Source organism: Cervus canadensis, chromosome 4 (genome assembly GCF_019320065.1).
Source record: "Cervus canadensis isolate Bull #8, Minnesota chromosome 4, ASM1932006v1, whole genome shotgun sequence".
NCBI classification, from domain to species: Eukaryota; Metazoa; Chordata; class Mammalia; order Artiodactyla; family Cervidae; genus Cervus; species Cervus canadensis.
The window spans coordinates 75,073,859-75,145,947 of record NC_057389.1 but is presented as its reverse complement, the minus strand read 5'-3'; positions in this window follow the sequence as shown (position 1 = coordinate 75,145,947).

Below are 72,089 nucleotides of genomic sequence, written 5' to 3'. Positions count from 1 at the left end.
CTTTATATGCAACTAAGGTTCCTGTCTATCAACTGGAGAGATTATATAAATTATTTGAGAATCACAATGAATAGCTAGATCCTAGAAGATGAAGAGCATTGTCTATATTTAACATGAAAAACAAATTAACCTCTCCTTAGGCAACACTTTTTCCTGTTTATGTAATTCAAAATCTTTCAAAACCTATTAGCAATTACAGAAGTGGTCAGTTATAAGGCATATAGTGTCTGAGCATATATTGTGAAATACATCTTAAGCAAAGAAATCTTCCTAATCAAGTACACAAAATATTTGCCAAATTTTTGTCTCAAATGTTTGAACATTTTTTTCTACTAGAACTTGCTAATATTCAATTATCTGAATTTTGCACTAAATAATCATCCAATCATATAGCTATCCATATGACAAAACTATATAGAAATGTATATATGAATATATATAGTTCACACACTACTAATAAAAATATTAATAGATTTAATTCTTTATCACTAGAATTTCTTCTAAATAAACTTGTGTATTAATATTAATTCCTGCATTGTTTTGCATTGCCACACATGTTTCACATTAGTCTATATCAATTGATCATTGCTTACAAAAACACATTATTCTAATAACTATAAAAATAAGTTTTTGTGTTAATCGATATGTTTGCTCTGGGAGTCTGAAATTAGAGATCTTTATATAGAATGCTACCAATGATTCTTCAGGATATTATAACCTGCATTGATCACCTGTTCTTGTAAATAGACACAGCTGTAAAGGTTAGAAGAAAGGTTCATTTTAAAATCATATAAGTAATTATTTTGAAAGAACAGATGGCCAACTTACAAGAATGGACGAACATGCTATCCAGTATGCATGATCATATGTATATAACTACCTATCAATTTAACTGTATCTACTTGTCTATATCCATTTTTTAAATTGTTCCTAATTAAGTCATGCAAAACATAAAATGCGATACATGGTTTAGAAATATTCTGAGTAAGTAATTGCTGATACTCGTGAGATTTAATTCTGAAGACTTTCTTCTCTCTTGCTGAAAAGTAACTAATGGAATGGGAGTTGATATATATATATATGTGTGTGTGTGTATATATATATATATTTTTTTTTAACTTAGCAGCACTGTTACCTTGACTGCACATTTTTTTGTAATGCTGGTGCAAAGGGGAAGGACATGTGGCCCACAGAAATATTATTGTGGTTATAATTTTGGATGCTTTTATACTTATATTTCTAGTTGTTAAATTCAATTCTTAAGTCATGCTGAAAGAAAGATTAATTGGCAAATATATGAAATTGTATATGGATATAACTATCTCTGCTTAAGATGAAAAAAGGAAAAATGCACCGGTGGAGTCAATCTGTTATTTAACTCCTGAATTTCCCAGAAAATCAAGAACACATCATTCTCCCACAACACACACTCACATACTAAAAGAACACACATTTCCATACACAACTCACATGATTTAACAAGTCATTTGTTCATTAAAACTTGTCTCCTCCTAACATAAACAATAATGCCCCAGTTCTGATGGCTTTTCATAAGATTCAATATCTCTGCATAAGTTCAAAAAGAGTTTGTTATGTATATTAACTTTATTAAATTTGGTAAATAAAAGTTCTTCAAGATTTAACATTGTGGTAAGAAAAATAAATTATGGTCATCTTTTGATCATTCTAGTGATTAATTTTATGGATAATTTTTGCCACATGAGCTTTAATTGTTCACCATTTTGCTAATACATTAATGGGGGGAAAAGAAAGATTTGAGCTAAATGAATATCAATTATTTTTTATATTCTAGCAACTTTGATAAAAGATTATCATAAAGGATAAATGAGGAATTACTTGTACTTTTTATTTATATGTTGATTCCCTCATCTACAAAAGATACCCATGTTTTTCTCAAAAGATACAAATATTAAACAGCATACAATGCATGAAAATATATTTCCCTTTGTCCATTCTTGTAAGTTGGCCATCTGTTCTTTCAAAATATATTGTCTCTTTACTACTTATTGGAGAGTGTTATAAGAAGTACCTTAAACAGATAAGGAAAGCATGAAGAAATAAAAAGAATATTGAAAGTAAAAAAAAGCAACAAAATTCTGTAAAGCAATTATCCTTAAACTAAAAAGTAAATTAATTTAAAAAATAAAGGAAAGAAAAAATATATATTGATTTATTTAGCAAATATTATAAAGTGCTAGGCATGCTATCTGTCCATGTTCTAGGTGTTTGGACAGAGGTCTTGAAGAGTAGGCTTACAATTAGTATGAATTATTAAAATATACTGTATTAGGTATATTTGAAGATGCTTTTCTACTATGTGCTTGGGTTCCCTTGTGGCTTAGCTGGTAAAGAATCTGCCTGCAATGCGGGAGACCTGGGTTCGATTCCTGGGTTGGGAAGATCCTCTGGAGAAGGGAAAGGCTACCCACTCCAGTATTCTGGCCTAGAGTCGGACACGACTGAGTGACTTTAACTTTCACTTTTCAAGCAGTAAATTAGGAAGTTTCACCTGTATTTTACTAAAATATACTTAGATGAAATGTTGTAAATATTTATGACACAACAAGCCAAAAGAAAAAAAAAATGAAAATAAAGAAACAAGAAACAAAGTCACTTTTAGGACCAAGGAATGTATAGTATTTATTTCATGGCTTAAGTAGAACATAGAGGAGACAAGGGCACATTTTGACTTTCAGTCTGACCCTCACATTTCAAGGAGGCTCAGATTGTGCCTCATCACTTTTTTCCATTCTGCAGCAAATTGCAAGCCTGAGTGGGGAAGCCTGCTTCCTCCACCTCCCCGAAGGCTTTATCTCTACTTTGCTGTGCCCCAATCTTCTCAACCTCACAATGACAAGTAAGAACCTAAAAGCCTGACCAATTCACTCTGAGGGAGTTTGTCCATGACCAGAAAATCATGGAATCTGTGTAGTCTGTAGTGATACCGTACTTATCCATCATTCAAAGAAATGTCTTATTTGGTAGAATCACCACTGGTATATCTTGGAAGGAGGAAATCTCCAAGCATCTCCAAGCAGGAGAATGTAGGCATGGATGATTGTTTGATAATAGGCAGTTTTTTTCCCCAGGGCCTGTCCTCTTTAACGAAGTAATAAAGAGTGTAAGATTTTCCGAGATTGCACTATTGTTCTGAGCAGTTCCTTAACCAGACTCATCCTGATGACAAATCTGGCTGTGATTCTTTCAGCCTAAACTCTCTGACCTCTTGTACATTTTCCTCATCTGGTTCTCTACCCTTTTGTAAGAACTATTACTTTAAAGAATTGGTATTTCTGCGTAGGTTGTTGCAATATACAACTCCAACTAAAGCATTCCTTCTTATCCAGAGAGTGGGTGAGGGAGAGATTCCAGATGGATGGCTAAGGAAAGAGTCAAGTGGTCATGATCTGAATTTAATGACTCATGAAAGTATAAACAGAGTGTATTTGAGATGACAGTTAATCCAACAGTACAAGTAAATAATTAGACTACATAAATCCTGACTCATACGGTACAGAATATGTGTAATATAGGTATACAGCAAAAGGGACATTTATCATGAAAAACCTGATACCTTTTTCTCATTCACTTCTAGAATCACCATTCTAATTTAAAAAAAGGAATTATATCTCCATTTCTGTCTCCATCAGTCTGCCTATGTGCGTGTATATGTACACACATATGTGAAGTGAAGTGAAAGTCTCTCAGTCGTGTCAGACTCTTTGTGACTCCATGGACTAAACAGTCCATGGGATTCTCCAGGCCAGAGTACTGGAGTGGGTAGTCATCCCCTTCTCCGGGGGGTCTTCCTAACCCAGGGATCGAACCTGGGTCTCCTCCACTGCAGGTGGACTCTTCACCAGCTGAGCCACCAGGGAAGCCTATATACTCAGTTCAGTTCAGTTCAGTCGCTCAGTAGTGTCCGACTCTTTGCAACCCATGAATCGCAGCATGCCAGGCCTCCCTGTCCATCACAAACTCCCGGAGTTTACTCAAACTCATGCCCATCAAGTCGGTGATGCCATCCAGCCATCTCATCCTCTGTCGTCCCCTTCTCCTCCTGCCCCCAACCCTCCCAGCATCAGGGTCTTTTCCAATGAGTCAACTCTTCGTATGAGGTGGCCAAAGTATTGGAGTTTCAGCTTCAGCATCAGTCCTTCCAATGAACACCCAGGACTGATCTCCTTTAGGATGGACTGGTTGAATCTCCTTGCAGTCCAAGGGACTCTCAAGAGTCTTCTCCAACACCACAGTTCAAAAGCATCAATTCTTCAGTGCTCAGCTTTCATAGTTATAGTTACAGTTCATAGTTATATCTTTGACTCTGCTCTGGCACCACAGACTTAATAGCCTTTCTCATGACTATTTGTACTGAAATAAATTCTTTCTCTGGCAATGGGAAACTTGTCTCTCATTATCTACAAATTATTTGCTCATTTGTTCAATCCTAGTGTGTATATAGGAGAAGGCAATGGCACCCCACTCCAGTACTCTTGCCTGGAAAATCCCATGGATGGAGGAGCCTGGTAAGCTGCAGTTCATGGGGTCGCAAAGAGTTGGACACGACTGAGCGACTTCACTTTCACTTTTCACTTTCATGCATTGGAGAAGGAAATGGCAACCCACTCCAGTGTTCTTGCCTGGAGAATCCTAGGGATGGGGGAGCCTGGTGGGCTGCCCTCTATGGGGTCACACAGAGTCAGACACGACTGAAGCGACTTAGCAGCAGCAGCAGCAGTGTGTATATAAAGTTGTTTCCCAATTGTTAAACCACACCCTTGTGAAAAGCAAACTTACCAACACAGTGTTTATGCATTAGTATTTTTATATTCAATCTTACCATATTTCGACATTATACTTTCTTCAGTGATTTAGCTCTGTTCCTTTTCTTTGGTATCTGCTTTAGTGAGATTGCATCACACATTTGTAATACAAATAGCTTCTTCTACTACACTCTACACCTCATCTTGGACTTCACCTATATCCTTGCTGATATATTTTCAAAGGAGTATACATTAAAAGTTTATCTCTGTGATGCATTTTTCTATGGGTTCTAACAAGTGTATAGTCATTTATCCACCATTCTAGTGCCATATATAGTTCCATCATCCTAAACATACTCTTTTGTAACACTTAAAACTCAAACACAAGGTCACACAAATTTCTATCCCGGATGTTTACAACTTTATATTTTACATTTAAGTATATAGTGTGGTCTGAGCTAATACTTGTCTAATATTTGTGGTTAACTTATTAGCATATGCTTGTCCTTGGAAAGGCTACCATTTCTCCATTAAAATGGCTTTCGATCATTGTCAAAAAGTTGCCTATATTTTTTAAGTCTATAAATGTCAGGAGGTAAAGTTGGTTGTCAGTGTTTTTCAGATCATCTATATCCTTACTCATTTCTATCCTCTTATTCTATCAACTACTGACAGAGGTGTGCTCAAGTATGCAACTACGGAGGTATGTATATGTTTTGCCTCAAATAATTTTGAAACTGTTAAGTGCATACAGAATTGGTATTGTGTTTTTCCTTTTGAGTTACTCTTCTATTTATATGTAACTCCCTCTTCATTGCTGATAATACTCCTTGTTCTGATATCCACCTGCCTGAAATGAATGTAGCTGCTCTAGCTTTTATTTATTTATTTATTTTTGGTTATACATTTAAAGTGGTTATTGATAGGACTGAATATTGTCTGTCTAGATCTTGTCTTTTCCTTTTGTTATTATTTAGTTTAGCATTTGTGCTATTTGTTGTGTATTTATATTTTTCCACTTTGTATATTTCCTATGTTTTTAATTTTTTGTTTTATATCCTACTTCATATTCCTTTTTAAATTACTCTATATACCTCTTAAAAAACACTATTTAGGAGTTTTCCAAGTGTTTAAAGACATGTTTAAATAATCTACTATGCCATCAAGTAAAATTATATTACTTCACGTGTTTGTAAGAATCATAAAATATCCCAAATTTCTCTCTCTCATCCTTGGTGTTATTATTCAAAAGTATGTTACATATGCTATAAATACAAAATGAATTGTACTACTTTGCTTTAATTAGTCACTTTCAGAACAATTACCAATAAAAGAAATATAAATTTATTTTATCTTTTAAAAATATTGTATTTTTATTTATAATTTCTTTAAATAGACTCATTTATGACCTGGGTCTGGGATTCCTGTTAAGCACATGTTAAACTTTCTGAGGTGTTGCTCCACAATTTTTGAATGCTCTGCTCCATATATTGTTTGTCTCCTTTTTTGTTTGTCTTGTCTTCCTTGTCTTGTTTGTCTTTCACACTTTTCACACTTTCTTTTTATTTCAGCTGGGTTCATTTCTGTTGACCTATCTTCAAGTTCCTATCTTCTGTTGACCTATCTTCAAGCTATTTCATAGCTCAGTTGGTAAAGAATCTGCCTGCAATGCAGGAGACTTCAGTACAATTCCTGGGTTGCAAGATCCCCTGGAGAAGAAATCAGCTACCCACTCCAGAATCCTTGGGCTCCCCTCGTTGCTCATACAATAAAGAATCTGCCCACAATGTGGGCAACCTGGGTTCCACCCCTGGGTTGGGAAGATCCCCTAGAGAAGGGAAAGGCTACTCACTCCAGTATTCTGGCATGGAGAATTCTAAGTGGGCACATATTTTCCTCTAAGTCTATAGTATGAGCATTTGTGTCAATCTCATCAGGAAACGAGATGGAACTTGTTGTTTTTCTGGTTACACTCTGTAAACTAGAGATACCAAATTTCTTTTGTGACATCTTATTTTTCAGATGGTTCCTCTGAATGTCTCCTTCACGCCTTGACCTGAGTTCTTTCCCTGCACTGTTCCCTGGGGTGATTCATGTGAAAAGCCTGAGAGGCAGTTCAACTCCTTTTTATCTGTGGCCACTAGCCACACTCCTGTCAGCCACACTCAGCCTTTGTTAAAATATTTTCTAGCTGAGTCTCCTCCATAGCTTAAATCTACCCAGCAGCATCTGCCTCAGCTATACAAATGCTTGGGCTTCATTTTGTCCAGCAGGTGCCTTTCTTTTCCTACATTATAGCTCAGTTTTCGCTCTATGCTCTCCATTCTCTTAAGGCTTAAAGAAAAGTCCCTTTCAGTTTTCCCATCTTTTTTTGTCTTATCATAAGGTGGAAATAATAGTCTTTCCAGCCCTATGTATCTCTGAGCTGGGCCTGGACAGAGATATTTTTGAGATAATTCAGGTGACAGTTATGTACAGACTGGATTGAGAACCTAAATATCACAATACACCTCTCAATCAGAAAACAGAAAAAACCCTACATAATCTGGACCCCAGCCTTATTTCTCTCACTTTGTCTCCTCTCATATTTATCCCAACTTTAAGATTTCTAGTCACAATGAGCATTTCTTTCTTGGAAAACACAATTCATGCTCCACCTTCAGAGCCTTTACTCTGACTATTCACTACTCCTGCAGTGCTGGTCATCAGTGTTAAGACTTGTTCTCACAAATTCACAAGAACTGCCTATTTCCTCATTTGGGAAGGTGTGATCAATTCTGTTAAGAAGTTAGTGTCATACTGAATCATTCTTTACTCCCTCTTGCTTTTTATTCTTCCTTTCAGAATTTGATGAGAAAGAACTCAGAAGTTTTTAGGTTGTGAGACTGCAGAAAAATGCTATTTTAAGAAACAGGCTTTAAAATAAGGAAATACAGAAGTACATAACTGGTGACTTTTCCATTGTTGTTTGATATCTATTCCTTATTACCATTCATTTCAGTTCAGTTCAGTCACTCAGTAGTGTCTGACTCATTGCGACTGCATGGACTGCAACACGCCAGGCCTCCCTGTCCATTGCCAACTCCTGGAGTTTATTCAACTCTTGTACATCATGCCGGTGATGCCATCCAACCATCTCATCCTCTGTCATCCCCTTCTCCTCCTGCCTTCAACCTTTTCCAGCATCAGGGTCTTTTCAAATGAGTCAGTTCTTCATATCAGGTGGCCAAGTATTGGAGTTTCAGCTTCAACATCAGTCCTTCCAATGAATATTCATGACTGATCTCCTTTAGGATGGACTGGTTGGAGCTCCTTGCAGTCCAAGGGACTCTCAAGAGTCTTCTCCAACACCATAGTTCAAAAGCATCAATTCTTCAGTGATCAGCTTTCTTTATAGTCCAACTCATGTCCATACATGACCACTGGAAAAAACATGGCTTTGACTAGACAGATCTTTGTTGGCAAAGTAATGCCTCTGCTTTATAATATGCTGTCTAGGTTTGTCATAACTTTCCTTCCAAGGAGTCTTTTAATTTCATGGCTGCAATCACCATCTGCAATGATTTTGGAGCCCCCCCACCCAAATAAAGCCTGTCACTGTTTCCACTGTTTCCACATCTATTTGCCATGAAGTGATGGGACCAAATGCCATGATCTTAGTTTTCCGAATGTTGAGTTTGAAGCCAACTTTTTCACTCTCCTCTTTCACTTTCATCAAGAGACTCTTTAGTTCTTCTTTGCTTTCGCCATAAAGGGTGGTGTTATCTGCATATGTGAGATTATTGATATTTCTCCCTGCAGTCTTGATTCCAGCTTGTGCTTCTTCCAGCCCAGCATTTCTCATGATGTACTCTGCATGTAAGTTAAATAAGCACGGTGATAATATACAGCCTTGATGTACTCGTTTCCCGATTTGGAACCAGTCTGTTGATACAAGTCTGGTTCTAACTGTTGCTTCCTGACCTGCATACAGATTTCTCAAGAGGCAGGTCAGGTGGTCTGGTTCCATCTCTTTCAGAATTTTCCAGAGTTTGTTGTGGTCCACACTATCAAAGGCTTTGGCATAATCAATAAAGCAGAAGTAGATATTTTTCTAGAACTCTCTTGCTTTTTTGATGATCCAGCGGATGTTGACAATTTGATCTCTGGTTCCTCTCCCTTTTCTAAAACCAGCTTGAACATCTGGAAGTTCACAGTTCACGTACTGTTGAAGTCTGGCTTGGAGAATTTTGAGCTTTACTTTAATAGTATGTGAGGTGAGTGCAATTGTGCGGTAGTTTGAGCATTCTTTGGCATTGACTTTCTTTGGGATTGGAATGAAAACTGACCTTTTCCAGTCTTGTGGTCACTGCTGAGTTTTAGATCTATATTATCTTCATTTATGTACCAATTACCTTCACTCATTGGAACTAAAATTTGATGAAGTCAATGATCATAGTTTATTTCCTTATTGATTCACTGCTTTATCCTTCATGTACAGTATCAACTTGATCAGCATCAAGTACACAGCTGATAGTTTATACTCACTTAAAATATAAATGGCATATTTCATTATTTTTAAATGTGCCATCTGAATGCCAGAGACTGTGCCAGATAATGACTAATTATAATATTAAATTCAAGGCTCAGTCTTAACATTAAGAATTTAGTGTCTAATTAATGTGAATAACATACAATGGAATGCATAAAACCAAGCTGGAGAAATTTGGGGAGAATTTATGAAATTTTCCCTGAAAAGAGTCCTGAGGTAAGGCTAAAGTGTCAGAGATCATATGACATATTCTTCCTGTAATGTTTCTGCACATGCAAATCAGGTTAAATCACTATTTTAGCAAGAGTATAAATACTAACCCACTAGATTTCACTGCAGGGGCAAGCATCAATTTCAAAGCACATAGAAATTGGAAAATTAAGATTTTACTCTAGATCATTTAAAAAATGGTGATATTGATCTAATTGCAAATTTTACCTCCATAAAGCTAAGTAAAATCCCTCATAGAATCCTTCAAAATCCAGAAGTATCATACTCCTCAATTCAGATCCTCTGTCTTTGCTATGCCGCTTTCTCTATTATCTCCCCATCTATGACATAAACGCTTGAGAACACTCTGTTTCTTGTGCTCACTACCTCCAAACCACATACCATGGCACTGGGGAAGGGAGTTTCTCTTCCAATCTCACTGCCTTGTCAGCTGAACTCTAAGTTCCGAGATTAGCTTTTCTTTCTTCTTGTTTGAAGAATTTTTTCCCCCTTTCCATTTTCTCAGTCTCTAATTGTGTAGTTTCTAGTTCTATACCCTCCCTCTGTTTCAAAACAGTCATGTGAGAATTCTCAGAGCAGAGAGAGCAAAAGTATAAGTTAATACATGTCTTTGAATTATTTGATAAGACAAGCATAAGAAGGTGAACTCAATGCGACAAGCCATTAGGGGATTTTGCAGGTTTATGAGAGAGATTAGCACAGCAAAAGCAGTGTTTTAGGAGGATTAGTCTGGCATCAGAGGGCTGAGTGTATACCACAGGAGAAAAAGCTCTGTTCATAGATAAGTTCTAAGCAGTTACCATGGATCCCATAGCAGGAAGTAGGGTAGTGACAGAATTTGATGAGAGAAAAAGAAGTACAAGTATCTATGCCAGGACACTGAAAGGATGAAAACACTATGTTAATAAATGCATATTAGAATAAAAAAAGTATATGTGTAGCATGTATTCCACCATTCTTTCACTTGTATCTATTTGCTTTTCTCTGTGATACCAGAAGGTCCCTGTAATGACTTAACAATTTTTTTAACCTTATCTTCAAAAAAGCCTAACAATAATGATCATTTTAGTGGCATAACTGTACATTTTTACAGTGTGATATCTGGCAATTTAAGTGATCTGTAGGCACAATGCTAGCCTTGAGAATAAATATTGATTCTATTTAACATATTATTCTGCTATATGACTGAGCTCTGCAAGGCTCAAAACAAATTTGCTAGACTGGATTATAAAATCCAGCTTTAGGAAATTAACTATTAAAAGAAATTTTATGGGATATGATATAGCTCGTAAATACTAATAATATATTACATGTAAAACAGCTAATGGCAAGTTAGCTGGCTGCTAAATACAAATATACTTCTGTGAACTACATATTGGTGAAATCTGCCAAGAAAGCAGACATGTTTGTTGTTCTCTGCCCATCCCACCCCAAAACTGAGATCTCAAAGTTAACCTATTTGATTACTCAAATGGTTTTTAAGTGTTATATTTTTAAAATAATACCCAGAGTAATGTATAATTTAATATTCTTTCTGTCAAGTTAGAAATATTTCCTAAAAGTTTCTAATATACCCTAGTGTTTGGAAGAACAAAATACTATAATAATTTTCTAATGATTTGTATATGAAAAGACGTTGAAATAAATATTAAAAGTCAACAATTCTCTCCATTTTTCACTGAAGTATTCCTATCTATACACACTTTTTTCTTTATACCATTCAAATTAAGATGATAAATTCAGTCAAAGGAATACAAATATCATTTCATAATGGATATGACAAGGGTAATTATATTTTAAACCTATTGTTTTGGTAATACTATATATGTGCCATGTATTTCTGCATGTGTGGATAATAAGAAATAACACATAAAATTGTATATATTATGAAAGAGAGACAAAGATAGTTTAGACAGGCAAAATTGGCCCCAGGTTTGCAGTCTGGTCTTAACATGAAGTAGCAGAATATTTTTCCTGTTTTGTATATATGTATTAGGAATAGCCGGAGAAGGTAATGGCAACACACTCCAACTCTTGCTTGGAAAATCCCATGGACAGAGGAGCCTGGTAGGGTGCAGTCCATGGGGTTGCAAAGAGTTGGACACGACTGAGCGACTTCACTTTCACTTTTCACTTTCATGAATGGAGAAGGAAATGGCAAACCACTCCAGTGTTCTTGCCTGGAGAATCCCAGGGATGGAGGAGCCTGGTTGGCTGCCGTCTATGGGGTCGCACAGAGTCGGACACGACTGAAGCGACTTAGCAGCAGCAGCATTAGGAATAGCTGATTGCACTTAGGTAAGTGTCTCAGTTCAGTTTAGTTCAGTCACTCTGTCAGGTCTGACTCTTTGCGACCCATGGACTGCAGCAAACCAGGCCTCCCTGTCCATCACCAAGTCCCAGAGTTTACTCAAACTCATGTCCATTGAGTCAGTGATGCCATCCAACCATCTCATCCTCTGTCGTCCCCTTCTCCTCCTGCCTTCAATCTTTCCAAGAATCAGAGTCTTTTCCAATGTCAGTTCTTTGCAACAGATGGCCAAAGTATTGGAGTTTCAATTTCAGCATCAGTCCTTCTAATGAATAGTCAGGACTGATTTCCTTTAGAATGGACTAGTTGGATCTCCTTGCAGTCCCAGGGACTCTCCAGAGTCTCCTCCAACACCACAGTTCAAAAGCATCAATTCTTCTGCACTCAGCTTTCTTTATAGTCCAACTCTCATATCCATACATGACTCCTGGAAAACACGTAGCTTTGACTAGACAGACCTTTGTTGGCAAAGTAATGTCTCTGCTTCTTAATATGCTCTCTAGGTTGGTCATAACTTTTCTTCCAAGGAGCAAGCGTCTTTTAATTTCATGGCTGCAGTCACCATCTGTAGTGATTTTGGAGTCCAAGAAAATAAAGCCTGTCACTGTTTCCACTGTTTCCCCATCTATTTGCCATGAAGTGATGGGATCAGATGCCATGATCTTAGTTTTCTGAATGTAAACTAAGTCTAAGTAGGTGTCTACAGCTGCCTATTTCTTACTCTCTGCTTTGCCTTAGCTAAATTATAGTCAGGTTTCTCTCTTCCACCAGGTCCCTGAACTTCCAAGTCTGAGCCAGTGCTAGAATGGAGAACACTCTCCCTTTAGATCGTATCCCCCAAATGTGGTCTCCTTAGCAATAAACATTTCCTATTTGACTCCTCATCACACTACCTAGGACCCCTGCTTCCCCACTTTTCCCTTATAAGTACCTGATAATTTCTACAGCTATTTTGGGGGTTTGATTTTTGATGTGCTGTGATCCTGGAATCAAAGTAGTTTTCATATTGCTATAGTCTTGAAAAACAAAAACTCTCCTTCTCTAACTCCAGATTTGTTTTTATTTGACACAATTAAGCATGTACTGTTTTCAAAATCTGTTCACATTTGTACTGTCTCATGCTTTTAGACAATTAATGACTTTGAACAAACAGTGTTATGGTACAGTCTGTGGCAACTTGCGAAAATATGGTCACTTTACTAAAAATGGAGTTAAAGCCACAGCTGTTTCTTCTCAGATCTTTTTTTCTCTTAATACAATCAAGTAACAAGTTGATTTTAAATGCTACCATTTCCAATGTCAGGTTCCAAAGTAATAAAAGAACTGTTAAGATGGGCAGGGTGAATAGTGCACCCAGAGCATCCTGACCTCAGATGGTGGCTTGGTAACAGGAAAGTTACTATTTAATCAGAATTTTCCTATAATCCGGGATATAATACATAAAGAAGATAATGCAAACTCTAGTAAGTTTCTGTAAAATTATCTTACTACTAATTTTTCCAATATTATGGTAAGAACTCCTTTAGGTTTTCAATTTTATAGGGAGGTGGCAGTCATTATTTCCCTTGAGAATTACATTAAATTTGCATCAATTTTATTCAAATGTATTTTTTTATAATAAGGAGACCCCAGTTCTATTCCTGGGTCAGGAAGATCTGCTGGAGAAGGGATAGGCTACGCACTCCAGTATTCTTGGACTTTCCTTGTGGCTCAGCTGGTAAAGAATCCACCTGCAATGCAGGAGACCTGGGTTCAATCCCTGGGTTGGGAAATCCCCTGGAGAAGGGAAAGGCTATGCACTCAAGTATTGTGGCCTTGAGAATTCCATGGGCCATATAGTTCATGGTGTCACAAAGAGTTGAACACAACTGAGCAACCTTCACTTTCAGTTTATTATATCCATACTACTGAAGGCAAAAGGATAACACATGAAAAACACTGAAAAGTTGATCTGTAAAAATTTACTAACAGAGCTGCACCTTTCCTAACGAACACTTCATTGGAAATTGGGGGTCCAAAATCTGTATAGATACAGTACAAAATTACCTTAATGAACTGCCCTAGTTTTTATGGATTTGAGATCTAGAGCAAAAAGAAAGCTGTGACTCATCCCTTATGCAATGTAAACAGGCACGTTTATAAGCATCCATACACTAGCTGAAGCTGATAGACTGTTCTCAGCATTCATGATTCACCCTTATGAAGTCTCTGTAGATCCCATCAGTGTCATCACCACCACTACAAGCATAAACTCCCAGATTTATTATGAGTTAGGAAAGGCCTATGTTTCTACAAATGTAATTTTAAGGATCATTTATCTTTTATTTCTTAGAAGTGACAATTATATCAAAGAAAATAATTCTGTAACTCCCTGGTGGTCCAGTGGTTAGGACTCCACACTTCCATGGCAAAGGGCACAGGTTCAATCCCCAGTTGAGGAACTAAGATCTGACATGCCTAGTCATAGCCATTTAAAATTAAGAGTCCCATCAAGACTATCATTTCCATTTGGGCTTCCCTGGTAGTTCAGATGGTAAAGAATACATCTGCAATGTGGGATGGGATGATTCCCCTCGAGGAGGGCATGGTAACCAACTTTAGTATTCTTACCTGGAGAATCCCCATGGACAGAGGAGCCTGAAGGGCTATAGTCCATGGAGTCACAGATAGTTGGACACAACTTGAGTGACTAAGTGCAGCAAATTTATATAAAACCATATTTAACCACTGAATTTTAAATATGTTGAAAGAGCATAATTACATTTAGTAAAATTAAAATAACAAAATTCAATATTTAATAATAGTAATTAAGAACTCAGTTATTACAAATTATAATATACAAAAGTACTTATGCCTCACTTTTAAAGAAACCAATTCTTTACTATATTCTGATACTTAATTTCCTGATATCTTATTTTCTATGGAAATGGTAACCATAGTAGAAACTATTGTTTCATTATTCAGTTTCAGAATTTCAGTTCTTCAAATACTTATCAATAAATTTTAAATTTTAGAAGCTACATTTTCCAATTGCAATTATCTTGGATAAAATTAAATATACTTTAAACTGAAGAGTCAATCTCAAAAGTATTCACCTATTTATAGGTGCAAATATATGATAGTACTTCACTGGGAGTCATATTATGTTTTGGGGAAAAAATAAAAGTACTTAACTTCTTAAATATCTATATCTCATCAATGTATTATTCATTAAAATATTTTTTAATTTAAATTTTAGGTTTTTTAGAATTTCGGTAGATTTGGCTCTTCTAGTTTATTAAATGATGGATGTTGTCTAAAGCATAAATATGTCACAATCTTTCACTATGCAACCTTAAATAGAATTTTCTTACATTGTATGGATAAGAAAAGTAAATGACTTTTTAATTTACATTTAAATTACAGACAACTTGAATATAGGATTTATAGTCAAAAACAGTCTCCTTGATATTGTTCCAACTTTCTACAGTGATATATTTTGGTAACAAATCTCTGGAGACTCTGAAATTTCTTTTCTATCAATAATAAAATTTTAACAGATATCATCACTTCTGTTTTATGCAAGTAATTTTGATTACCTTAACATTTTTAGAATATTGTTCATATATACAGTGAGTTTTAATTATTGAATAATTTATCATATATGTTTAGCTAATATGCAAGATAAATATAATAATTTAGTTTGCAATATTAATGTTTCCTAATAGGTCATGCCTGAGTAGTACATAAAGCATCTCAATATTTTTAATGCCCATTAGATATTTATTTTTATTGACAAATAGAAGACATAGTGTTGTATTAGTTTAAAATGTACAACAGTGATTCAAAATTATTATAAATATTGATTACTTTCTCTGTGATGTACTTTACACCCTTATATCTTACTTATTTTATACCTAAGTTTGTAACTTTTAATTCCCTTCCTTGATCTTTCCCTTTCCCAAACCACACTCCCTCTGAATACTACTAGTTTGTTCTCTCTGTCTGTCTCTGTTTTGTTATATTAATTTTTTATATTTTAGACTTCATATATAAATGAAAAATACAGCATTTGTTTTTCTCTGTTTGACTTAAATCACTAAGCATAATACCCTCCATGCCCATGCATGTTTCCACAAATGGCAAAACTTCATTTTTTATGGCTGAGTGATAGTCCACTGTGAATGTTTAGATATATGTACATCTTTATCCATCCATCTGTTGATGGACACTTAGGTTACTTCCATATATTGGCTACTATAAATAATGCTGCTATAAACATTAGGGTGCACTTATCTTTTTGAATTCGTGTTTCAGTATTTTTTGGATACATACCCAGGGGTGGAATTGCTGGATTACATGGTAGTTCTAGTTTTAATTTTTGGAGGAATTTCCATACTGTTATCCATAGTGATTATAGCAATTAACATTCCCACAAATAGTGAATGGTTTCCCTCCCCCCACATTCTCACTAACATTTATTATTTGTTGTCAGAATAACTATCATTAAGAAGACAAGTGTTAGGTAGTACCACATTGTGGTTTTGATATGCACCACCCTCATGACTAGTGATAGTGAACATTTTTTATATGCCTATTGGACATCTATATGCTTTCTTTGAAAAAGTGTCTATATTTTTTTTTGGACATTAAATTGTATGAACTGTTTATATATTTTGAATATTAATCCCTTTTCCGACATAACATCTGCAAAAATCTCTGTCATTCAGTAGGTTGTCTTTTCATTTGTCAATGGTTTCCTTGCTGTGTAAAAGCACGCGAGTATAATTAGTCCTCTGGTTATTTTTGCTTTTGTTTCCTTTGCCTGAGGAGACAGATTCTTAAAACATTGCTAAGACATGTCAAAGCGTGTTCTGCATGCATTTTTTTTCATAAGAGTTTCAGGGTTTCAGCTTTTAAGGTTTTCAGCTTTTTTAGGTCTTCAAGTGTGGCTTTATTTTTGAATGTAGTATTAGAGCACTTTTTAATTTCATTTTTTTACATGTGGCTCTTCAGTTTTTCCACACTCTTTATTGAAGAAACTGTCTTTTCCTTATTGTATACTTTCACCTATTTTGTCATAGATTTATTGACTATATGCATATGAATTTATTTCTGGAATCTCTATACTGTTCTATTTATTTATGTGTCTGTTTTTGTACCAATACTACCTCAGCTTTGTAGTATAGTCTGAATTGCTCTTGTTCTTTTTTCCCAAGATTGCTTTGACTATTTAGGACTTGTTGTTCCACACAAATTTGTTCTAGTTTTGTGAAAAGAAATGTCATGAGGATCTTATCTTAAAGAGACTGCATTAAATCAATAAATCACTTTGGGTAGTATGGGCAATCTAACAATATTAAAACCTATGCTTCTCAGGTGGCACTAGTTGCAAAGAACCTGCCTGACAGTAAAGGAGACAAAAGAGACCCAGGTTCAATCCCTGGGTCAGGAAAATCCCCTGGAACAGGGCATAGCAACCCACTCCAGCATTTGCCTGCAGAATCCCATAGATATAAGGAACCTGGTGGACTATGATCCACAGGGTTACAAAGAGTTGGACACGCCTGAAGTAACTTAGCACACATGATACTCAACAAAAACACTGCTAAGAAGGAAGCTTACAGCAAAACAGCATACCTCAAGAAACAAGAAAAATCTCAAATAACCTAACCTACCACCGAAAAGGATTAGAAAAAGAGGAAAGACCAAAAGCAGCAGAAGGAAGTAATTATTATAATAGAGAACAGAGAGGAAATAAACATAATAGAGACCATGAAAGTGAAAGTCACTCAGTCGTGTCCAACTCTTTATGATTCTACAGACTATACAGTCCATAGAATTCTCCAGGCCAGAATACTGGAGTGGGTAGCCATTCCCTTCTCCAGGGGATCATCCCAACCCAGGGATTGAACCCAGGTCTCCTGAATTGCAGGTGGAGTCTTTATGAGCTGAGCCACATGGGAAGCCCAAGAATACTGGAATAGGTAGCCTATCCCTTCTCCAGTGGATCTTTCCAACTCAGGAATTGAACCAGGGTCTCCCGAGTTGCAGGCGGACCTCTGCATTGTAGAGACGATAAAGAAAGCAAGAAAGAAGAAAAAAAAAAAAAAAGAAACTATTTTTTGAAAAGATAAACTAAATTTATCAGTCTCTAGGCAAGAGAAAAAGAGAACTCAAATAAACAAACTAAGAAATGAAAGAGAAGAAATTTAAACCAATATCACAGAAATACAAATAACCAAAAAAGAGAGTATCGTGAACAGTTATATGTCAACAAACGGCACAACGTAGAAGAACTGGACAAATTCCTAGAAACATACAATCTTCCATTACTGTCAGTAAGCTATAGATAATTTGAACAGACCAGTTACTAGTATTAAGATTTAATCAGTAATCAAATAAAAGTTCTGCAAACAAAAATCCAGGACTAGACACCACCACAGAGAAATCTTGCCAAACTTATGGACTTCACGCCTATTCTTTTCAAACTATTCCCAAAAAATTGTAAAGGAGAGAACCCTCTCAAATTCATTCTACGAGAACACCATTACTCAGATACAAAAAAATGGACAAAAATACTACCAAAAAAATTTCACTCTAATATTAACAGCTCTGATGAATATAAATGAAAAACTCCTCACCAAAATATTAGCAAACCTATTTCAACAATGTATAGGACTTCCCTGGTTCCGCAGTGGATAGGAATCCACCTCTTGTGCATGGCACACAGGTTCGATCGCTGGTCCAGGAAGATTCCACATATCTCATAGCAACTACACCAGTGCACCACAGCTATTGATGCCTGCATGCTTTGGGCTACACAAGCCACAACTACTGAGGCTGAGTGCTGCAACGACTGAAACCCGAGCATCTAGAGTCTGCGTTCTGCAAAAAGAGAAGCCACTTAATGAAAAGCCCACGTACCACAACAAAGAGTAGCTCCCGCCGGTCATGAAAAAAATTCTTACTGCAAAATCAGGAATTGGACAAGAATGCCCACTCTCCCTACTTCTATTCAACATAATATTGGAATTTTTGGACACAGTACAAGGAAAAGAAAAGACATCCAAATTGGAAAGGAAGAACTGTCACTATTTGCAGATGACAAGATACTATATACCAAAAGACCTAAAGTTTGACCACAAACAACAAATGAATTCAGTAAAGTTTCAGAATATAAGATTAATATAAAGAAGTCTGTTGCTTTTCTATACACTATCAGGATAAATTAACTATCAGATACATTATCAAGATATATTAACTATCAGAAAGATAAAAGAAGAAAACAATACCATTTATAATTTCATCAAATAGAATAAAATACCTGGAAATAAACTTAACCATGAGAGTGAAAGGCCTATACTCTGAAAACTATAAAACACTGATGAAGGAAACTGAATATGATACTAATAAATACAAAGATATTAAATATTTATGTTTTTTGATCAGTTCCTAAATAGGGCCATTTCTGTGGACTTTGTCCTTTTCTGTGGTGATGATTTAGTTGCTAAGTCGTGTTCAACTCTTGTGACCCCATGGACTGTAGCCCTCCAGGTTTCTATATCCATGGGATTCCCGAGGCAAGAATACTGGAGTGGGTTGCCATTTCCTTCTCCAGGGGATCTTTCTGACCCAGGGATTGAATCCAGGCCTCTTGCACTGCAGGCAGACTCAACCTACTGAGCTACAAGTTTACAGTCTTTACACTGTTACAAAATGGCTGCCTTATAAAGTACATTTTTGGAGTTTCCCCAGGAGTCCAGTGGTTAAGACTCAGCACCAAGATCCCAAATGCCACGTGGTGCGGCCAAAAAAATTTTTTTTAGTAAACAAAAACAGAAAACATGTTAGGTACATATAATTTAAATGTTAAAAACTGAAAAGCAAGGTAGAATACATTATCCATTCACTATAAAATAAAGCATGTTAATTTAAAAGTAAATATTTTCAAAAGTATTGGTTTGATTACTAGTATTTATGACTATTTTAAGAGTTTAATTAGACTTCTTATAAGAATTTACTTAGAAGTCTATAAAAATTCACCTAAAATTTCTTTAATAATATAGACACTTCTTTTGAATTGAATTTCTCAAATTTTATATATATTTGAAAACAATAAAAACTATAGAAATAGAAAAATAAAGAATTCAATATATGGTAACATTTCAGATATTATTCATCTGTATATTTCTTTTTTTTTGGGTTGAAAAATGGGAAAATACCTCACAGATGTTGGGACACTTAATTTCTAAAGATTTTAGCATGCAATTACTAAAAATAAGAACAGTATTCTGCATAACTTTTTAAATTACCATACACGTTAACAGTATTTTTCTAAAGTCATTTACTTCATAGTCTACATCAAATCTCCACAATTTTCCCTAAATTATCCTTTATCATTTCATTACTTGAACCAGAATTCAAATAAGATTCACATATTGAACTGAATTATCATGTAATTTTAGACCCTCCAGATAGCCACACAAGTACATTATAACATACACAATAAAGACAAATAGATCAAAATAGAAACAAAAAAGAAACAAAGAAACAAACAAAAAAACCCATATAGATATTTTGTCTATGACAAAAGCACAATAATGGGAAAGGATTTATTTTAAAAAGTGGTTCTGGGTCAATTGGCTAGTCATACGCAAAAATCAATCTTGACCTTTTTCTCAAATATACACTAGCATAAGTTTTAGATGAATTATAGGCATCAATGGAATGATGAACAGTAAGGCCTTTGGAATCAAACATAGGAAAATTCCTCACTGTTACAGTATACAGGTTTCATAAGTTAAATCCCAAGCAATAATTCTATCATAAAAACTCATAAAATTGACCACATTAACTCTAAAAGCTATTATTTATCAAAAGACACCAAGAGGTGAGAGCGAAGTGTAAAGTAAGAGTAATGTTGACGACACGTATATCTAAATGTAGTAGATCCTGTGGTGTGTGGTCACCAGCATTCATTACACCAACTGCTGAGAGTTAATAGTTGACATTGTCCACCTTAGTCTCCCCTCCTGGCAACTGTCCTGAGCTTAAGACAACAATGTTGTCTAATATCAGACCTCCTCTTATCTATCATGCATACAATGACCTGATACAGTGGTGTAAAGTTTTGCTTCTCATGTTTTGATTTGTTAATATTCTGCAGAGACATTCCAGTTCCAGCAGTCCAGATGGATCGTCTGAAACCTTTTCAGTGACTTCATCATAGTACACTTTCCACTTCTCAGTCCTGCTTCCTTCACTCCCGTGTTTTTGATCCCGAGACCATTCCACCATAAGTTTCCTGCCCGCACCTCTACCCTTTAGTCTATTTCCCAAGCAATCAGACTTGTGATGAAGGCAAAGGATTTAGAGGTTATGTAAAGATTTTCAAGTTAGTAAGAAAAAGATCACACTCTACTGGAAAAGGCACTTTGTAAAAGGAGATGTTCAAACAGCTAAAGAAAATGCCTAGGATTTTTAGTCATCAGAGGAATTCAAATTAAAACTTGGTATTTCTTCAAACACGGAAATATGGCTACTTTGAAAAAGGCAAACAGTACAGTATTAGAGAGTCTGTGAAAGAAGGAGAGCTCTCAAATCGTGCTGAATAGAGTGTATAATGGTACAGCTATTTTGGAAAACCATTAGGTAGCATCTATTAAAGTTGTAACCAGCAATTCTTCTTTTGGAATAAACTCAATGGAATTATGCGCACTGAAAGAGATACTCAATAAAAGAACGTTCCTAGCAACAGTATAGGTACTAGCAAATCTCAGAGGGTAAATAGCATGGTGTGTTTCTATAACAATGCTATACAGAAAGAAAAAATAACAAAATACTGTCACATGTAAGTGAATTCAGACACTAATAAATTCTACGTTTCTGTTTACATATAAAGTTCAAAAGTACACAGCACTAATCAATAAAATTAGACATCACTAGACAAAAACTATATTTGGTATACTATCATAAACTGCAAATCTGGGAGGAAAACTCTGCAGCCTTACTACCAGAGGAGGAAAAATTAATTTGCCGTGGAGAGCACAGTAAGTATAAACAGCAAGCTTACTAGGAAAGGAATGAGTGAAACATACAACTCTGCCATGGGATCACCATCGAACTTGGGATACAAAAGGCACGGGGTAAGTGACACAGTGTCCAGAACTTTAATGGGGTTTCCAGTAAAGGAGAGAACCTATGAAAGGCAAAATAAGCCATTCTCACACATTTTGCTGGGAAATTCTGTATGTGTACAAGGAGAATCTGAGAGGACTAAGAACAAAGTAAAAGCCAAGACAGAATTTGAATATGGTTGAACTCTGGGTGAAGTCTCCAAGCCTCTCAGAGATGCAACAGTACAAAGTGGAATCCTTCCAGTCTCAAAAAAAAATATTAACATAAATTCTGCCCCCAAATAATTGGCTTGCCTCTATGATGTGGGAAACTCCTGAGAAGCAAAGCAAAAAAATAAAACTAAGAATTAAAAAAAAAAAAGCATAGATATGAGCAATACACATACACCAAGGAGGAGACAGAAATTCAGAAGGAAAATTCAGAATCCACAATTGCCACAACACATTGTCTCGAATGTGTAGTTTCAAGCAAAAATTAAAAGGCTAGCAGAAAAAGTGTTATCTCACTAGAGAAATAAGTCATTTTAACAATGAGAACAAAATGCATTACCTATAAAATCCTGCCTATTTTGGGACTAAAGAGCTGATATTGCAAGGTAAGCTAATAAACTAAAATCCAATAGCTAATATATCCCCCTAGTTGTGATGGACACAAGTTGCTTTCTTCTGATCGATCATAAAAAGGAGAAGGAAACCACCAAAGATGCAGAAAATAAGACATGATTACATTTCAGGGCATTAGAAAAGAATGAGTGAGAGCTCCCTTGAGAGTATGAAATACCTGAGTGCCTCAGATCCAAGGCAGGTTTGTACCCACCTGCCAACTCTTTCATAGGCTTCAGTGAAGCTCAAAAATTGTGGGAAGGGGAAGAGAATCAAGAAAGCATCCTGCTGAGACACAGGTGCACCAGGTGGGATAGAGTTCGAGAGGAACAGGAAAACCAAGTAAACTTTTAAGGTATTCGCGGTATGGCAGATAATGAGTGAAGGCTCTGCTGAGAGTCAAACGGCTCCTTTTGTGTAATCGTGTGAGGGCAGAGCAAGAATGTGAAAACACTCTACATTCCATGCCTTACACTTGGTGTGAGGTTACTGACAATCTGCAGTGAGATGAGCAACCAGTTTGTGATGTCTGAGTGACAACTGTTTGACATTAGCCCTTTCTGAGCCAAGGACACCCCATCAAGTTCCTTCATCTGCCTCTTCCTGTCATTAACTGACATCTCAAATAACTCCATGTATAAGCAATACTTATGACATGCTATAATAAATTTAGAAAAAGAAGTTCCCTTTCTGGCAGACCTTCAATGGCCAGTCATAGGTCAAATATAACAAATTGGTTGACAACTCACATGCAGTGTAATCCCTCTGTAATTAATGTATAAATACTTTCCCTTCTGTAATCCTGCCTCTTCTCCAAGTATCCTGCCACCATCAACCTCAGGATGGTGAAGTCCCTCCTCTGGGAGTCTCTGCTGATGGGAGACACTGATACATTCATATTGTTTACGTTTGCTGTTTGCCACATCATTAGCATTGTCATCTGGTAAATTCACAGATTATGAAGTGAGAGGTGACTTTGGGGAGGTCCCTTTAGGGTTAACCGAAAATACCATCGACCTTTGGAGCAAAGGTAGAAAAACTGGAAGTTACCTTCCCAAGGTACAGGAATGGGGGTGGTGGAATAGTTAAAGTAGGAACAGAGGGCAGAAAACCCGAGACAAAACATCCAGCCCTCAGAGCTCAACGCTGATAAAACGGAGCTTATAATCCTATGTTCAAAAATAAACTGAGCTGCACAAACTGAATATAACTAAAGCAACAACAAAATCTAGACCCAGCTACATTATAGAATAGATGTGACTCAAATCCCCACTCTAGTAAGAAGAATAAACATGACTCTGGGGCCTCAGTATTATTTATCTCACCCCTACTGTCTTTATTTTCTACAAAATGTCCAGTATATAATCAAAAAGTATAAAACATGTGAAAAAAGCAAGAAAATGTGACCCATTGTTAAGAGAATGAAGAGTCAACACAAAGTGATTAGTCGATACAGCTAGACTCAGAAAAGACTCAGGTTTAGAACTATTAGATAACAACATTAAAATAGCTAGTAGAAAACTTAGACAATATCTACAAACAGGGAAATTTAGTTGGGTAGATATCTAAAGAAAAGAATGAGACAGAAATGCTAGATGTGAAATTATGATTATCAGGGATAAAAAACTCATTCAATGGGCATATAATTATGTTAGTCATGAGACAATAGTGAATTTTAGGACATGTCAATAGAAATAATCCAAACTGAAACAAAAATGCAGAAAAAGAGAGCAAAAATATTTTCAAAGTCTGAGATCAGCAAGATAATATCAAACAATCCAATGTGGGTTAATGAAGTGCCAACAAAAAATGTGGCAGAATAAATACATAAAGAGATAATAAATTAATACAAGATGTCAAGCCACTATCTGAAGAACTCATGGCTGTCCAAGCAGGATAAATGCAAACAACTACAAAAGTAACAAAAACAAATTTAAAAAACTATACCTAGCAGAAAATAATCACACTGCTAAAAAGCAAAACCTTCAGGACAGACAGACAGACAAAGAAAAACATATCAGATTCAGTGAAAAAATACAGTAGATACAGTGAAAGAATCTTAAAAATTATGGCTAAGGCAAGAGACAAAAGAATTAAACCTTCTAGGGATGGAAAGAAGTGTGAGTGAAAGTGAAAGTCGCTCAGTGGTGTCTGATTCTTTGTGACCCCATGGACTGAATTCTCCAGGCCAGAATACTGGATTGGGTAGCGTTTCCCTTCTCCAGGGGATCTTCCCAACCCAGGGATCGAGAAGTGTAAATCCTGTCAATCAAGAATTTTTTGTTAGCAGAATTATCAAAAGGAAAACATTTGAATTTAAATAAAGGCATTCAGAAATTTAAAAATACTTGCCATATAAGAAATACTAAATACATTTTTATGCTGGTTGAAACAAAAACTCTAGTTAAAAATCAAGTATTATGGTAATAAATGGAGAACACAAAAATGAATAGATATGCTGATAAACATGAAGGACTTATTTAAAATAAGTCCTTATTTAAAAGGACTTATTTAACATAAAGATAAAAATAATATAATATTGGGTATATGCTTCTGCTGCTGCTAAGTCACTTCAGTCGTGTCCAACTCTGTGCGACCCCATAGACGGCAGCTCACCAGGCTCCGCCGCCCCTGGGATTCTCCAGGCAAGAACACTGGAGTGGGTTGCCATTTCCTTCTCCAATGCATGAAAGTGAAAAGGGAAAGTGAAGTAACTCAGTCCTGTCTGACTCTTCGCAACCCCATGGACTGCAGCCCACCAGACTCCTCTGTTCATGGGATTTTCCAGGCAAGAGTACTGGAGTGGGGTGCCCCTGCCTTCTCCAATTGGGTATATAGAAGTGAATTATATAATATTAATTACAATAGCACAAAGGGTGGAAGGTGATAATTTAAGCACTAATCAACCAAATTGACCTAGCTGACATTTATAGAACACTGAAGCCAATGTCAGAGTACATCTTTTCAAGCACACATAGAACATTCAGGGACTTTCTAGGTTTTAATCTTCTAACCAAGTATTTTTAACTCTTCTCTTTAAAAATGGAGTGTGCGGTATTCTCAGGTTATCCAGCAACACAGAATATCTTCTTTAGTATTTCTTAACCTTCCCATATGTATTCATGTAACACATCTTTGATCATTGACCTTTTGAAATTCTCATTTGATTTTTCCTAAAAGTTACAAAGGGACATAGGAATACCTTGACACGCATAATCATAGAAACATATGCATTGCCTTCAATGAACCATAGAATAGAAATTCAATCTATTGAACAGAAGTAGCTGAAGAGATGCCCTGGAAAACCCTGCAGCAATTTTTCCAGAGCTCTCATTTCCCTCCGCATCCCCTAGGCATCACTAGCAATGTCTTGGAAGGTACAGCAGGTTAATTACATCTCAAAGTGATTATTTCTCTCCTCTTCTGTCTCTCCCTTTGGCTAATGCCTCATGATTCTTTTACAGGACTCTGCTGACATCATGAATGTCAGACAGTCTAGACATCAGCTTGAAGCTTCATTAAATCACAGTTTTAGAATCTCAAGTTGTTTTTGAAGTAGCCAAAGCTTTTAATGTTTACAAACAAAAGTTGTAGAACTGGAGAATAGCATCAAGCGCATCAGTTGTTTTAAAATAATTTACAACTTTCCGTTTCTGAAAATACAGGTACACATTCTTTGTATTCAAAATTTCTGGAATATATGGAAAATGCTTACCAAACACAGTGATTTTCAGAGAGCTACATATTTTGTGCTTCGTGGGCCTATCTTTATATTCACTTGCTCAGGTGAAAAACTGTTCCCCCGGTGCCACCTTCCTGCTAAAACTGTGAAGAGTATTCCTATCAGTGAGAGTGAGAAATGGAAACTAAAATAGTGCATGTAGGAACTTTGTACACATTTGAGTTGAAGGTAACAGTCTAGATTTTAGGTGTCATTATGTCCTTTAATGTTCTTAAATAAGGATGTAGCAGCTTTCTATAATTACGCATTTATTCCTCAGGACACTTGTAATAATTGCCAAAAAGCACATAACCTTTTTTAAGAACATCAATAATTAAACTCAAGATTGCCATAAAAATCACTGCAATTATTTCACTTTGGATTAGATGGATCTGAATCCCTCCCCAAATCACTGAACAACTCACAGAAGGAAGATCTTAATATTTATTATGTGTTAAGAGTTAAACCACTGCTGATGTTTCTAGATGAGGAGGATTAGTTCATGGTCTAGGTCATCCATCAAAGTTCTGGAAAAAAGTGTAATGTAAAGAATTAGCACTAGTTAACGTGGCAATACTCAACTGATAGCACTGACCTTCCTTATATATCAGTTAAAAACACTTTCTTCCTTAATAAAGAGGAAAGATATTATGTCATAATATATCTTAAACCTCAGTGATGTTTATTCATCAACCAAGCATATACTTATATATTAATAACAACATTTACTTTTAGCTGTCACACAGTGCAATTTATTTTTCCCTTTAAATATAATAAGGAACTTAAATAAAGAATACTGTCAATACAGATAGCCAATAGTAAACAGTTTCCCAGACTTGCAAAATTAATTTTTGATTCTTAGAATTACACAGTTTTTAGATAGCAAAAAAGACATAATCTATACTATACAACACAAAAACACAAGTGTTATATATTATATTAATCAGTGAGTTAAACAAAATACCACCAAGAGACCAGAGGGTCTTCTGGTGTAAACTGGACAGTTAGCTGACTCTGAATCAACTTTTGCCAATCACCTACTAACAGAGCAACAAAATAAAGATGTTTCTACTCCTTTTTATTTCCCTTTATATTTATTAAAAAATATAGTAGCAGGAAGAGACTATTAATGGGAAATATTTTATACTGATGATCTAGTTCCCAAAGTAGGGGATTTTTGTACAAATAGAGACAAGATGAACCTTGTGATAATACATTCTGGAGACTGAAATATAAATTTCTAGTATATTAAGGGATCACAGAAGCAGAAAATGGAAGCAAATAAGAATCTAGATACTTAGTCCATTAGAAATGGAATAGAGCTTTCTAGACAAAGAACAGAATAATGAAGTGATGGCCAACAGCAAGGTTGCATCCCTCAGTGTTGTATATCTCAAGTAAAAAGTAGCAGAAGCACCACCCAGGCTAAGGCTTCTTGTATTTTTTTGTACTTTACATATTAGCAATTACCCCACCATTACATTCTTTACCTCATCCTAAGGTGAGGGTATTAAAATGTGTAAAAATCAAGATGCACAAGGGGAAAAAAGTACTGAAAGCCCATCATGAGGAAGTAAAGAATCTACCTGTAAAAAATGAGTACTGAAACCCAGCAGGAGCCTGTGGGGCTTCTGTACACAGGAGATTTTCTGTTCAGCCTCCATGACCTTCCCTGAGCTCCACAGGGCAGGTTCAAATAGTTGCTAATCAAGGAAGGAGAGAGGTGCACTGATGGAGTGGGGTGGAGGGGTGGGCAGTCAAAAATGAATAGTGCAGACTTGGGACAGGATCGTGGTTTAGTCTCAACAGAATATCTTTGAGCTCTTCTGCAGAACTAACCCCCCCAACATATAGACCATGCTAACTACCTAATGAAGAATTCTTCAGGGAAGATAGGGAGACCAACTGAGGCTAGATTCAAGGAAACATAGAAGCTCATCAGATCACCTGAGGCCAGATTCAAGGACTACTAGTATCTGCACAAACTCTGATCCTTATCAGCAACCAAGCCCTTGGACCACTGCTATAAAACTCCTTGCCAAATCCCACAGGTTGGGGCAGCTTGCAAAGGGCACAAGATGTTCCCCTGCCAGGCAAAGCAATAAAGGTATTTCTTTCCACTTTGTCCAAAACTCTGTCTCAGAGGTTCAATTCAGCACCAGTGCAGAGTACTGGTCCAATATCAATACACAAAAGCTGTGAAAATGTCACTGAATCAGAAACAGAGTGCAATAAGGATATTCTATATCTTTCTCATAGAAATAACAAGCTGATTTTACACTTGTCTGTGAATATAAATATTTGGAATATGCAAATATAAATTGACTTTCATTACACTTAATTAAATGTGTCATTTAATTACAAGTCCTCCAGGCATACAAGTTTTTAGGAAAAAACAAGTATGGACAAACACATAGTTCAATTACTATAGTGGAAGTGCTCAGGTATGCTGGAGAATGGGCTATTAGCCATGAGTTACCAGTGTGTTGTGGGTTATTAGTGTGTTTTATACAGGAAATGAAGAGTGCCATTTAATCTGATGGATCTTTTAGAAAGGATAAAGAGTTCTGTCTTTCTCTCTCTCATGCATGCAAACACATTTGTTTTATATAAGCATGTATGTCTTATGTTTAGGCTGTACTTGTCTATTTGTGACATACAGTAGGATAAGAAGCAGGGATAAAAGGAGAAGGGGTCAGGAGTGGTTTTACATGACGAGACTGTGCTATAATCTCATCAAAGAGACCTCTCCCCTGTAGCTCCTATCATGACTGATAACACTAAATATTGTACCACTGACAAATTTTCCCTCAGTCTCTGAACTGTTATTCTCACCAATATCTTCGCTTTGCCATCTCTTTTATCTTCCAGGGTATCTCCTCATGGTAGGAAGGATGTACTAAAACTCTCCAGTGCCTTTCAGAGCCTACAGGTGCTCTTACCAAATGCACCTCAGACCAAAGCACTATTGCGCACCCACAGCTTTTAAATGATTTGTGAACCAAGAAATGTTCCTATAACTTAGCAAGTAGTGTGCATAACCTATTTACCTCGGGAACTGCTGACTTTACCTAGCAGTTTCTTTTCAAAGCATATGTTTTAATCACTTTATTTTTTCTACTCCAAATTATGTAAGACACCACTAACATGTTGCAAGTTGCAATCTATCTCAGGATAGCTAGTTTCAACTAGGATAAGCTGAAATCTGTAGGACTCTCAAACTGGGTAAAAGGCATCAAGTGTAAACCAAGTTTGTTTTCACTGACAGCACAAATATAAAGCAAAGTAAAATAAAATAACTGCAATAGTCTTCATTAGTCACATGCATAAAACAGGGATTGTTTATGAAACATGAAACCATGAAAAAACAGGGATTCCTTGGTGTCTCAGCTGGTAAAGAATCCGCCTGCAATGCAGGAGACCTGGGTTCGATTCCTGGGTTGGGAAGATCCCTTTGGAGAAGGGAAAGGCTACCCATTCCAATATTCTGGCCTGGAGAATTCCATGGACTGTATAGTCCATGGGGTCGCAAACAGTTGGACACGACTGAGCTACTTTCACTTTATGAAAAAAACAATACTTACAAAAGAGAAAAGACTCTGACAAGGACGGAGTTAAGTTATGGTTTTGTTTCATGGCAATGGGTAGCCTGTATCAATGAAAATCAAACTAACATACTTGCTGTGATTACTAAAAAGTGTGAGTTTATATTTCATCAATGGATCACCAACATTGTTTTTCAACTTTGTTGAAATACTTTCATCCTCTATCAGATTTTGCAGATAGTATCGGTTACACCAGAGCTCTGATCCTTCATTATAAACTCCCAGTGGACTATATAATTTCATTATTAAAATGTCTTTCTTCTGTTTTACCATTCCGTCATTTTGTACCCCATACACGCTCCCACCAAACTCATCTGTATTAACCTACCTTGTTAAATCTACTATTCTCATACAACATTAAATATGCTGCCACAGAATTATATTTAACTAAGTATATCTGCTTTGGTACATTATCAATTTCATTTATTTATTAAGTTCTGTTTTGAAAACATGCTAAATTGAGGTATTAAATAACAAAGCTGGTACATACAGTTCTGGAGGCACAGATTTCACGGCTATCCCATAGCAGCCCCTTGACCACAGCCAGCTAACCCCACGTGCTCAGATATATGAAAGGCAACACAGATGCTGGAAGCATCTTTCATTAAGTTCATCTGGGTCTGCTCCAGTCCATGCCCTCTCTGCTCATTTCCCTTAAATGTGACACCTGACACCCTACTTCATATTTTGACAGCTGCTTCTATTGCCTTCACTTTGGGCAGACATTTTCAAATTCTTTTTGGTCTAAGGACATCAGTTTTCTCACTCAGCTCTTGACTCAACTTCCCCTTCATTTGGATGGCCTCATTACAGGTTTATCTTCAGTCTTGTTCTCAAGTTCTGCTAAGTACAAAGAAGTTCACCAGACGAGACAGAGTGGGAAAAATATTCAGAAATGCAGGAAAACGATTGAGACTATGTGTCAAATAGCCCCTCTTTTTATTTCTTTGGAAGATCTCTCAGACAACCCCTTGACAAGCAGAGAAACACACACATATGATATCTAGTTAACAATGCAGTACTGCCTCCGAAACACTCAACCACTAAGTACTGAAGTTGATTTTTATGTTTGCAGGTGGGGCAGGTCGGCTGTCACGTGAGACTGTGAGTTTCTAAAGGATACAGGCTTCTTCAGTTTTGCTCCCCTTACAATATTCTCTGCCTAAGCATTACTACATATGTATGCAATTAAATTGAAGTCTGACCATTCAGGGACAAAGGCACAATCTGCATTTTCACAAGATATACCTCCCCACCCAGAGACAACAAAAAATCTGCAAAATACAGCTGAATAAATGAAGGGTTCTGATACAAAAACACACATCCTTATGGGCCCAAACACACATTAACCTTTAAAAATAAATAAATAAACCAAGACATGGTAACAATGCAGAATCTCTAACCTAACTGAAAATTTTAAAATATTTTCATATGTGTCGAATTTTGCTATGCATTGCTTATTTTTCCACAATTGTAATAGAACAGTTAAAAAGTTTTCTCTGTTTTTTTTTTTGGTCCCTTCGGAGAAAAGTGAAGAATGAGCTAGCCAAAAATTTGCTGTGAAGTGAAAGTGGCTCAGTCATGTCTGACTCTTTGCGAACCCATGGACTACACAGTCCATGGAATTCTCCAGGCCAGGATATTGGAGTGGGTAGCCTTTCCCTTCTCCAGGGGATCTTCCCAACTCAGGGATCAAACCCAGGCCTCCTGCATCGCAGGTGGATTCTTTACCAGCTGAGCCACCAGGGAAGTCCTAGAACACGGGAGTGGGCAGCCTATCCTTTTCCAGTGAATTTTCCCAACCTCAACAGATAATTAAAGGGCAGAAGAAACTCCAAAATCTTGGAGAGGGATGAAACTACAGAGGAGAAAAGAAGGGAAAATCTGAATTTCAAAAAGAAGGAATTGAGGTCCAGCCTGAGACGTGCTGTTCTTTGTCTGACAGACGGCATGGGTTTTCTCTTTTTCTCCCTTACTCAAAAGATAGGCATTCCATAAGTCATACTAATTCTAAACTTCTATGATGTGATTTTGGAAAGTGCTTTTATAAGGTTTTTTGTTTTTTTTTCTTCTTCTTCCTCCTAATTCTGAGCTATCTTTGGAGACTCACATCACAATAATACTTACACTGCCTATAGGAAAAGGCAGTAAATATTTTTTCTTTCTTTTGGTATATGTGGAACAGAGGACAGAAATATGTTAGATGTTAAATAAATATGAATTGGAATAACTTGGCAGACATTCCAGATTTCTTTTCTTCAAAAGTAAAGAACAACAACAACGAAAAAAACCCTTAGATATGAACTCTATTTTTTATTAATGTGCTTTTCTTTCCAGAAATATTTGAAATTCTAGAAAAAGCAGAGTCTGTCTAATATGTGAGTATTTTTCTACTTTAAGGCTGTACTCAGAAGAAAAATATTAGACAAAACTCATTTTCAAAATGAGACAGGGTTGTAAGTTTAGTTTGAATTTAAAGGAGTGAACTGAAGTATGTGATTTTCCTTTTTGTTACCAAAGGAATTTTTTCAAACCAATAAAAAGAACTAGGTAAGTTATTCACTAGAGTACTCCATGTTTTTTAATGGATATGGCAAGTCAATGTTTCAACATACTATGTTAGAAGTGGCACTACCATGAATATTTCCTAATTTTTAGTCAAAGTACTCAATTATTTTACTTTAGATCTAACACTTATAAGAGCAGACATCTAGAAAATACAATACGTCATTTTATTTCATTAGTTTAAAAAAATGGCTCATTCAACTTGATTTATATAATTTATTTTTAAATGAGAATCATTGATCCCCTGTCAACTTTCATATTCCGTATGGGAATGTTTTGATCATATATTTGATCTGAAAATAAAGAAAGCCCAACATTTAAATATGCATTGGCTACTGAAAAAACAACATATTAAAGACAACAGCAAAAGTACATACCAAAAAAACCTAGTTTTTTCACTTCCTGAGTTTTGATTTCAATATTACTTATTACAACATATATATTTGATATTCTTTTCTATCATTATATTATCAAATAATTACTCAATATTGATAAGAAAATAAATGAAGACAACTATAAAAAATGCTGAGTCAAAAATTATTTGAATAGCAAAAGAAACATTAATTAAAAAAAAAAGTTCCAAAATTATAAAGACAATTCTGTAGATCGTGACAAACTTAGGTTGGTGTTTTTTCTTTGGAAGGGTTTGTGATTAAATTAGCTTTTACCAATAAGAGAATAATAGTATGTATGTGCTGTGGCTGTGTGTGTGTGTATATTTTTATGAAGGTTTATTTCATATACTCTACTGTTAATTCAGCAAATGCTTATGAATATCTACTTCTGAGAAGTTATTATAATATGCTTTCTGCAATAAAGGAACTTAGAATTTATAAAGGGAAAGGCAGAATCTTCAAACTGTGATTCAACATACAATATGAGAATTTTGGAACTGGAATTCAGAGACAGCATGATACATGGGAAACAGTTCATTCTCTGAGTCCAGATCTGTCTTCCAAACTGACTCCAACCCTTGATAATGGAAAGTTGGTGAATAAATTAATCTATGTCCTTCAGTTTACATTTCTATGAAATCAAAGAGATTTCAAAACAAATTTAACAGGGTTACTGTGAATAAGGGCTTCCCTTGTGGCTCAGCTGGTAAAGAATCCACCTGCAATGTGGGAGACCTGGGTTTGATCCCTTGTTTGGGAAGATCTGGAGAAGGGAAAGGCTACCCACTCCAGTATTCTGGCCTGGAGAATTTCATGGACGTCCATGGGGTCACAGTCGGACACAACTGAGTGACTTTCACTTTACTTTACTTCACTTTACTGTGAATAAGCTTTCAGCATATATTGATTGAATATTATTTCCAACAAATGGTAGAAATTATTTGGTTCATATGTACATGTTTCTGAATTGTGTGTTTTTACTTTTTCTTAATGCTTACCAAAATATTTGTACTCCTTTTCTGAATTTTGTCTTTCCTCAGTCAGACAACTAGAAAGATGGCGACTGTGAAAGAATCCACCTGTAAAGCAGGAGACGTGGGTTTAATCCCTGGGTCAGGAAGATCCACTGGAGAAGGAAATGGCAATCCACTCCAGTATTCTTGCATGGAGAATTCCATGGACAGAGGAGCCTGGTGGGCTTTAAAGTCCATGGGGCCGCAAAAGTCAGACATGACTGAGTAACTAACATACATACACATGGTTTCTATATGGGCTTCCGGTGTGGCTCAGTAGTAAAAAATCCACCTGCAAAACAGGAGATATGGGTTCCACCCCAGGGTTTGGAAGATACCCTGAAGAAGGAAATGATAACTCACTCTAGTATTCTTGCCTGGGAAATTCAATGGACAGAGGAGCCTGGCAAGCTACAGTAACTAAACAAAAACAAATAATTCATAATTGTACAACTGAAGAACTATTAAGTGAGGTCATCTCCATGATTACCATCCAGATTAAATAACTAAAGCAGGAAGAAAGTCAAACCCATCTGAGTGAAAAAAAAATAAATAAAAAGGCAAAATATATGATGTTATATATCTTCTTATACATCATAGGTAGGTTTTAAAATTATGAAAACAATCATTTTGTTGGAGTAACAGAATACAATGCTTCCTGGAAATGAAAGCAGTATTTCTGGTGAGGGGATATATCTGTTATGGAAATACGATCTTCTTACACATACCTGAGAATGTATTGTGCTATTATTGCCGGAGTAGTCTAGAGAATCATTTCTTTCCTCAGACTCTCTATTAGAATTCTTCTTAATTAACCCAGTTATTGTTCTCATCCCTTTCAGAATTATACTCTCTATCATTCAAACACTGCAAGTGTCACACACCCAGAATAGCTCCCAGCTTGGCCCCTCAGCTCTGGCATCACTTTCTCTAACTGAAATGCGGCTTTCAGCAGAGATAACTTAGTGGACTAACACATCAGTGACTGGTGATATCTACAGACAGTGAAGAGTAAAAGAAAGGATCAAGAAATGATTGGAGAAGACACACCATGCAAGAGAAAACAAATGGTTAGGTATAGCCAAAAATGATGAAAACACCACCACTGCCAACTTCAAAATGATAGGTAATGGGAATAGAAGCTACACGACCCAAGTAGTAATAGTCTCATTTGGCTCATTTATTTCTTTGCAAGGGCTTCAACCCCTGATTAATTTTTTTTAATACAGTATTACTATCTCACCCTATCTAATTTCTATGTCCTTCTTCACAAACTCTAATAGTGGGTATTTCAAACTAAGGTTTCTGTCTTGAACATATAGAGAGTAATGTGAAATAATATGTAAGCTTTTTTAGGTTATATATGGAAAAGGCAAGAACAATTAAGTAATGCTGCTGCTGCTAAGTTGCTTCAGTAATGAGGAACATCTTAAACACTGTAAGAAAGACAAAAGATTGTAACCATAAACCCGATCAGAACTTATTTCATTCCCATTCACTCTTCATTCATAAAATGCATCACTAGATTGTCCAGGATCATAAACTATACATTCATTATTAAAGGAAAGAAGCTTTGTAAGGAGAAGACAAATGGGAGGCAAAAGAATAAATATGATTTGAGATGATAAAGAGCTATTCAAACATGAAGGCAAAAATTGCCTTCTCACAGAACATTGTACCAAGACAAAGATGCAACTTTGTCCTGCAAAGAGGCCAGCGCTAAATGATAAATGAATAAGGCAGTGAGAGAAGTAGATGAGCTTGAGAATAAAACAATACTCTATAAACATGATTTTTAAAAGATATCGCCTTCAAATTTAAAACCTGGAAATGTAGGGAACCTAGGCCTTTGATGAAAAGGTGATTTTCCTGCCAGCATATGGATTAAGATATGCATCCACATGTGAAAAATTACAGTGACTGGTAGGTAAGGATATTAATAAAAATGTAAATTATATTCTTAAAACAAGCAGAACAGAGGCAATGTTTCTTTTAAACAGGCAAGAGGAACTTACTGAAATGACAACAGCTAGCAGAGTAAAAACAACAGAAACAGTTTTGAAGAAAAGCAGATGAAGAAACACTTATTATTAAAGGAAACTCACTCAACTGTATTTCCATGTAGTCGGTGTGGTAAGTGAAAATTATGAAATAATAAGGAAATAGCTATAGTGAAAGGAATGCATTCTAAACTGATATTTGGGAGGAGTGAAGTAAAGCATTTTATATAGAAAAATGAAAAAAATAAGTAATTAACAATCAATAAAAATATAAAATTTAATGTACTGAATATCAGTTAAGTTCACTTGCTCAGTTGTGTCCAACTCTTTGTGACCCCATGAACTGCAACACGCCAGGCTTCCCTGTCCATCACCAGCTCCCAGAGCCGACTCAAATTCATGTCCATCATGTTGGTGATGCCATCCAACCATCTCACTCTCTGTTGTCCCCTTCTCCTCCCACCGTCAATCTTTCCCAGCATCAGGGTCTTTTCAAATGAGTCGGTTCTTCGCATCAGGTGGCCAAAGTATTGGAGTTTCTGTTTCAGCATCAGCCCTCCCAATGAATATTCAGGACTGATTTCATTTAGGATGGACTGGTTTGATCCCCCTACAGTCCAAGGGACTCTCAAGAGTCTTCTCCAACACCACAGTTCAAAAGCATCAATTCTTTGGTGCTCAGCTTTCTTTATAGTCCAACTCTCACATCCATACATGACCACTGGAAAAACCATAGCTTTGATTAGACAGATCGTTGTTGATAAAGTAATGTCTCTCACTGTTTCCATTGTTTCCCCATCTACTTGCCATGAAGTGATGGGACCAGATGCCATGATCTTAGTTTTCTGTAAGCCAACTTTTTCACTCTCGTCTTTTATTTTCATTAAGAGGCTCTTTAGTTCTTCCTCGCTTTCTGACATAAGGGTAGTGTCATCTGCATATCTGAGGTTATTGATATTTCTCCCGGCAATCTTGATTCCAGCTTGTGCTTCCTCCAGCCCAGTGTTTCTCATGATGTACTCTGCATATAAGTTAAATAAGTAGGGTGACAATATATAGCCTTGACATACCCTTTTCCTGATTTGAAACCAGCCTGTTGTTCCATGTCCAGTTCTAACTGTTGCTTCCTGACCTGCATACAGATTTCTCAAGAGGCAGGTCAGGAGGTCTGGTATTCCCATCTCTTTAAGAATTTTCCAGAGTTTGCTGTGGTATATTCCCCTTTGCCAGAAAAGTTCATTTTCATCCTAAAAGACAACAGAAATTCTTTTTTTTTTTTTTTTTTTTTACATTATTCACATTCTCCTTTGTTTGTTCTTCAGGAACACTTTATGCATTCATCCATTTGAACTCATCAAGTTGCTATGGTTGTTTGCATATTTGCTCCTCTGTGCTCCTGAGGAGTACTATGAACACAGAAATCTTAGTGAAATGCCTGTGCAGTGAATATAGAGGAAAATGAATGGTGCATTTTGCTGGATTATGATCTGATAAAAAAAATTGTGAAGAGTCGATAAAGCATCAGTTAACTTTGCTGGGTCTGATGACAAAGATTCTTAACTTTATGAATGAACAGTAACTGAAAATGACTCCTTATGATCTATCTATCAAACTGATTTTTCCTATTTATATCCTTTAAATTCTTTAGTATAAATTTAAATACATCATCCATTATAAAACATTCCCTATTTGCTCCACTGCTTTATGACACCACATGTATGGTTGTTAACAGTTTATATCCTTAAAGAAATACTTCAAAACTTTTCCCATTCTCACTTCTTTTCAACTAAATTATGATACATATCCTAGAAGGCATTGGCTGTCTCTTTAAGAAAGAGTCCTGTTTGCTTACAAATTAAACTTAGTGCTTTACCAAGAACTCAATAATTGTTATTTGTTATTCGTTTGAACCAATTGGCCATACATCTAACATTCAGAAAAATCAGAAAACATTATTTGTAAAGAAAATAACTGTGCAAGAAGTCATAACTCTCTTAAGTGTGTGTTTGTGTGTGTATGAAAAAAAATTTTTAAATATTTCCTCTCCATTTGCTTTCACTACTTTAAGAAATATAGAAATGTTTCCTTCTAATGAAGTTGGATATGAGATAAGGCTTACTGGGAAATCTATTTGTCTCTGGTGGTTTTCTTTTTTTCCCCCTATTAGTGCCCTGGACTAAATCTGTAGTAAGAAGCAGCTTGACAACTGTCTTTATTGGAAAATTGGGGTCAAAATCCAGCTAGACCTCCTGTGGATACACTTCACTAGGCCCTGTGATTATATTTAGACTTAGCAGCCATTGGGAATTGACTGTGCACCATGAAAAACATTCAACTCTTTCAGATGCTTGCTCTCCATCACATTTTGCAGTTAAAAAACAACTACTTCTTGTCAGACCCCAGTATATAGGTGACCCTTAAATTTTAAACCAAATTGTAGAAGTTTTAGTCTAGAAATTGCTTTGATTTTCTATACAAGATAATACTTTTGCCTTCTTGATGTATTTTAAATGACAGAAATCTAAGGTGAGCAAGTGGTGTGATACCACAGTAATTGACACACAAACAGTGTTATTTTCCAAAATCAGAATATAAAGGTTATCATATATAAAGACTGAAAAAAAAAAAAGAGCTGAAAAGTCAGATATAGGCAAAAGAAAAGTTAGACAGGAGAACAGAAACAATTGTTTTATTGTATCACTAGCATAGAAGCAGAAAATCAGCAATGGAAGGATTCTTAGAAAGAATGAAGTACCAGGCCTTCATCCACAGGAAAAACCAACAACAACAACAACAACACTGGATTTTCCCTGGGACATATAGAGAAAAATGAAAGGGCAAGAATTTAACACCTTGAAAGTGAAAGTCGCTCTGTCATGTTAGACTTTTTTGCGAAGACTATACAGTCCATGGAATTCTCCAGGCCAGAGTACTAGAGTGGGTATCCATTCCCTTCTCCAGGGGATCGTCCCAACCCAGGGATCAAACCCAGGTCTCCTGCATTGTAGGCAGATTCTTTACCAGCTAAGCCGCAAGGGAAGCCCAAGAATACTGCAGTGGGTAGCCTTTCCCTTCTCCAGGGGATCTTCCTGACCCAGGAATCAAACCGGGGATTCCTGCACCACAGGCAGATTCCTTACCAACTGAGCTCTCGGGGGAGCCCATGAAATCAGCACAGTCTGAATACAACACAAGTACAGTACAGTTTGTATAGTACAGTTAGTGCAATTAGTACAGTGCCTGGCTCAGGTATTAGCAAAGATAAGAATGTGGTTTCACAAGCCAGACTTTGCGTGTCCCCAAGCAGTATTCTGTCATCTAGCAGCTAGGTTACCTTGGGCAAATTGCAGAACCTCTCTGTGCCTTGGATTACTACGTGTAAATAAGGAGAGGAGCATAATTTTTATTATAGCATTATTGGAAAAATTAAATAATACACACAAAAATGCATAGAAGGGTTCATGACACATAAAACACACTAATAAAAATTACCTATTAACATATAATAAAAATTATGATTGAGATGATATACTATTTCTTGGCATCTACCTGTTGTGAAATGTCCAGTGTCCTTTTTTGGTGCCTTATTTTTCATGAGATAAATATTAAGGATATTTATCTGTTTCCTCTTATCAAAACCTGTCAAGAGATATAATCTAAGCTGTCAATCTTCAATGAAAACTTGAATATATTCCAAGAAATTAATTCATATAATTTTATAGTTGCTAATGGCTTAATATATTTCACTCGCCAGATACAGGTTTCAATTTAAGAATCCATCTTTTAACTACTTAAACTGTAAAAGAAATGTGGAGAAAAATATAGGATACTATGTAGGATCAGTAGAGTCTAAGTATACATTAAGGTCTTGCTAGGTGCTAGGTTGCTTTTTCCAGTTGCAAGTAAAACTAAGCATTGTGAATAGACAATAATCAATTTCACTTGAAGATTCTAATATGGGACTTCTCTCCTAAGATGGCAACATGTGACCAATCTCGAAATTACAGAAATTCTATGCAATATGATCAACCAGTTGGTCTATATAATAAAAATATTTTTCAAATGAAAGCAGAAAATTGATTCACAAAGTCTGTGTATATATTTTGTATATTTTAATAGGTATATGTGAGTATGTATATTTAAACAAACACATACAAATCATCATATAATCAAACACAGAAGAGAGTTTTTCTTCATCTAAAGAGCAACAGAGTTCCAGAAAAACATCTATGTCTGCTTTACTGACTATGCCAAAGCCTTCGACTGTGGATCACAACAAACTGTGGAAAACTCTGAAAGAGATGGGAATATCAGACCACCTGACCTGCCTCTTGAGAAATCTGTATGCAGGTCAGGAAGCAACAGTTAGAACTGGACAAGGAACAACAGACTGGTTCCAAATAGGAAAAGAAGTACGTCAAGGCTGTATATTGTCACCCTGCTTATTTAACTTATATGCAGAGTACATCTTGAGAAACGCTGGGCTAGATGAAGCACAAGCTGGAATCAAGATTGCCGGGAGAAATATCAATAACCTCAGATATGCAGATGACACCACCCTTATGGCAGAAAGTGAAGAAGAACTAAAGAGCCTCTTGATGAAAGTGAAAGAGGAAAGTGAAAAAGTTGGCTTAAAACTCAACATTCAGAAAACTAAGATCATGGCATCCGGTCCCATCACTTCATTGCAAATAGATGGGGAAAGAGTGGAAACAGTGTCAGACTTTAATTTTCTGGGCTCCAAAATCACTGCAGATGGTGACTGTAGCCATGAAATTAAAAGACGCTTACTCCCTGGAAGGAAAGTTATGACCACCTAAACACATATTGAAAAGCAGAGACATTACTTTGCCAACAAATGTCAGTTTAGTCAAGGCTGTGGTTTTTCCAGTAGTCATGTATGGATGTGAGAGTTGGACTATAAAGAAAGCTGAGCACCGAAGAATTGATGCTTTTGAACTGTGGTGTTGGAGAAGACTCTTGAGAGTCCCTTGGACTGCAAGGAGATCCAAGTAGTCCATCCTAAAGGAGATCAGTCCTGGGTGTTCATCGGTAGGACTGATGTTGAAGCTGAAACTCCAATACTTTGGTCACCTGATGCGAAGAGCTGACTCATTGGAAAAGACTCTGATTTTTGGAAAGATTGAGGGCAAGAGGAGAAGGGGACGACAGAGGATGAGATGGCTGGATGGCATCATCGACTCAATGGACATGGGTTTGGGTGAACTCTGAGTTGGTGATGGACAGGGAGGCCTGGCGTGCTGTGGTTCATGGTGTCGCAATAGTCGGACACAACTGAGCAACTGAACTGAACATGCAAAAATAAATCCATTAAACTAATTCATTCTGGAGACTTCACTATAAAACTTGAGTATTTTTCAGTCACAGCAATATGAAAGTGCATAATATTTACATTTTAATAGATCTTTCTTTGAAATTGCTTTTTCAGAAACATTCTTTTATTTTCTCTGAAAGCAGTAAGGAAACAACTGTGTCATAAAATAATGAAAATCTAGGTTGCATTGCTAATAATTTCATAGAGTCATTTGACTTTTTTTCTTATATACCATTAAAACATTTTTTTTACCTCCAAATTTAAAAGCAATATAATGGCAGCACTCACTGTTTTATTTTTTTCTTTTTGAATACCTACCATCTGTGACCAACATTGTTCCTATATGCAGAGTACTAAATGATAGCAAGAACAGGACTCAAGTTGAAATATTATTAACTTTAGAAATCACACCAAATAATTTAAGTGATAAATCCCAAGTCCTATTAAAGAGACAGAATTGAGAGTTTCTACTTATTACCTAATTGATACACAAACAAGTCTTAAAGGACTATATACTTTGGTGTGGGAAGCAAGGAGAGAGATGATTAGCCATGTAATGTTAGAAGAAGCTGAGTGAGCATATAATGGCAGTGTCTATTTAATCATAATGTAAAAGAAAGGACATTTTAGACAGTGGACATGCTTATTTTCATCCCACTGGCAAAATGATTATTCTCTTAAACTAGAAAATATTTAAATTTGTAATCATAAAATGCCCATATTTTCAAATACAGTTTTCACTTAAGCTTGGAGCTTTATTAGATCTGATTTCCCATGAAGTGATACGTTGGCCAAGCAAAGGCCAGTATTTTAGACTATATGATAGTTATATTTCCCATTGTGTAATTTAGAGTGCCATTTGTTTTTCTTCATAATTCTTGAGAACTTGGTTGACATGACCATGTGTTCAGTTTGCAGACACACATGTGTTTTGAGCTAGACCCAAAATTATGACATATTCACCAAGGCAATACCACAGAATGGTCTTATGAGACAGTCAGCTGTTCTTCCCCAGGAGACTCAAGACATCCACACTGATTGAATGCTTGGTGGTTAATTATTTGTTTTTTTAAATGTTATGCTGCATGATAATTATGTATTGTGAACACACACCAAAGTATGGAAAGCTAGTTGTGAAAGGTCAGCAATAACAATAATAGTAATAATAAATAACCAACATTTGAAATTTACTGAGGCTTTACAGGGATTGGGCTTCCCTGGTGATTCAGTTGGTAAAGAACCCACTGCAATGCAGGAGATCAAGATTCAATCTCTGTGTTGGGAAGATCCCCTGGAGAAGGGAATGGCTACCCACTCCAACATTCTGGCCTGAAAAATTCCATGGACTGCACAGTCCATGGGGTCACAACGAGTTGGACACGACTGAGTAACTTTCACTTTCACTTACAGGGATTATTGCTTAAAAGAAGTACATTATAATTATCTTCATATTTTTTATGAGGACATTAAAATCAAAGAAATTTCAAACTAATTTTCCAAAGTCAAGCAGCTAGATGGAAGTGCTCAGAACTGAAACCAGGTAGTCAGATGAGAGGGCTATTTTATGAGTTACCATGCAATACAGATTTATTTTGTTTGCTAAAAGGGAAGACTCAGTTAAGATCATGACATATCCATTGTGTTCAGCATCTGGCACAGTATCTTGAATCCTGAAGAACATGAAAAATTTGTCAGATGGGATCGAAAAAGCATTCAAGATCATTAGGACTATGACCTCAGAAGTGAGTGAGCTGACTAAATAAACAACACTTTAAGTAAAAAATCAGTCCCAATAAGATTTTTATGCCCTTCAAAATAACCAAAAAGTTAAGATATTAAGTTCTGGATATTTAGCAAGCACTTTCCAATGGGTATAATATTTCCTCTATTTCTCTTATGGGGAGTGAGTAGTAACTTCATAACTGTATTATAATAGCTTTTAAAAAGGATTTTGAATGGCCACCAATACTTCTAAATCTCATTAATGTGTTTCTCTACTTTTCATTTTTGTCTTTCCATAATTTAACATACCATTTTAGATAGTCTATGTATAAGTTGTTCACTCCATTATCAAAGGAAAAGAACATAAACATTATTTATTAACAAATAATATTGTATTATTGTCTTAACCCAGAAATGTCTTAGATGGACAATCCTGCCAGGTAATTATTTCATAAAGAAAGAACACAGATGAGCTATTCCAAAAGTTAATCAATTATTTCTAGTAGAAGCTTTCAAATATTAAAATATCAAAATATCAATATTTAATATGAATTTTGTTGGCAGTATTATTATTATGGAGGAAGATGTATGACTGTAACAACCTTTATGTTTTCTTGAAAACTGAAATAATTCCTGGCTAAGCTATATGGCGTAGAACTTTTATCATAATTTCACCTATGCATATAAGCAGATTCTATAAAATTACTTGAAGAGAATACTGACCCTATCCTTTCCTCCTCTGTGTAGAGTTGACAGTGGTCTTTAGCACAGTTTTCTTGGTCTCCCATTTACACAAGGGATCACTGACCTCAACTCCAGTCAACAGTCGACTGAAGGGTGTGTGCTCAGTCCCCTGTCACCCCATCTTATCCCAAGGTCAGTTGAGAGAAATCACCTTGAAAGCAGACAGCTTGAAATGTTTCACATTGTCCCTATTCAGATCATCAGAAGGGCAAAACTATCATTCTCTCAGCCACTGGAAGCATTTCTAATCACTTTGATGTTGTGGCACTAGCTCATGCTAAAAGTCAGAATAAGAAATGATACCATGAAATGAATATGTAAATATACCATATGGATTTTGTAAGGGGGGAATCTAATCTCTTTGTTGTCAGGTCCCCTTTCTGTGACCCCCTCTGGAAACCTGTAGAAAAACCATAAGCCTTGGAGTATCCTAGGTTGGGGAAACGAAATGTGAGGAACCTCTGTTGCTCAGCCCTCTGCTGGGGGCAGCACTGACCAGGAGAATGCGTAAGGAGGGGTAGCCGATAACTCCACCAGCAGGGGAGGTGTCACTAGCCAGGATGCTTGGAGAGAAGGTACCTGGGGCCAGCTCTCCTCTGGGGCCCATGGGAGGGTGACGCATCCAGGGGTGAAAGCCCAGTTCGAGGCTGGGACAACGCAGGCCCTTCTTCTGCCAGTAGTCCTTCTCCTTTCCTTACATTCATCGCAACACATTTTGTTTATATAGACCACTGGGATAAATTCCTTGTATTCTTAAAACAACAACTATGAGTTTTTTGAGCAATCAGTTTGTTTATATCTTTTAGAGGCTCTGGGTTACATCCCTGGGCAGGTTCTCCTTTTTTTGATTGCCTGTGAGAATGTGAGAGACTAATTTTTGGCTCACACATCAGAGCATATGGGTCATTATGACACGATTTTTAAGCATTTCCTCTGGATTTCATTATAAACAGCCATCAATTTTTTAAATGACTAACTTTACTTTTTGCAATCTTGCATGTTATGTACTCTTTTAAAGTGCTATTTTTCCTGAATATGTGTATAGGATATCAAGTCAAGTGCCATCATGATCTTATTTTACAATCTGTCAACAGATTTGATCACAAAGTTCTCATCAATCTAAAATCCCTAACTTCATCTTCTTCAATAGCTGTGAATTCTTCTCTGAGGCATCTAGACTGATTTTCCATGATGCTTTCTAAAATTCCTACCCAAGGGTGACAAGGTTCATGATCAGAGGCCATCCATAAACTCTAGAGCTTCACTTTCATTTGGCAGATGTTAATTCTGAGAGTGAAAGGTAGAGAAGGAAGGAGAATCTGTCATTTGCAGATGCTTTTCTGAGATCACTTGGTGAGCTAAGCGCAAGATACCCAGGCTGAACACTATGTTTAGAGCGGATAGATCTGAAATAGGAACAAAGCTCTCCATGGCTACTAGCACTCATTTGTCCTCACATGCAGGCCAGATGAAATAATACTTGAAATAATATCCAGATCATCTTTACTTTTGCAATCACATGTTACCAGGCTCAGTACTGCCACTGTTACATCCAATAACCATGAATAAAAACCAAATACTCAAAATTGATCTACCTTTTTTTTTTTTTTTTTAATTTGTGGCCACTGGGTGGGGAGTGAGTCATTAAGAAGAGGTACTTACAGGGTCCAGTAACATAATGAAATAAGCAAATTTGGCAGAGTCTGTGGTTAAATGGAAAGGGTTCAGGTTAAAATTGATCTTCACGTGATTGATGCCATCTGGAAAAAAGAACCCTAACATGGCTAATTATATGCCAAGAAATATGCCAATTTTTAAAAGATATCAAATAATTTTAAAAGTCTTTTAAAAATTAAAGTGCTATGCAGGCCAAAGAAAACAGCCTGCCAGTCTGTGAATTTTAGTTTAAAATGTATATAAATATTCCAAAGGACAGCTTGCATTTTTTAAATAAAACCTAGAACATTTTGAAAATAGCACTTGGATTTAAACTACACAGCAAATCATGAAGAGCTTAAAATATTTGCATTTGTGTAGCCATACATACATTCAATAATTCATTCGGTTATACAAGTCTATGCAATGTTGGAGGAAAGAATGAAAATCAGCTACTCTGGAGAATATTGAAACATTATCTGATAATTACAATGATGCAAGAGTATATGTTTTAAAAGATATTTAACTCTAATTTAGCATATTCTAAAGAGAATGAATGATGATTAAAGTAAATATTGATTTGATTAAAGCTTGGATGTTTCACTCAATAAAAGCAGAAAAAGAGAGTAGTTGGGAATGATGGGTATTGTCTCTGCTGCCTTTTGGGGTATATATTACTATATTTCACATGACTAGGAAATTTATCCCCAACCAACCAGATATATATAATCCATATTTCGATGTACCACTTTAGCTAGGTCCAAAGTAAAATCATATGTTGACTTGATTTATTTTTTCTCATTTCCTGATCCTGCTATATATCATGCAACATTAGACAAGTTAATTTGAATGCTTCTGCACTGAACACTATTTATTAGGAAGTACAAATTCTGTGACAATAAGGTCTCTTTATCATTACCATTTAATTCATTCACTTACTTTTTAACCCACACTGCTTTAAGAATTATTTTCAACACTATGAAGTTTCATCAAAAAAAAACAAAAACAGAATTAAAATATTACTCTTCAATCCCACTCCTGTGTATATATCTGGAAAAAACAACAATTTGAAAAGATTCATGTACCCCTATATTCACTGAAGCACTATATACAACAGCCAGGACATAAAAGCAGAAGAAATTCATGTCTCTGATTTTATTTTTGAAACTCATAAAAAGAGAGATCTTTACTACAGCTCCTCAAAGAATTAACCCTATGCAATACACCTCCTTTATAATAAATATACAGATAAACTGCATAATTTCTTGTTCCATCTGCCAATATAGTCCAAAGGTATCATATCAGCATGGAAACAATGTGCTGTAGTGAGTCACTTCAGTCGTGTCTGACTCTTTGCAATCCTGTGGACTGTAACCTGCCAGGCTCCTCTGTCCATGGGATTCTCCAGGCAAGAATACTGGAGTGGGTTGCCATGCCTTCCTCCAGGGTACCTTCCTGACCCAGGGATCGAACCCACATCTTTATATCCCCTGCCCTAGCAGGTGGGTTCTTTACCACCAGCACCACCTGGGAAGCCCTGGAGTAAATGATGGAGTAATCAATATGGCAGAGTATACACAATGTACTAATACACTGTTATAAGACAACTTACACATTTCTAATGGCAGAGCTTCAATTTGAGTGAAGAGCCTAGAATATATAGAGCAGGGCTTCTCAACTTCAGTACTATTAACACACTGAGCTTGGTATTTATTTGCTGGGAAGAGCTGTGCATTAGATGCTGTTTATCAGCATTTCTGGCCTCAACCCACTCGATGCCAGCAACTTCACTCTCCCAGTTGTGACAACATAAAATGTACCTAAATATCGCCAAGTGTTCCCTGTGGAGGAGGGCAAAATCCCCCATGATTAAGAAGCACTGCCCTAGAGGAAGAGAATGATTACACAAAATCCTCCACAAATAATATTTCTTTCAGTTGAGGCTTTGAAAGCTATTACGTGGCTGTCAACACAAGCTTATTCTGTCTCAGTAGTAGCTAGAGTACAGGTATTTCTCAGAGATAATAGTGTCAATAAGTGCAGAGATTTAGACTTGAAAAATTCACTGCGCTGATGGTGGCTAAGGGAAAAACACTTACCTGTTTAGTACAAATTCATCATCTCTTCTTCTTGAATATTCAGTTAAAGACATTCACAGCCTTTCTTGTCAGAGAAGGCAATGGCACCCCACTCCAGTGCTCTTGCCTGGAGAATCCCATGGACAGGGGAACCTGGTGGGCTGCAGTCCATGGGGTCGCTAAGAGTCGGACATGACTGAGCAACTTCACTTTCACTTTTCACTTTCATGCATTGGAGAAGGAAACGGCAACCCACTCCAGTGCTCTTGCCTGGAGAATCCCAGGGACGGGGGAGCCTGGTGGGCTGCCGGCTATGGGGTCGCACAGAGTCGGACACGACTGAGGCGACTTAGTAGCAGCAGCAGCACAGCCTTTTTTGTAGATAAACTTGGTTGTGTGGCATAATTCTAGCCAATAGAATGTGAGTGGAAATGGAAAGTACAATTTCTTTACAAGACTTACAAGTAGTAGCCCTCCTTACATTTTTCACCATGCTTCTATTTGATGCAGAAAATGATGATCACCAATGAGATGATGAAGGCCTATGATGGAAAAAACCCAAGTCCTTGAAAGACAAGTGTAGAAAAACTTACAGTCAACTAGGGACACCAGTGCTAGATTGTGTTGCAAATAAAATTTTAGTGTGTTTGAGCCCATACACAATTTGGGTCTGTATATCACAACAGTTTAACTTATGCTAAATAACACAATAGGTTTAATAGCCTCTTCCAAACATATGAAATCTAGACAGTTGCATAACTCTTCACGGCTTTTCACATTAATTTATCACATGGATATTTTTATGTAGTATCATGTGAAAATAAGTTTCATAACTAAGATTTTTAGCCTTAAGGGTATTATTTCAGAATGCAGATGACACAGCTAGACAACACAGACATGAACACAACAGAATAAAATAGTAAACAAATAAGTAGATTATAGAGCACAATATCTAAAACTAAAAGTTACAAAACTCCTCAGTTTTATTATTATCAACTTCCAGTCAAAGATTGTTGAAATTCAAGTAACTGGCTTTTATTCTTAAATCTCATCTCCTTTATGAAGTCTTTTATAAATTGATCCCTCTGTTTATATGAATTGCTGACTGGTGTTTCTCACTGACCGTGTATCAGTTGCAACCTTGTATTTTTAACTATCCTTTGACTTGTAATCCCAAAGAAAGGCAATACCAAAGAATGCTCAAACTACTGCACAATTGCACTCATCTACACACTAGTACAGTAATGCTTAAAAATCTCCAAGCCAGGCTTTAGCAATACATGAACCACAAACTTCCAGATGTTCAAGCTGGTTTTAGAAAAGGCAGAGGAAACAGAGATCAAATTGCCAACATCTGCTGGATCATCAAAAGAGCAAGAGAGTTCCAGAAAAACATCAATTTCTGATTTATTGACTATGCCAAAGCCTTTGACTGTGTGGATCACAGTAAACTGTGGAAAATTCTGAAGGAGATAGGAATATCAGACCACCTGACCTCCCTCTCGAGAAACCTGTATGCAGGTCAGGAAGAATTAGACATGGAACAACAGACTGGTTCCAAATAGGAAAAGGAGTATGTCAAGGCTATATATTGTCACCCTGCTTATTTAACTTATATGCAGATTACATCATGAGAAACGCTGGGATGGGGGAAGCACAAGCTGGAATCAATATAGCCAGGAGAAATATCAATAACCTCAGATATGCAGATGACACCACCCTTATGGCAGAAAGTGAAGAAGAACTAAAGGGTCTCTTGATGAAAGTGAAAAAAGAGTGAAAAAGTTGGCTTAAAGCTCAACATTCAGAAAACTAAGATCATGGCATCCAGTCCCATCACTTCATGGCAAATAGATGGGGAAACAGTGGTTGACTTTATTTTTCTGGGTTCCAAAATCACTGCAGATGGTGACTGCAGCCATGAAATTAAAAGACACTTACTCCCTAGAAGGGAAATTATGACCAACCTAGACAGTATATTAAAAAGCAAAGACATTATTTTGCCAACAAAGGTTCATCTAGTCAAGGCTATGGTTTTTCCAGTGGTCATGTATGGGTGTGAGAGTCAGACTATAAAGAAAGCTGAGCACTGAAGAATTGATGCTTTTGAACTGTGGTGTTGGAGAAGACTCTTGAGAGTCCCTTGGACTGCAAGGAGATCCAACCAGTCCATCCTAAAGGAGATCAGCCCTGGGTGTTCATTGGAACGACTGATGTGGAAGCTGAAACTCCAGCACTTTGGTCACCTGATGCAAGGAGCTGACTCACTGGAAAGACCCTGATGTGGGGAAAGGTTGAGGGCAGGAGGAGAAGGGGACAATGGAGGATGAGATGGCTGGATGGCATCACCTACTCGATGGACATGAGTTTGAGTAAACTCCGGGAGTTGGTGATGGACAGGGAGGCCTGGCGTGCTGAGGTTCATGGGGCCGCAAAGAGTCGGACACGACTGAGCGACAGAACTGAACTGAATTGAACTGTCTTGTAAAATCAAGAAAAAGACTGTCAGCCTCTTGAGGTTAGAGTCAGGATCACAGGCAGTTTGTTTTGAAAGCATAAGGGCTCCAACTGAGAAATTAGTGGAAAAATAAAAGAACAAAACCAGAGATGCTGGCCCAAGTGCATGTTTGGTAGGGAGACAAGCAGGGCATAGCCTTAGATGAAAAATCCTGCTCAAGTGAAGAGCTCCACAGGCTCTTCCTGACAAGCCCCGAGGAAAATGAAGCCAAAATTTCCCAGTCTCTTTAAAGGAAAATCTAGTGGTGCCTTCTGAAAGCAGCAGTAAATGGGCAGTGGTAAAACCACAAGAAAGCTTTGATTATAGCGTCCCCATTAAGGATACATGTGTTAATACAATATGTACCATAAACACTAATAGTTGAGGTAAATTTATTGTAAACCACACACAGTATAGTCTCTTCCTCCAACTACACCACCCCTCCCCCCCCCAAAAAAAAAAATTAAAAAAAATTTGAAACAAATAACTAAAATCCAACCAGTATGTTTGGATATTGGTAAAACCATATTCCTTTTACAGGGATATTTCTGAACTTTATAGGCCTGGTAACCTAGAAAAACTGCTCTTCTTTTGAGGACAGGGACATAACATATTGAATTCATAAAATTCATGGATAGCTGTATTGTCCTGAAAAAGCTATAGCTTCCTAAACATGTATGTAGTATGTAAAACTGAAGTCTCTAAGTATCACCTAAAACCTGAAATTTCTTATAAAGCTATTAATGGATTACCAATGAAACTGGACATAAGAATTTATCCCTAAAGTTAATGAACTGAAATGTTTTCGTGCCTGTCATGATTTGGCTCTTGTGGAGTCTGGATGAAGAATCAGCCAACTTTTCTGTAAACAGCTACCTGGTCAAAATTTCAGGTGTTGCAGGTCATTTCTTCTCCATCACGACTACTTAACTCTGCCATTCCACTGAGAAACCAGACACAGACAGTAAGTAGCCAACAAATGTGTGGTTCTACTCCAGTAAAAGTCTGTCTACAAAAACCCAGGGTGGAGCAGATTTGGCCTGTGGGCCAGTTTGCTAACACTAAATCTGTATCATATTCTCAAGTTTCTGTATCCATATGAGTTCTGTCTTATTCTTTTACTTTCTTATTCTAGAACAATGAGTCATTTTACTTTAGATAACACTACTCTCTTTTCCTTGGCAAAAATGTATTCTATATTCCTTGCACACCCTTTATATGAAAAATATACATCCCATTTTCTTCCCTTACCTTGTATACAAAGTTGTTTCCCTTCACCCTGACTCTTCCTAGGCTGAGTGCCAAAGAATCAATGCTTTTGAACTGTGGTGCTAGAGTAGACTCCTGAGAGTCCCTTGGATAGCAAGGAGATCAAACCAGTCAATCCTAAAGGAAATCAACTTTGAATATTCATTGGAAGGACTGATGCTGAAGTTGAAGCTCCCATACTCTGACCACCTGATGCAAAGAGCCAACTTCACTGGAAAAGACCCTGATGCTGGGAAAGACTGAGGGAAGGAAGAAAAGGGGGCAAAAAAGGATGAGATGGTTGGATGGCATCACTGACTCAATGGACATGAGTTTGAGCAAACTCTGGGAGATAGTGAAGGACAGGGAAGCCTAGAGTGCTGTAGTCCATGGGGTCACAGAGTCAGATTTGACTGAGCAACTGAACAGAAACAGCTGTATTTTTACAAGTTGATAACATATTTTAACTATTTGTACTTCACTTTCCAGTTAAAGCTAGGAAGAAGGGAATTGTGAACTATTACATGTTAGTGTCCTCTAGTAATTTAGCAAGTTTGATAAATACATTAATTATAAAACTTATATTTTAGAGACATGTTTTTTAATAATACAATTTTTAAAGTGTGTAACATATTTATTAATAGACTCACACATCTTTTGTTTCTCTAAAAATATTGAGAAGTCAAAAGTAGACAAATTTAAATTTATGTTCAGCAATTAATGCCTCTGAAATCATAGTATATTATTGTATTTGGAAATAATCTAGATATTCAATGAATATTCATTTTTAAGTTTAACTTAGTATAAACTTTCACTTTTTCACATTTATTTACATTACATATTTTTAACAACAATGCTTAGATTGGATATCAGTTAGCCATAATCTTAGCTTTCTCACTGACAAATTTTGTAACATAAAAGTGAAAGTGAAAGTGTTAGTTGCTTACTCATGTCCGACTCTTTGTGACCCATGAACTGGAGGCTGCCAGGCTCCTCTGTCCATGGGATTTCCCAAGCAAGGATACTGGAATGGATAGCCATTTCATCCTCCAGGGGATCTTCCCAATCCAGGGATCAAACTCCAGTTTGTCACATTGCAGGTGGATTCTTTACCATCTAAGCCACCAGAGAAGCCTCAACATGAGTTTATTTGACTAGTAAACCCAGGTAGAAAAAGGTGTATATTTGTATTATATTTAACATTGAGAATGAGTGTGAATGTTAAATCAACAAACTTAAATTAGCTTTTATTTATCAAAGATTATACCAGGTCATGTGAACCTGAGAAAAATTTGGGTTAGTATCTATATTTCTGGGTGTTTTAGGAATACTTAATCTATATAGGTATTTATTTTTAAGCCAATTCAATGGAACTGATTTTAACATATAACTGTACATAATATACATATGTACATAAATATACAAAAACATATAGCAGACATAAGATAAAATTTTACAGCCTTGATCTTTAACTTTTAGTCATGTCTGAGGTACAATAATGCAAAACTCAAAAAAATAGCTGGATCTAAATTGTGCTTCTGGCTGACAGACCAACAAGTTAAGACTAACTGCTCAGATGGCCAAATGTTTTGTTTTGTTTTTATTGGACTATAGTTGATTTACAATGTTGTGTTAGCTTTAGATGTACAGAAATGTGGTTCAATTTATATATATATATATGTGTGTGTATATAGATATAGATAAATAAATAAATATATACACACCCACACACACATACACACATACGTTCTTTCTCAAAACCTTTTCCCAATTAGGTTATTATAGAATACTGAACAAAGTTCCCTGTGCTATACAGTAGGTCCTTATCGGTTATCTGTTTTAAATATAGTAGTGTATATGTTTTGACCAACGTCCTGTAACTGAAGATTCTTTATCTACACATTGTAAAGATTCTTTTAGAGAGAAACTATTTTTGGAGTCATTCGTCTTTTAGAAACCTCTACCTTTCAATCAAAGATGGCATTCCACACTGTCTCCTAGAAGTTCGAGATCTCTACAAAGATGCCCCTTAAAGTGGGCCAATCTAAATTCAAGTTTCCCCAAAGTGGCTGCTATAACTGCAAATTATCCAAAAGTTTACCCATATTCCAAAGAAGCACAAGATTCTGGTCCATAATAGGTATATCTCCAGGAAGCAGTTGTTTTTGAAAGAGATGAAAAAAATAGTTTCAGACTCAGTGAAATCCATTTTTACCTTAGAATTCCTAGACATCTTAACCATGACGGCACATGTTTTCCAATAGCTGTCCCAAGACATAGGCGATCACGTGTTTCCCAGACCACCTTTAGGACAGGATAGCAAGAAACTTCAACAAACAAAATACAAGTATACTCAATGAAATCAGAGAGCTCTAAACACAAGGAAAGTCGACCTCTGATTGAAGAGAGACTTACCCTCCAATTCCAGGGTTGGTGAGAAAGCAGTGAGATGAATGGGCTCTGAGGCCATAGGCACCTGGTTGCTCACTGTCCTCTGGGTCATTGGGGGTCTTCTTTAAATCCCACTTCTGATGCCAGAAACTGTCCAAAATCCAGAAATGGTAAAATTAAAACCCCCAAATTAAGGAATAGTATTTAGTGAAAGTTTACTGTGCATATAAGAACCGTCTGTGAATAAGGAGCCTTCAAAATTAAAAACTTCATGTCCTCAATGGCATGAAGTTATAAAAGGTTTATAAAGTGAAAATGAGGAAGTTGTTTACCCTTTCTAACGATTGGTTATTAAAATGGAGCTCTCCAGACAGCAGGGGATCAGTTAAAAGTGATCATCTCACACCAATTTGGGGAAGAGACATAAGTCTACTTTACGATTTTTCAGAGGTTTTTTTATAAGGAATAACATAAATTATGTCCCTGTTCATGAAATAAGATAGATTTAGTTTTCCATATGTGTTTAAAACGTTCTTTTCTATTCAGAAAATTCTCAAGTCCAGTTTCCATTTTGTATTCAAATTTAACATCAGTAATTTAAACTATATTAAAGGACTATTCTTTGATTCAATTTTATTGTCTTTATATTTATTTTTAATATTCCATAAAAGATTTTGTAGACATTTTCTTTAAAAAGGCCTATCTTGTTTTCCTTGAAAACATGTTATCAAAGTCCATGATTCAATTATAAAGTAAAAAAAAATAATGCTAATGGTGCACAACAAATAACACCTTTCTGTACTTAACTAATTATCATCATGTAATCATAGGAATTAGATATCCTTGATGATTTCTACTTGTGGGAAGCTGTAATTTACATGTTACTTCAGAATTTATTATGTTAATTGCATTCAGGTATACGCCTAACCTCAGGACAAGGCACAGTCTACAATATAGTTTACATGCTGCAGATACTTCTCAGTATTAAAATGAAGAACACAAGTCACAGTTGACATATAGAAACATTATTGCAAATATTTTCCAATCAAATCATGTTAAAAATCATTAGTTTTCTTTTGAGATACATCGTGGGTTACTTTTGAGAGTTGCCATAAACAAAAGTCTATACAATTGGCATATTTGTGTCTATACTTTTGTGTTTGCTTCTGAGAGGACAAGTTGGAGAAACAATTCAACACTTTATACTGCATTTCACAGATATAACATTGTTACATTAAAAATTTTTCCATATTCTATGCATGCTTTAAAGTCGACAGTTCCCTGGTCATCAATAAAAAAGACAAGAAGGATACCAAAAATGATTGCATGAAGGATTTTTTCCAAATCATCTCAAAATATTGTGAAGTAATTAGTCTCTAATTAAAATAGATTAATTAAAAAAAGAAAATAAACCAAAGTCATACTTATTATTTTTCTTTCTTTTTTTCCCCTGTGGTATTAATAAACATTGCTTACATTCACTGCTACTTTTCTTTAGGTCATAATTAATTTTAGGGAGATTAATATTATAAAAATTATTTTCATATTTGATATACATTGCTTTGTAAACAATATCAATGAACCGTTGTTGCTGAACCACGAAAGATGCCGGGATTCTTGGCCTCCAGAGGAGAAGAATTCAATCCGGGCCCAGAGACGAGGCTTGATTGTTCAGAGCTGTTGTGTAATAGAGTTTTATTAAAGTATAAAAGGGATAGAGAAAGCTTCTGACATAGACATCAGAAGGGGGCAGAAAGAGTACCCCCTCCTTGCTAGTGTTAGCAATGGAGTTATATACTCTCCAATTAGTTATTACAATGAATCAAAAGAATGTCCGGAGGTTGCAAAGATCTTACTAGACCCACTCCCACAATCCACTTTTCAAGATAACAGGATTAGCCAGAAGGCCCTCAGGAAGGAGAAACTGTCCCCAAGCAGGATACACTGCTGCTATACAATCATTAATAATTGAGTCCAAACCAAGTTGTTACTTGTGTAATCATCTGTTCCAGGCTTAAAGATAAAAACGTTTTATGTGACTAAGACTAAGGAATGTGGAGGGAAAAAAAATGTTTGTCCTTTCCTCCTCCTTGAGAATTCCAGACCCCTATCTCCACTTTGAGAGCCCCAGGCCCCTTTCTCTTCTTTAGGGACCCTCGACTTCTTATCAATCTGCCTAGAAATTGACTCTCTCATCAAGTTGAGCAAGCTTACTTGAGAAGAAAAACTAACAAAAAAATGATAACTTGTCCCTTTTGCTCACAATAGCAATCAAATGTAGGTAAATGAGAATGCTGCATGTAAATATATAAAATATATGTTCTATTTTCCAATAACTACTATTTGTTAAGCCATTAAAAGCCTCCTCTTTCATATAGGATTTTTGTTTTCCAGTCAGTCCAATCTTAGTATTTTGAGCCAAGAAATCTTACTACTTATGTGATTATACAAAAACGGAAGAGAAAATAATATTAAAATGACTCCAAGGTTTCAGGCTAAATAACTAGTGGAGTGTTTATATTGTTTTAAAAAATAATGAGAGAAACAAGCTATTGAAAAAAATATATATGAGTTAAGTTTTGAAATAAAGAGTTTGAAGTGATGGTGTTACACCCTTATATAAATCTATGCACAAAATAAACATTGGAACTACTGTTTCAGTAGTTCAATAAAACTACTGTTTCATTGACTATGCCAAAGCCTTCGACTGTGTGGGTCACAATAAACTGTGGAAAATGCTGAAAGAGACAGGAATACCAGACCACCTGACCTGCATCTTGAGAAACCTGCATGCAGGTCAGGAAGCAACAGTTAGAACTGGACATAGAACAACAGACTGGTTCCAAATAGGAAAAGGAGTACATCAAGGCCGTATATTGTCACCCTGCTTATTTACTTATATGCAGACTACATCATGAGAAACGCTGGGCTAGATGAAGCACAAGCTGGAATCAAGATTGCTGGGAGAATAACCTCAGATATGCAGATGACACCACCCTTATGGCAGAAAGTGAAGAGGAACTAAAAAGCCTCTTGATGAAAGTGAAAGAGGAGAGTGAAAAAGTTGGCTTAAAGTTCAACATTCAGAAAACTAAGATCATGGCATCTGGTCCCATCACTTCATGGCAAATAGACTGGGAAACAGTGGAAACAGTGTCAGACTTTATTTTTTGGGGCTCCCAATCACTGCAGATGGTGATTGCAGGCATGAAATTAAAAGACACTTACTCCTTGGAAGGAAAGTTATGACCAACCTAGACAGCATATTAAAAAGCAGAGACATTACTTTCTCAACAAAGGTCCATCTAGTCAAGGCTATGGTTTTTCCATTAGTCATGTATGGATGTGAGAGTTGGACTATAAGGAAAGCTGGGCACTGAATAATGGATGCTTTTGAACTGTGGTGTTGGAGAAGACTCTTGAGAATCCCTTGGAATGCAAGAAGATCCAACCAGTCCATCCTAAAGGAAATCACTTCTGGGTTTTCATTGGAAGGAATGATGCTGAAGCTGAAACTCCAATACTTTGGCCACCTGATGGAAAGAGTAGACTCATTGGAAAAGACCCTGATGCTGGGAGGGATTGAGGGCAGGAGTAGAAGGGGATGACAGAGGATGAGATGGCTGGATGGCATCACCGATTCGATGGACATGAGTTTGAGTAATCTCCGGGAGTTGGTGACAGACAGGGAGGCCTGGCGTGCTGTGATTCATGGGGTTGCAAAGAGCGGGACACAACTGAGCGACTGAACTGAACTGAACTGTTTCAGTAAGAGGCTGGGGTTTTTCACTGTAAAGTAGGAAAAACCATATAAACTATAAAGTGAAGTGAAGTGAAGTCACTCAGTTGTGTCCAACTCTTTGCGACCCCATGGACTGTAGCCTACAAGGCTCCTCTGTCCATGGAATTTTCCAGGCAAGAGTACTGGAGTGGGTTGCAATTTCCTTCTCCAGGGGATCTTCCTGACTCAGGGATCAAACTTGTGTCTCCCACACTTCAGGCAGACGCTTTACCATCTGAGCCACTAGGGGAGCCCATATAAACTATAGTTTATAGTATAAAAACTATAATATATAGTAGTATAAACTATAAAGTAAGCTCAGAGTTAATACATGGTCTGTTTACCAAGGAGGAGTATACAGAAAAGGAATAGCTGTAATTAAAAAACTCAGCTTAGTGTTTGCATGTAATTAAAGATTGAGATCTGGAGCCAGCAAGAGGAAAAAAAAAAAAAAAGTATCTAGAGAAAAAGCAGAAACAATAATGAAACTAATATTAACACATAATATTAAACTATTCTGTCCCCACTATTAAAAAATAATATAAATGACTCACTATCAATGGAATATATACTTTCAATAATTTGTTTTATTCTAGTAGTCATGGGGAATGCATACTCATTTTCACTCATGATTCAAAAGCAAGACCCCAAAAAAAAGATGCACTAGATTAGAAGTGAAGGTGAGGTCTAGGGTAGAAATAAACCATCTGGCTTTATTATCCCCACATTGGTTTGGTTCTGCAATTGCTGACTAAATGTTCAGTTTATGGACTGTACAGAACAGGAGCAGCAGATACAGTGGCTGGTCTAGAGATATTACAAGCTCATGCAGTAAGGAGACACGAGGTCATATTGTTTCTACAGTAGGACGAAGCACTATATTAGAAGGGCTGAAATTAGGGGCATGGAAGTTAAGTTGGGATATGAGCAAATGATTAAAGTGTTTTACAGTGTATGAGGAAGACTTTTTTTAAAAGGAAGAACTAGAACTGAGCATAAAGGATGTGTGGAGGAGAATGCATGGATGTTTTCATCACTTCCTATCCGTGCATTTAGTGAAGGAGGGATACACCCCCTGGGGTGACGGGGATGACCAAAGACACAATATCCAACAGTGCACAGAAGAATCAGAGGGTTGGGCAAAGTCGGTTCAGTTGTGTCCAATTCTTTGCGACCGCATGGACTACAGCCCCCCAAGCTCTGCTGTCCATGGGATTCTCCAGGGAAGAACACTGAAATGGGTTGCTATTCCCTCCTCCAAGGGATCTTCCCCACCCAGAGACAGAAGCTCTGTCTCCTGTGGTTCCTGCTTTGCAGGCAGATTCTTTACCGCTTGAGCCACCAGAGAAGACCATCAACAGTGGGTTAGTAATCACATATACTCAGAACTTGGGGGAAAGGATACAAACCATGTGTTTGTATATCCATGTGTGTCCAAACCATGTCCATCTCCTGGAGCCACACAAGGGTTACACTTGGGAACACAGTGAACTACTGGGAGCTGCGGAAGACAGGCTTTGTGGCATCAAGAGGGTGAGGGGACCCCTGGCTCCTGTGGGAAGGTATGGTTGATTTACTTGGATAGTTCTGTGGGTTGACAGAAAACTTAACCCCACTGCTTTGGAATAAGTAAAAATTGTGCCCAATCTCTTTGATAAGGAGATTGTCTGACTATAGGCCTTTACAGGTAGGAGCATAATGGAGAGATGAACGTGCAGTTAGGCTATCTGAGACCCCTCCTGGACTCACCAGATGTCAAGGCAGCACATATAATTGAGTCTCATCTCTTGTCCTTACGTTACTATAGAGAGAGAAAACAGAATCACAAGGTGGAGATGGAAACATGCATGACAAGTACATGAAAGACCAAGGCAGTGCCATCTGACACATATTTTAGGAAAACCCAAAGAACAGTGGAACAAAAGAGTGTGGAAAGGCTATATTATTCCTGACAGCCTCAGTGATGGGTATGAATTTTCTGTCAGGGATTTAACACTTTGTTCATCTTTATTCTGGGAAAAAATTTCTTCTAATAATTTTAACCTTTTTTTGTGTGTGCTGGTATTCAAGTAAACAACTGGCATGTAATTACAGCCCAGATTAAGTTTTACATTTTATAAAATGATATCAAATTGGTCTATGATAGTATAAGGGCTTCCCAGATGGCACAGTGGTAAAGAATCTGCCTGCCAAGGCAGGAGATAACAAAAGATACAGGTTCGACTTCTGGGCCAGGAAGATCCCTTGGAGAAGGAAATGGCAACCCACTCTAGTATTCTTGCCTGGAAAATTCCATGGACAGAGGACCCTGGCAGGCTACGTACCTGAGGTTGCAAAGAGATGGAAGTGACTAAGCACATATATGATGATATACTTTAACTTAGCATTGCTTTACATAATTATCAAAATATATACATTAGCTTATCTTTTCATTCAACTGATCTGAATTATGAGTTTATTGTACTATAATACCTACATAGCTCAAATTAAAGATTATAATATTAGTGTCTCAGAAATTCTGATTTAAATAAAAACAATTGTCTATATTATCTAGGTTTATTCATAATGCAATTCTAATCAATGTCAAATTATATTACCTATAAATCTAATTTGATTTTCTTTGTCTAAAACTGTGAGTCAGAAAATTTTTTTTTTCAAAAGATTATATTGGGTTGGGCTTCCCAGTTGGCACTAGTGGAAAAGAACTTGCCTTCCAATGCAGGAGACATAAGAGACGTGGGTTCAATCCTTGGGTTGGGAAGATACCCTGGAGGAAGACATGGCAACCCACTCCAGTATTCTTGCCAGGAGAATCCCATTGACAGAGGAGCTTGGCAGGCTACAGTCCATAGGGTCACACAGAGTCAGACACAACTGATATGATTACAATCAATTTTTAGGAATACTCTTTACTAAGAAAAAAATATGTATTTAGTGTTACTACATTTGGTGTGCTTCTCTGACAGCTGTGAAGGTGAATAAAATCCTCACGGCTTCTCTATACTGGGGCATATCTGCTCCTGATTGACTCCAGGGGTGAGACAATAGTACTGATTTCTGTCAGATGTTCCAGAAAGCAATTCTGAGCGCTGAGGAGCCTGTCCTTCCATCCAGGCCCGTCTTGAGAGCCCATAGGAAAGATTAATACAAGGCAGGGGAAGAGAGCAGAATGCTCAAGGATACTCAAGGAGTGGAGGAGGCTTGCCTCACTTGCTGTGTCATTTAGCTACCGCAGGAAGCCAGGCCTTGTCATCTTGGAAAAGTCATCTCACTCCACAGCCACAGAATTATAAACTCCCTGCCATTCTCAATAATAGCAAGAGTGAGTGGTTGAGAGGCTGCTCCTTCATCTGATAGACATCTCCACCTGTTATTTACCTAATGCCAAAGGAACTCTCTAGTCCATGTCTTTAAAAGCCCTCGAGGGCTGGTTTACAGTGACTGGAGTGCCAAATTTATTCTGTTAGTAACAGACCCTGGACACCTGGAAAGTGCCTTTGAAAAAGTGTGAGGGACTCCTGTGAGCTAGCATTTTCCTTGCAAAGGTAGAATTAAATTCCAAGATATATATCTTCTTTTTTCTGTTAATAGATGATGTGATCGTCATCTGTAAAGTACATTTAGTCATTGAGGAGTTCTGTTACTACATTTCTCTTTAAAAATAGTACTCTAAATAGCACTGAAACAAGTATACTATCAAGGGTGAAACAGATCACCAGCTCAGGTTGGATGCATGAGACAAGTGCTCGGGGCTGGTGCACTGGGAAGACCCAGAGGGATGGGGTGGAGAGGGAGGTGGGAGGGGAGATCGGGATGGGGAACACATGTAAATCCATGGCTGATTCATGTCAATGTATGGCAAAAACCACTACAATATTGTAAAGTAATTAGCCTCCAACTAATAAAAATACATGAAAAAAAAATAGTACTCTATGTGTAGTGTGTATTTAAACCTTAGTTTTTGTGCTAAATAGAAAGTTTCAATATCCATGCTCTAGAATCATGAGAAGAAAAAAAAAATACAAACTCCAAAGATACATTTTTAAGATGCCCCATGTATTTAATAAAATATGTCCCATGTGTTGCAAATTATATTTTTAAATCCTCTCTAGTCAAATTCTCTCTGCTCCATATCAAAGCAGTGAAATCATTTTGAAGAAGCCAAGTCCCTGACATAACTTGAAACATTATCTTAATGCTCACAGACAAAATCCTTAGATACTCAGACTTTTAAGTTTAGTATTAAAGGCTCCCTTTGTCTCTGAATAAGTAAGAAACCTAAGTTCATTTTTACAAAAGACATATATCTGCAAGTAATTCATTTAAAATATGTAAAACTCATTTAAAATATATTATTTTTAAAAATTTAAAATTATCACCCTCAGGCCAGGCCTCATCTTCAGTCAGTGTCAGTTAATTCTACCTACTTACTGAGCTGAGAATCTGCAATACTTTTAGTTTTCATTTGATTCTAATTCAGTAGTCACAGAGAATAATGGTAAAATATAATAACTACAACACTATTCACTTATATCCACTTATATCACTTCTTTATGCAGTAGAGACCATTAGCTTAAAAAGAGCATTTTGTATTTAAAAGCATACACAAAGGGTAGATTGTATATGGAAGAGCTCATGGGCTCTACCCTTGACTTACTCATATGATCAGCTCCTGGCCTCCTCTTTGGCCAAGGCCAATTAATTCTACCCATATACTCAGCTAAGAATCTGTGATGGTGAGAGGGCTCAGTAAGACAAAGGGACTTTGGAGAAGAAAAGTGTCTAGTAAGAAAGCTGATGGTCTCCCTGCACAATGAATGGTAGTTCTTCTCCAGCTTCCTCCTGAAACTTTCAGAAAAGCCAATATAAGGAATTTGTAATTGACAGACACACACTGCTACATTTACAGATAAACAAGGACCTACTGTAAAAAAATAATCAATAAAATTTTTAAAAGACAAAATTCAGAAGCTTTTTCCATAAATGTTATGTATTAGATATAGTTGAGAGATATTCTCAAAATAGCTACAAGCTGAGACAAAAATATGAAAAATATTTATACAATGCATGATTGAGTTGGTGGGCAACTAAGAGAAATACTGAGAAAATAGGAATTCCAAGACAGCAGTGGAGCTAGCTAGCATTCATTCCACAGAACCTAGGATGTGGACTTAATAGGACTAAAACTACCAAAAGCCAGGAAATAGACTGTCACATACCCAAGAAAGTTTGTCCAGCTAAAGAATTCATGATGAAGCACAGATCTGCAGAGATGACTGTCATGGAGTGAAATCAAAGTCAATTTACAGATAATGGATATACTCACTTTTCTCAGATTCAGCCTTAATAGAGCACGGCAAAAGGAAATAAATGTAACCACAAATTCACTATCATTTCTCTTAGGAGCTAAAATTCTGTCCATATGTATTTAAAACAACAGAAACAACACAAGTCGAAAGAAAATAACAAAAGCCAATACAGAGAGGATGGAACAATGTCAACTGATCTATGTTGGCAGTGTTCGTGGGTAGTTGGCAGAAATGCAAATCACATTTGGAGAAATGGACCCTGAATCCTAAAACAATCTGCACATATTAAGTTTGAGACCGGATAAGTTCTGATCATTGGCTCAGTTCAGTTCAGTTTAGTCACTCAGTCGTGTCCGACTCCTCACGACCCCATGGACCACAGCACGCCAGGCCTCCCTGTGCATCACCAACTCCTGGAGTCAAATCAAACTCATCTCCATTGAGTCAGTGATGCCATCCCACCATCTCATCCTCTGTCATCCCCTTCTCCTCCTGCCTTCAATCTTTCCCAGCATCAGGGTCTTTTCTTTTTCTTTTTTTTTTTTTGCCTCTATTCTTTTTCAAATTCTTTCCCATTTATTTTTTTTTAATTTTTTTATTTTTTCCATTTATTTTATTAGTTGGAGGCTAATTATCTCACAACATTGCAGTGGGTTTTTGTCATACATTGACATGAATCAGGCATGGAGTTACATGTATTCCCCATCCTGATCCCCCCTCCCACCTCCCTCTCCACCCGATTCCTCTGGGTCTTCCCAGTGCACCAGGTCTGAGCACTTGTCTCATGCATCCTACCTGGGCTGGTGATCTGTTTCACTATAGATAATATGCATGCTGTTCTTTTGAAACATCCCACCCTTGCCTTCTCCCACAGAGTCCAAAAGTCTGTTCTGTACATCTGTGTCTCTTTTTCTGTTTTGCATATAGGGTTATCATTACCATCTTTCTAAATTCCATATATATGTGTTAGTATGCTGTAATGTTCTTTATCTTTCTGGCTTACTTCACTCTGTATAAGGGGCTCCAGTTTCATCCATCTCATTAGAACTGGTTCAAATGAATTCTTTTTAACGGCTGAGTAATATTCCATGGTGTATATGTACCACAGCTTCCTTATCCATTCATCTGCTGATGGGCATTTAGGTTGCTTCCATGTCCTGGCTACTATAAACAGTGCTGCGATGAACATTGGGGTGCACGTGTCTCTTTCAGATCTGGTTTCCTCAGTGTGTATGCCCAGAAGTGGGATTGCTGGGTCATATGGCAGTTCTATTTCCAGTTTTTTCAAGAATCTCCACACTGTTTTCCATAGCGGCTGTACTAGTTTGCATTCCCACCAACAGTGTAAGAGGGTTCCCTTTTCTCCACACCCTCTCCAGCATTTACTGCTTGTAGACTTTTGGATAGCAGCCATCCTGACTGGAGTGTAATGGTACCTCATTGTGGTTTTGATCTGCATTTCTCTGATAATGAGTGATGTTGAGCATCTTTTCATGTGTTTGTTAGCCATCTGTATGTCTTCTTTGGAGAAATGTCTGTTTAGTTCTTTGGCCCATTTTTTGATTGGGTCATTTATTTTTCTGGAATTGAGCTGCAGGAGTTGCTTGTATATTTTTGAGATTAATCCTTTGTCTGTTTCTTCATTTGCTATTATTTTCTCCCAATCTGAGGGCTGTCTTTTCACCTTACTTATAGTTTCCTTTGTAGTGCAAAAGCTTTTAAGTTTCATTAGGTCCCATTTGTTTAGTTTTGCTTTTATTTCCAATATTCTGGGAGGTGGGTCATAGAGGATCTTGCTGTGATTTATGTCGGAGAGTGTTTTGCCTATGTTCTCCTCTAGGAGTTTTATAGTTTCTGGTCTTACATTTAGATCTTTAATCCATTTTGAGTTTATTTTTGTGTATGGTGTTAGAAAGTGTTCTAGTTTCATTCTTTTACAAGTGGTTGACCAGTTTTCCCAGCACCACTTGTTAAAGAGGTTGTCTTTTTTCCATTGTATATCCTTGCCTCCTTTGTCAAAGATAAGGTGTCCATAGGTTCGTGGATTTATCTCTGGGCTTTCTATTCTGTTCCATTGATCTATATTTCTGTCTTTGTGCCAGTACCATACTGTCTTGATGACTGTGGCTTTGTAGTAGAGTCTGAAGTCAGGCAGGTTGATTCTCCAGTTCCATTCTTCTTTCTCAAGATTACTTTGGCTATTCGAGGTTTTTTGTATTTCCATACAAATTGTGAAATTATTTGTTCTAGTTCTGTGAAAAATACCGTTGGTAGCTTGATAGGGATTGCATTGAATCTATAGATTGCTTTGGGTAGTATAGACATTTTGACAATATTGGTTCTTCCAATCCATGATCACGTTCAGTATATTTCTCCATCTATTTGTGTCCTCTTTGATTTCTTTCATCAGTGTTTTATAGTTTTCTATGTATAGGTCTTTTGTTTCTTTAGGTAGATATACTCCTAAGTATTTTATTCTTTTTGTTGCAATGGTGAATGGTATTGTTTCCTTAATTTCTCTTTCTGTTTTCTCATTGTTAGTGTATAGGAATGCAAGGGATTTCCATGTGTTAATTTTATATCCTGTGACTTTACTATATTCATTGATTAGCTCTAGTAATTTTCTGGTAGAGTCTTTAGGGTTTTCTATGTAGAGGATCATGTCATCTGCAAACAGTGAGAGTTTCACTTCTTCTTTTCCTATCTGGATTCCTTTTACTTCTTTTTTTGCTCTGATTGTTGTGGCCAAACTTCCAACACTATGTTGAATAGTAGTGGTGAGAGTGGGCACCCTTGTCTTTTTCCTGATTTCAGGGGAAATGCTTTCAATTTTTCACTATTGAGGCTAATGCTTGCTGTGGGTTTGTCATATATAGCTTTTATCATGTTGAGGTATGTTCCTTCTATTCCTACTTTCTGGAGAGTTTTAATCATAAATGGGTGTTGAATTTTGTCAAAGGCTTTCTCTGCATCTATTGAGATAATCATATGGTTTTTATCTTTCAATTTGTTAATGTGGTGTATTATATTGATTGATTTGCAGATATTAAAGAATCCTTGCATTCCTGGGATAAAGCCCACTTGGTCATGGTGTATGATTTTTTTAATATGTTGTTGGATCTGTTTGCTAGAATTTTGTTAAGGATTTTTGCATCTATGTTCATCAGTGATATTGGCCTGTAGTTTTCTTTTTTTGTGGCATCTTTGTCTGGTTTTGGAATTAGGGTGATGGTGGCCTCATAGAATGAGTTTGGAAGTTTACCTTCATCTGCAATTTTCTGGAAGAGTTTGAGTAAGATAGGTGTTAGCTCTTCTCTAAATTTTTGGTAGAATTCAGCTGTGAAGCCATCTGGTCCTGGGCTTTTGTTTGCTGGAAGATTTCTGATTACAGTTTTGATTTCCTTGCTTGTGATGGGTCTGTTAAGATCTTCTATTTCTTCCTGGTTCAGTTTTGGAAAGTTATACTTTTCTAATAATTTGTCCATTTCATCCAAGTTGTCCATTTTATTGGCATAGAGCTGCTGGTAGTAGTCTCTTATGATCCTTTGTATTTCAGTGTTGTCTGTTGTGATCTCTCCATTTTCATTTCTAATTTTGTTAATTTGGTTTTTCTCTCTTTGTTTCTTAATGAGTCTTGCTAATGGTTTGTCAATTTTGTTTATTTTTTCAAAAAACCAGCTTTTAGCTTTGTTGATTTTTGCTATGGTCTCTTTAGTCTCTTTTGCATTTATTTCTGCCCTAATTTTAAAGATTTCTTTCCTTCTACTAACCCTGGGGTTCTTCATTTCTTCCTTCTCTAATTGCTTTAGGTGTAGAGTTAGGTCATTTATTTCATTTTTTTCTTGTTTCTTTATGTAAGCCTGTAATGCTATGAACCTTCCCCTTAGCACTGCTTTTACAGTGTCCCATAGATTTTGGGTTGTTGTGTTTTCATTTTCATTCATTTCTATACACATTTTGATTTCTTTTTTGATTTCTCCTATGATTTGTTGGTTATTCAGAAGTGTGTTATTTAGCCTCCATATCTTTGAATTTTTAACGATTTTTTTCCTGTAATTGAGATCTAATCTTACTGCACTGTGGTCAGAAAAGATGACTGGAATGATTTCAATTTTTTTGAATTTTCCAAGACTAGATTTATGGCTCAGGATGTGATCTATTCTGGAGAAGGTTCTGTGTGCACTTGAGAAAAAAGGTGAAGTTGATTGTTTTGGGGTGAAACGTCCTATAGATATCAATTAGGTCTAGCTGGTCCATTGTGTCATTTAAGGTTTGTGTTTCCTTGTTAATTTTCTGTTTAGTTGATCTATCCATAGTCATCAGGGTCTTTTCCAATGAGTCAGCTCTTCGCATCAGATGGCCAAAGTATTGGAATTTCAGCTTCAACATCAGTCCTTCCAATGAACACCCAGACTGTTCTCCTTTAGGATAGACTGGTTGGATCTCTTTTCAGTCCAAGGATCTCTCAGAAACCATCAAAAATTAGTAAACATGTGAAGAAACACATCTGATACAATATTAGCAAAACAAATATCAGATTTTTATGTAGGAAACTGCATATATATTGAAATGATCATATATGTCTTTTAAAAGACTTTTACATATGACAAGAAAAATAAAAGAGTCAGAATGCTTTTATTGCACCGAAAGAATGAGCATCAAAAATAAGAAATCTAGTTTGAGAAAGAACCCAAAGGAAATTATAAAGATTAAATATGTCATATGTAAATTAAAAATCCAATGAACTAGGAAGTATCACAGGACAAGCAGCTTAGAATACCTATGAATTTCTTAACAAATCTGAAGTTATCTAGATAAAGGCACAAAGAGAGATGAAACTGAATAAGAGAAGGGAAATGATCTGAGATAAAGTTTGAGACATCTACCATATGTCTAATAAGGTTTTTAGAAGGGAAAATAAAAAGGATGGGAAAGAAACGATATTTAGAATAATACCTGAAATATGCTTAGAATTGCTGAAAGACATCCAGCCTTAGATTCGGTAAGTCTGCTAAATCCCAAATGAGATAATAAAAACCTAGTTTGAAATAAAACCAAGAGCACTAAATGTAGACAGAAAACATTAAATTCTATCAGATAGAAAGACAATCCACAAAATGAGAAGTTGGCTAATACAGATATTCTAAAGTAAAACAGAAAGCTATAATACACAGGACTGCCACCTTAAATACACCTTTCAGTACAAAACTACATTCCCAGTGAAGCAATTTCAGACATGACAATAAAGTAACTACATCTTTAGACCAACATAAGTTAAGGAAGTTTACTACCAAGATATCTCAGCTAAAAGAAGTTCCAAATTTGTAAAGAAGAAAAATCACTTGATAAAAGTTTTGAGACACAGTAAGAGCCAAAAAACCATATCCAAGGAAACTGACAGTAAAAGATATTTAAAAAGCAAAGAAGTAAAATATAAAACAAGCATTCCTAGACAAAAGTCTATTATAGAGTAAATAAAACAAGTGAGTGATCAGAGTTAAAGCTTTCATAAGGCCTAATATATTTTAAGAAGAGTTTAAATATATTGATCAAATTGAGACATGGTTAAGTGTCTAACTTTAAAAACTAAACTAAAATTCATATTTAAATCTAAACTTAATTAAAATTCATAAAATTTGCCCTATTATTCAAAATAATGATTTTAGATATCATAGAAGCAAAGAATAATATTTGCAGACAGTTTTTATTGGATTAGGTAGCATTCATATATTGATGCTTTTAAAAATAAATGTATAAAAAAGTTTTATTAAAGTATGATTTCCTTTAATTTGGTAATATGACTGATTATATTATATAAGCCTGTACCAGTAATATCTTCTTTTTTAGGCTAAAATTTGCTTTATCATTTTCATAATATATCCACACATGTATATAAAGCTATGTTGTAGTTTAATTGCCCATATATGTATGGGTTTATTTCTGGACTCTCTGTCCTTTTACGCTGCCTTATGTGTCTGTATTTATGTCAGTTCCATTTGATTACTGTAGGTTTGAAGTATAGTTTGAAATTAGGGAGTGTGGCACCTCCAGGTACCTTCTTTCTCAAGATTATTTTGACTATTCAGGATTCTTTGTGCTTCCATAAATATTTTAGAATTCCTTGTTCCAGGTCTCTGAAAAATGCCAGTGGTATTTTGGAAAGAATTGCACTGAATGTGTAGACTGTCTTGGGCAGTATGGGCATTTTAACAATATTAATTCTTCCAATCCATGAATGTAATATATTTTTTCCATTTGTTTGTTTAATCTTCAATTTCTTTCATTAGTATCATATAGCTTTCTATATGTTTTTAACCTCCTTACTTAAATGTCAGTTCATTCACTCAGTAGTGTCCGACTCTGCAACCCCGTGGACTGCAGCACACCAGGATTCCCTGTCCATCACTAACCCCCAGAGTTTACTCAAAATCATGTCCAGAGAGTCTGCCATCCAACCATCTCATCCTCTGAAGGCAGGAGGAGAAGGGGGCGACAATCTTTCCCAGAATCAGTGTCTTTTCCAATGAGTCAGTTCTTCGCATCAGGTGGCCAAAGTATTGGAGTTTCAACTCCAGTATCAGACTTTCAATGAATATTCAGGACTGACTTCCTTTAGGATGGGCTGGTTGGATCTCCTTGCAATCAAAAGGACTCGCAAGAGTCTTCTCCAACATTGCAGTTCAAAAGCATCAATTCCTCAGTGCTCAGTTTTCCTTACAGTCTAACTCATATTCATACATGACTACTGAAAAAACCACAGCTTGGTTATACGGACTTTGTCGGCAAAGTAATGTCTCTGCTTTTTAATATGCTGTCTAGGATGGTCATAGCTTTTCTTCCAAGGAGCAAGCATCTTTTAATTTCATGGCTGCAGTCACCATATGCAGTGACTTTGGAGCTCAAGAAAATAAAGTCTGTCATTGTTTTCATTGTTTCACCTTCTGTTTGCCATGAAGTAATGGGACCAGATGCCATGATCTTTGTTTTTTGAATGTTGAGTTTTAAGCCAGCTTTTTCACTCTCCTCTTTTACTTTCACCAAGAGGTTCTTCAGCTCCACTTCACTTTCTGCTCTAAGAGTGGTGTCATATGCATACCTGAGGTTACTGATATCTCTCCCTACAATCTTGATGACATTTATATTACCTCACTTAGCACTTACAGTAATTCCAGAAGTATGTCCTATTTTATCCCCATTTTACAGATGAGGAAACTCACAGAGATTCACTAGCTTATGCAGATATCTTAGGTTCAGACTTTGAAATGTGATTAGCCAGTGGTATTTTGGCTAATTTATACTGAATCACTAATTTATACTGAATCCCACGACACACATATATTTTATAGACACTTACACACACAGATTCTTTCTTTCCCTCAAACACATACAAACACACATTCACACACAACATCTCTATAGCCCAATCATCTACTTTTTTAAGTATTAATTTTAACATTGTTCAGCTATGTAACCTCAAGTAAAATGTGTATTAGCAATACATTTTCTGGGACTACAGCCAAAATATGACATAAACATAGTGTTAAAGAGCCTTAATTAACTATTTAGGTAGAAAAAGTACAAACATCTGCAGAGAGTTTGTTTTACTAATGCTATTTTTAAATCAGATCATTTAATGACAAGGAAGAAAAAGATATCCATACAAGGGATATATCATCTTGCATTTGAGACCTGCAATCGGAAAAATCATGTGTTGACTCAAATAATCATCACTGCTAACATATGCAGTAGTAGCATATGTAGGGCAAACCATTGTCCTAAGTTTCCAAGTAAACAAAATGTTCTCTGAAATAATGAGTGCAAAATATCATACATATAATAGCTTTGTAAAATTACTAATCATTAAATATTTGTTTTGAATCACATCTGAATGTATATTACAAAGAAAATTTAGCCCCAGGAAATATCAAGAACAAGTTCATCCATGCAACATTTGAAAATTTCCCTCTTATGCATTAGCTTCATTATCACACATCATTCTCCATGTTAAAGAACTTATGTTTTATTCCTTGGTCAAAGTCTCTACCATTTCTCATTCCTCTCTGAATTTAATTCAGTCAAGTATTCAGGACAGCACTGGCTTTTAACATAGAATAGGTCTATATCATCCTTCAAGAGATTGAGTTATGCCAGTGAAACTATTTTTTTATTCAATAACAATAGTTAAATCACATTTTAACACCATCTTATTTTATGTTTCTGCCCTTTTATAATATATGATTTACTCACTTTCATTGTCATTTAGATTAGATCTAACTATACCCTGAAAATTTTTGATAGTGCTTGTAAACATCTTTAGAACTAGTGCAGACTAATGGATAACTAATTAATAAAATATTCTAACCTGTAGAAACTGGCTGTCTTCAAGAGTTGATTTTATTCTTTTTTGTTTGAACATTTAGAATAATGGAACATACGCATTCATATTCTATAATTAAATATAATTTTAGAATACTCATCCACAACCTCAAAACTGGAAAAGAAGGTGTGGGAAGATTTTGAGCCATTAGCCTATCAGTAGACTATCTTAACTAGCATGGTTAGTACCTGTGTGCATTTCTTCTTTGAGGAAGGAAAAAATCTATTTCATTTATGTAGATTATACACACTGAATACAGTTGAAAGCAAATGATTTTTAAACTAACTAAACCTACTTATTTTCCTTAAGAGGCAAGGGTTTTATAAGGAATAAGTCTTTGAATTTCTCCCTAATTTATTTCAAAGAGGAAAAACCTTTTACATCTTATATCTGACTCGTTATATTTTAGACATCAGATTAAATGATCTCTCTTAGGAGGTTTATAATCTTATAATCCAATCTTTATAATCCACTGTAAAGGAGTTTTCCAGAAGGTCATTCAGCCATGGACTATACAGTCCATGGAATTCTCCAGGCCGGAATACTGGAGTGGATAGCCTTTCCCTTCTCCAGGGGATCTTCCCAACCCAGGGATCGAACCCAGGTCTCCCACCTTGCAGGCGGATTCTCTACCAGCTGAGCCACAAGGGAAGCCCCACTAACTATCAAATTACCCTAATTTAAACATTTCTGTATATAACTTAGGGGATTCCCCAGTGGCTCAGCGGTGAAGAATCCACCTACTGATGCTGCAGATGCAGGAGAGGTTGGGAAGATCTCCTGGAGGAGGAAATGGCAATACACTCCAGTTTTCTTGCCTGGGAAATCCCATGGATAGAGGAACCCAGCGGGCTACAGTCCATGGGATCACAAAGAGTCAGACATGATTTAGTGACTGAACCACAACAACAATATACAACTTATTTCTATCTGATTTAAAATTTTTATTTGTATAATTATTTTGTTCCTCTATCTTCTGAAATGTAAGCTGCAAGAGAGAAAGGACACCTTCTATCTTCTATATCACTATTTCCTCAATGCTGAGAGAATACAAAACTAATCAGATCTCACTAC